Source organism: Nansenia antarctica (assembly GCF_963989245.1).
Source record: "Nansenia antarctica genome assembly, chromosome: 4".
Taxonomy (NCBI): domain Eukaryota; kingdom Metazoa; phylum Chordata; class Actinopteri; order Argentiniformes; family Microstomatidae; genus Nansenia; species Nansenia antarctica.
The window spans coordinates 33,162,859-33,224,552 of NC_137689.1; the positions used below are offsets into that span (position 1 = coordinate 33,162,859).

General features: G+C 43.6%; 1 protein-coding gene across 1 annotated transcript; it reads left to right on the forward strand.

Moving 5' to 3' along the window:
• The first annotated feature begins 12,100 nt into the window (after positions 1-12,100).
• Positions 12,101-60,330, forward strand: akt2l (v-akt murine thymoma viral oncogene homolog 2, like). Its single transcript, XM_080530320.1, has 14 exons — positions 12,101-12,239; positions 13,498-13,662; positions 14,373-14,501; positions 15,731-15,842; positions 17,848-17,998; positions 23,788-23,919; positions 25,741-25,806; positions 26,153-26,221; positions 26,421-26,543; positions 26,683-26,811; positions 33,145-33,359; positions 37,380-37,467; positions 54,480-54,582; positions 57,043-60,330. The coding sequence occupies exons 2-14, from the start codon at positions 13,617-13,619 to the stop codon at positions 57,120-57,122; spliced, it is 1,443 nt and encodes a 480-aa protein (XP_080386446.1). The 5' UTR covers positions 12,101-12,239; positions 13,498-13,616; the 3' UTR covers positions 57,123-60,330.
• The last annotated feature ends 1,364 nt before the right edge of the window (positions 60,331-61,694 follow it).

Genomic DNA, 61,694 nt, shown 5'->3' on the forward strand with positions numbered 1-61,694 from the left:
AATGACTGAGATAGCCCTTTATTTTAAAAAGTTATGAGCATTTTAATGTAGCATGTCAAAAAAAGTGAAAGGGGAGAAATCCTCCCCTTTCTCCTCTGGGTCGGGGGAGGAGCCTATGCAGATCGGCCGGTCTCGTTTGTCTGCTTGTGATGCGGTGGTAGTCTGCTCGCCTCGTCGGTATGCGAGGGACAGATCCATTTGTGTGTCTTCTAGTTAAGATTTTATTACTTTATGCTTATTGTGAGCATCAGTAAACTGGCAATAACACAGGTGGAAGTATCGTCTCTCCTTTCGCTCATGTGTGCGTGCGTTGCTTAACTGAGAATGAGACACGTTCAACGTGATGTTGTTTCGCTAGCAAACTACCCGCCACAAAAACATCAAAATAAGTACTTTCTCTTTTGTTTTCTTAAAATGTTTATTCACCATAATGTAGTATGGAGTTCAAAGTACTAGAATACCACATAATATCAAAATCGGCAAAATCGCGATTTCCATCTATATTTGCTCTTTGCCACGAACGAACGCCAGCGACATCCGACGGGTTTTCCCAGGCCACCACACATCCCTGTTAGGCCCTTATTTTACTCTAGACAGAAGGGTTGTAACACTTGTTATTGAATGAATGAATGAATGAATGAATGAAAGCTTTATTTCGAACATGTGAAAAAAGAAATAGTTATAACAACAACAACAACAACAACAACAACAACAACAACAACAAAAACCTATTTACTTAACATGTCCGAAAAGGAGTAGGAAGAAGCATAAGCTTATTTAATCCTACCCCTTCTCCAATACTCAGAGATTAATAATTAATAATCTACAGTTAACTTCAATATTAATATATATATATTTAAATCAAATCAAATTTATTTACGTATGTACATATTTACCAACAATAGAAAACAAATTATTAATTCCATTTGGTATACCTCATAAACCTTCTTGCATTTCTGGTGTTTGCATTTTACATATTCTAAATATATGCTATCTACATGTCGCACTGGATGGGGTTAGTGCTGTTGACTCATCAGAAAGTAAAGACTAATTCACAGAGTGTATGAAGATTCCAGTAAGGGTTTTGTGAAGGAGCCCTAGTGCTGTTGACTCATCAGAAATATAATGTTTTATTTAGCTCATCAGTGGGCACTCCGCACCATGGACACCTCCAGCCCAGCACCTTGCACCACGGTTCCTGCCCTGCTCCATGGATTACAACGATGATCGCCTGACCCATGCCTGACTCCACCAAGTCCTTTGCCTGACCCCTCAAACCTGTTTGACCTAATAAAGTCCCACACCTGGGGTCATTGACGTTCATTTATTTATATACAGTTAGGTCTGGAATCATTTGCAGTGACACAATTTCCATAATTTTGGCTCTGTATGCCACCACAAGGGATTTGAAATGAAACAATAAAGATGTAATTGAAGTGCATACTTTCAGCTTTAATTCAAGGGGTTGAACAAAAAATTGTATGAAACGTTTAGGAATTGCAACCATTTTTATACACAGTCCCCTATTTTCAGGAGCTCAAAAGTAATTGGACAAATAAACATAATCATAAATAAAATGTTCATTTGTAATACTTTGTCGAGAATCCTTTGCAGGCAATGACTGCCTGAAGTGTGGAACACATGGACATCACCAAATGCTGGGTTTCCTCCTTTGTGATGCTTTGCCAGGCCTTTACTGCAGCAGTCTTCAGTTGTTGTTTGTTCGTGGGTCTTTCTGCCTTTAGTTTTGTCTTCAGCAAGTGAAATGCATGCTTGATTGGGTTGAGATCAGGTGATTGACTCTGGCCATTGCAGAATATTCAATTTCTTTGCCTTAAAAAAAGTCCTGGGTTGCTTACACACTATGGTTTGGGTCATTGTCCATCTGTATTGTGAAGCACCATCCAATCAACTTTGCTGAATTTGTCTGAATCTGAGCAGACAGAATATCCCTAAACACTTCAGAATTCATCTGTCTGCTTCTGTCTTCTGTCACATCATCAATAAACACTAGTGACCCAGTGCCATTGGAAGCCCTGCATGTCCATGTCATCACACTGCCTCCACGTTTTTTTTACAGATGATGTGGTATGCGTCGGATCATGAGCCGTTCCAAGCCTTCTCCATACTTTTTTTCCCCCATCATTCTGGTACAGGTTGATCTTAGTTCCATCGGTCCAAAGAATGCTGTTGCAGAACAGGGCTGGCTTTTTTAGATGTTTTTTGTCAAAGTCTAATCTGGCCTTTCTATTCTTGAGGCTTATGAATGTCTTGCACCTTGTGGTGAACCCTCTGTATTTGCTTGTGTGAAGTCTTTTTTTATGGTACACATGGATAATGATATGCCTACCTCCTGGAGACTGTTCTTCACTTGGCTGGGTGTTGTGATGGGGTTTTTCTTTACCATGTAAAGGATCCTGTGATCATCCACCACTCTTGTCTTCCATGGACACCCAGACCTTTTTGTGGTGCCGAGCTCACCAGTGCGTTCTTTTTTCTCAGAATGTACCAAACAGTTAATTTGGCCACTATTAATGTTCCCACTATCTCTCTGATGGATTTTTGTTTTGTTTTTACAGCCTAAGGATGGCCTGTTTCACTTGCATTGAGAGCTCTGTTGACTGCATGTTGTGCGTATACAGCAACAGCTTCCAAATGCAAATGCCACACTTGGAATCAACTCAGACCTTTTACCTGCTTAATTGATAAAGAAATAATGAAGGAATAAATAGCCCACACTGGCCCATGAAACAGCTTTTGAGTCAATTGTCCAATTACTTTTATTATATATAAAAGAGCTATTATTCATAAACCCTTCCTTCAATTTGGATGTGAATACCCTTAACCTAAAGCTGAGAGTCTGCACTTTAAGCCCACTCCTATTTCTAGGAGTAATATTAGACAGTAAATTCTGTTGGAAATCTCATATAAGATATGTTAGATCCAAAGTATCAAGGAATATTGCAGTATTGTGCAGGGCAAAACATATTCTGGAACAGAGGATGTTGTATACTCTATATTGTTGTCTTGTCTTACCCTATTTGAGTTACTGTGGAGATATGGGGAAATGCATATAAAAGCACTTTAAACCCATTGATTACACTACAGAAAAAAGTACATAAGGTCGGATATCGTGATCACACAAATAACTTGTTCCTAATGTCAAATGCCTTAAAGCTCATGGACTTATTCAAATTTAAATTAGCACAGTTAATGTATAAAGCAAAGACTCAAGAACTCCCAGGTAACATTAACAAATTATTTATAGAGAGGGATAAGGGATATCATTTGAGAGGTAACCACAACTTTAACAAGGGTTATGCTCGCACCCATCTCAGGAGCAGGTGCATATCATTCTACGGAGTTACCATATGGAATGGGCTAGAGGAAAATATGAAGGAAAGCAGAAATATTGCTCTATTTAAAAAAAGGTTTAAAGAAATTATTTTTGTTAAATACCAAAATGAGGAAAGGGAAGGTTGTTAATCTTCTGGAAACTAAGGTGTGGTTTTCTGTGTCTTTTTCTTCTGTATTACATTGTGGATACTGATTGTTATTTATTTATTTTGTGTTGTTTCAGTATTAAGAATGGAACATTTATGTTTATTTATTTATTTTGTGTCAATATTAAGAATGAAAAAGTATTAGAACGGATGGTACTGAAATATATGTATTAATTATTTGGATTATATAATGTAAGCATAATTGTTAAGTATAAACAGGGGTAGGACAGGATAAGCCTCGGCTTCTTCCTACTCCTTTTCGAACAATTGATAGGACTGTACTCTACATAGTAGTTATTTGTTATTTGTTATTTTTATTTTTAAATCATGTTCGAAATAAAGATTCATTCATTCATTCATATTCATTATATCACTGTAACTTGTGTATGACTGTAACTTGTGTAAGATGTTTTGGTAAACAGCTAAAATAACACAAATTCTGTCTGTGACCAAATATACAGTATATGGGCCTAACTGTAGAATCCATTGCTGGAAATGTGTTTATTTGGTTTGTTTTAAAAACTAAGCATTAAGTGAATAGGACGAAAATTATCTGTCATATCCATAAATACTTGAAATACGAAAATTATCTATCTCATAAATGATCTATCTCATATCAAAATATCCATAAATACGATCGGTCATATCCATAAGTACTTGAAATACAAAAATGCATCTATCTCATCATATCTGCATAGTAAGCGAATGATCTGTCATATCCATTAATACTTGAAATACGAACTTGAAATCGTCCTCAGCCACCGTAGTAAGGCGATGACGTAGTCCGAACCAAATATGCAAATATGCAGGCGCGGTATGATGACGCGCTCGAACCAAATATGGTCTTTATGCGTCCGGGCGAAGCGCGTGTCGGATGCAGCTGGATATACTTGAAGCTGACTGCAAGAAATGGCAAGTATATCCAGCTGCATCCGACACGCGCTTCACCCGGATGCATGAAGACCATATTTGGATCGAGCGCGTCATCATACCGCGCCTGCATATTTGCATATTTGGTTCGGACGACGTCATCGCCTTACTACGGTGGCTGAGGACGATTTCAAGCCCTGTTCTGGAACAGCATTCTTTGGACCGATGGAACTAAGATCAACCTGTACCAGAATGATGGGAAGAAAAAAGTATGGAGAAGGCTTGGAACGGCTCATGATCCGACGCATACCACATCATCTGTGAAAAAACGTGGAGGCAGTGTGATGACATGGACATGCAGGGCTTCCAATGGCACTGGGTCACTAGTGTTTATTGATGATGTGACAGAAGACAGAAGCAGAGAGATGAATTCTGAAGTGTTTAGGGATATTCTGTCTGCTCAGATTCAGACAAATTCAGCAAAGTTGATTGGATGGTGCTTCACAATACAGATGGACAATGACCCAAAACATAGTGTGTAAGCAACCCAGGACTTTTTTAAGGCAAAGAAGTGGAATATTCTGCAATGGCCAGAGTCAATCACCTGATCTCAACCCAATCAAGCATGCATTTCACTTGCTGAAGACAAAACTAAAGGCAGAAAGACCCACGAACAAACAACAACTGAAGACTGCTGCAGTAAAGGCCTGACAAAGCATCACAAAGGAGGAAACCCAGCATTTGGTGATGTCCATGTGTTCCAGACTTCAGGCAGTCATTGCCTGCAAAGGATTCTCGACAAAGTATTAAAAATGAACATTTTATTTATGATTATGTTAATTTGTCCAATTACTTTTGAGCTCCTGAAAATAGGGGACTGTGTATACAAATGGTTGCAATTCCTAAACGTTTCATACAATATTTTTGTTCAACCCCTTGAATTAAAGCTGAAAGTATGCACTTCAATTACATCTTGATTGTTTCATTTCAAATCCTTTGTGGTGGCATACAGAGCCCAAATTATGGAAATTGTGTCACTGTCCAAATACTTCCAGACCTAACTGTATATAAATAAATGAATGTCAATGACCCCAGGTGTGGGACTTTATTAGGTCAAACAGGTTTGAGGGGTCAGGCAAAGGACTTGGTGGAGTCAGGCAAGGGTCAGGCGATCATCATTGTAATCCATGGAGCAGGGCAGGCACCGTGGTGCAAGGTGCTGGGCTGGAGGTGTCCATGGTGCTGAGTGCCCACTGATGAGCTAAATAAAACATTATATTTCTGATGAGTCAACAGCACTAGGGCTCCTTCACAAAACCCTTACTGGAATCTTCATACACTCTGTGAATTAGTCTTTACTTTCTGATGAGTCAACAGCACTAACCCCATCCAGTGCGACATGTAGATAGCATATATTTATGTAAAATGCAAACACCAGAAATGCAAGAAAGTTTATGAGGTATACCAAATGGAATTAATAACAAGTGTTACAACCCTTCTGTCTAGAGTAAAATAAGGGCCTAACAGGATAGAGTGCAGAATGTACAGGTGTGTTGCAACACAAATGCCAAAAAAAGTGTACAAGGGATCAAATCAATTCAAGTTTTATTTGTATAGCGCATCTCACAAGATGCGACTCAATGCGCTTCACGTAATGACAGATGTTCAGTGTCCAGTGTAGTGTAGTGTTCAGTGTTGTGTCCAGTGTCCAGGTTCCAGTGATAGCTTGGTCAAAAGGACGCAAGGGTAAAAAACCTGTGCACTGTGCATCCATGAAAATTCCCCTGCAGCCCTCTAGTCGTAGAGCGACTACTTACCAGTTTGCCCACCAGTGCAAAGCTGCGGCCCCCACAACCCCCCCGAGGGACCCCACACGCCCGACCCGCCCCACCACCGGTGCACCCGGCCCAGCCCACCAGGCTCAGACTATCATAGCCCTGCACGAGGCTAGCCGGGTCAGGTGCCCCAGCGGCAGAACAGACCAAGCACGCAGGCCGGCCGGGGGCCCCCGAGGTGAGGCCCAGGGAGCCCAGCGCACGGCATGCAAGCAGTGGCGAAAAACCTGTACACAGCGCCTCCAGGAAAAGTGCCACTAGACCTTAAGGGTCTAGCCGGTGTGTATCTTATGAGTGATAAATCATTGCTGTTTGCACTTTATCGCCAATGCTCTTTTAACATTGTCTCTATGGTCTTTCAGCTTCCTTTTTTCTTCTTTGCTCAAATTTTCGACCATGTAATGGTCAAACAGCTGCTTCTCACTGTTGAGACCAAATGTTATAAAGAAGTGATTAATAAATAATTTAAGAAACTCACATGCATCAGTGGTTGCAAACTGTCATGGAAATTGTATTAGCACTCTCCAGCTTACCTCAAGTCATACTGTGGTCCACATTTATACATTTCCATGGCTTTCTTATTGGAAACACAGTCCACAGATAATTAAAAAAAACAAGAATTAGACATAAATAGACATAAATAGGGGGAATATATATAAAAATAGAATAGAAATACATTAACTGTACATAGCTCATAACTGTATATAATTATCTTTGTTTTGTCACTATTTGCACTTCTGGTTATATGCCAAACTGCATTTTGTTGTTGGTACTTGTACTCAGCAATGACAATAAAGTTGAATCTAATCTCATATCTGATAACGTTAAACCACATAGGATTACCCAGTTAGCCAAGCCTGATTTATGAACAAAACTACGTGCGAAACAGCCAAATGCGTAACACATCCAACAACCTAAATAATAAATACATATATGAAAACTATAACGTTCATTAATCATATACGTACATATATGTATAACTATATGTTCATTAATCATATTTCGAAATTCTCACCTGAGCTGTATTTGCCATTGCAGGTCCTCTAAGTCCTTTAAAATCTCGCGGTCCTTTAAGATCCTTCAAAATCTCGCGGTTTCTCGCGGTTACTTCTGTGATGACGCGCTCGAACCAAATATGGTCTCCATGCGTCCGGGTGTAAGTGCAAATGTCAAGATACAAGTGAAAATATTTCTTTTACAAGTGCAACTTTCAAGATACAAGTGCAAATATGTATTATACAAGTTCTCAAATCAAATCTGCTGGTCCAACTTTCAAGATACAAGTGCAAATATTTATTTTACAAGTGCACATTTCAAGATACAAGTGCACCAGGGGCGGATTTAGGATCGTAGGGGATCCGGGGCTTAGCCCAGAGGGAGAATGTAATGTGCGCGCGGAGCGCGTCGGAAATTTTTGCCTTCAACCTTCAACTTACCACCACCTTAAAGCGGACAAAAGGCACTGGAGAACACATATACATTCACACCCTTTAATGAAGCAAACTAATTGTGGTGGTTCTGGGCACAGAGGGAGGTCAGCACACGTAGCTCCCCCTGTCAGTCAGTCACCATCATTTATATTTGTATAGAATTACATAATTGATGGGCTGAGGCTAGTTATGTTACAGTATGTATATCAGGGCAGACTCTGTGCTCACCACTTATATTGTATTTAGAGTCTTGTCCTGTGTTATATGACGATATATTACATGTATTGTTGGCCTGTGTATAGTACTGTGAAATCAAATCCCCCCTGGGACATTAAACAAACTTAGTTAGTTAGCGTTACATCTTAGGATAGATTTGAGTCATGTTCTGTATACATACATACTACCATAAGGGCATACTTAATGTGGTTACTCCATGTTTACTAGCTGTAACATTAACGTTACATCATTCTTTTTCACTTGTTACTCAGTCAACCAGAGTGCAGATATCAAAGACTATCAGCCTGTTATTCACTTTATTTGTATAAGTATGATCCTTTGTTTGATTTCTTACCATGTACCGTAACAGTACCTTGCTATGTTTCATTTTCATTATAACATAACGTTATGTTATGATAGCCAGCTAGCATCAGCAAACCGGAAAAGTAGTGTCAGTGAGTCAGTCACCTTTCTAATAAGATTCACAAACCTGAAACATCATCTATGTCATCACTGCTGGTGATGTCATTCTTGCTGCTGATACTGCTGCTGCAACAGTTCTTGGCGCTTGTTTTGTTGAAAACAACTTTGGGATATCCATCCTTACAATTTTGCAAGTCAGGCACTGATTGAGATCACTTCTTCTTCAGGGCAGGGCAGGCTACGCAGTACGCAGGCTAATGTCGCGCAGCTGCTGCCTCTCTGTTGGACTCCGGTACTGCACGTTACTCAAGTTTTTTTTTAATATTTTTTTTTAAGTAAAACATTCGGGGCTTTTCAGAAAACATCCGGGGCTTGAGCCCCAGTAGCCACCCCCTAGCGCCGCCCCTGAAGTGCACAAAACGAACCTACAACCTCACGAATAAAGTCCCATATCTATCTTCATACTATGCAATGATGAGGCTAATTCAATTGACTAATACACTTAGTGTATATTGAAATGAATATAAATGGAAATAATGACATTTTGTTTGTCTTTTGTTATGGATTTTGCATTCTATTCATTCTACCACTTACCAGGGGCCTATTCCACGAAGCTCGATAAAGTTCTAAGCCTCGATAAAGTTCTAAGCCTCGATAATGTTAGCTTGCGTTCGGTTCCATCAATGTGGCTCAAATAATTCGCTGCTTGGTTGAGCTCCTTCTGAGTCGGATATAATTAGCCTGGTCGTGACCAGGCTAAAACACTGGCTAAAGTCATCCGTGCGTCAAAAAAGGCTCACAGGCGGAAACTACATCCCGAACGACAGTTCCTCTTTTAGGAAATATTAGTTCCCACTTCACACGAGATAGATAGATGGATAGGTTGACTGTGTGATAGATAGATAATTTGATATTTTGAAAGTGTGATCGATCGATAGATAGTTTGATTGTGTGATAGATAACTTGATATTTTGAAAGAGTGATAGATAGATCGATAGATCAATAAATAAAAGAGTGTAAAAAAAAAGAAGTAATTGTTTCAACTTGCATTGCTGTCATCACAGTGGTCTGGCTGGCGCAGTGGTTAAGGCAGCCGGCTATGGTTCCAAAGGTTGCGTGTTCGAGACTTGATTTAAGTGTATTTTTTTTATATTTTTTTTACATTTAACCGAAGCCTTCATGCAAAGCCTTAAACACCATTGTAATCGTGTCAGTTCTTGTAAATTAGCCTGCACCATAATTGTATAGCCTACATACTTTTTAAGATGAGATTTTAGATTAGATTCAGACAACGAAATGCAGTAAAAAGTGTGTCTGAAGAAGGATTTGAACCACGGATTTAAAATGACGAACAAATCCTGTGGCAGCGGTCAATACCAATAGGCCATTGTGCGATATGACGGTTTGTAGCCTGCTGCTGATATCACCACAGTAGTAAAATTCATTTATTAAAATATGAACATATAACAATAACTGGGGCTAGTATGACCTACGCATTTAATCGGTCAGCAATTTCTTGCCAAACCATTTCCCTCGCCTTGTTAATTGCGGCAGTATTGCACTATTTTACATCTTATTTTTCCGTCTTCATAAAAATCAATAATTCGGAATGCTGCGCAAATGTAGAACCCCTGCAGAGTGGAGTATCTTCATTTCGACAGATCGACTCTTCGGGGCTCTTTATGTCTGCATGCACGCGCCCATATCGAAGATTTGTAAGCCTGTCTTCTGTGAACACTGATGACACAAGGCTGATCCTCGTTTGAGGAATCACCTGAGGCTTGAATTCCAATCTCGAGTTGCCTGATCGCCGCATTTATTTTAATCGCCGCTATACTGATCCACCTTTAGGGGAATGGTCCCCAGATGTCTTTATCTAAGCAGCTATGGGGCCATTCCACTAAAGGTGGATCAGTATAGCGGCGATATAAATAAATGCGTCGCTCAGGCAACTCGAGATTGGAATTCAAGCCTCAGGTGATTCCTCGAACGAGGATCAGCCTTGTGTGATGAGTGTTCACAGAAGACAGGCTTACAAATCTTCGATATGGGCGCGTGCACGCAGACATAAAGAGCCCCGAAGAGTCGATCTGTCGAAATGAAGATACTCCACTCTGCAGGGGTACTACATTTGCGCAGCATTCCGAATTATTGATTTTTATGAAGACGGAAAAATAAGATGTAAAATAGTGCAATACTGCCGCAATTAACAAGGCGAGGGAAATGGTTTGGCAAGAAATTGCTGTTATTGTTATATGTTCATATTTTAATAAATGAATATTACTACTGTGGTGATATCCGCAGCAGGCTACAAACCGTCATATCGCCACAATGGCCTGGTGGTATCGACCGCTGCCACAGGATTTATTCGTCATTTTATATCGGTGGTTCAAATCCCTCTTCAGACGCACTTTTTACTGCATTTCGTTGTCTGAATCTAATCTAAAATCTCATCTAAAAAAGTATGTAGGCTATAAAATGATGGTGCAGGCTAATTTACAAGAACTGACACGATTACAATGGTGTTTGAAGCCTTTGCATGAAATCTTCGGTTAAATGTAAAAAAAAAAGAAAAAAGAATCACTTAGTCAGGTCTCGAACATGCAACCTTTGGGACTCCAGCCGGCTGCCTTAACCACTACGCCAGCCAGACCGCTGTGATGACAGCAATGCAAGTTGAGACAATTACTTTTTTTTTTACACTCTTCTTTATTGATCTATCGATCTATCTATCACACTTTCAAAATATCAAGTTATCTATCACACAATCAAACTATCTATCGATCGATCACACTTTCAAAATATCAAATTATCTATCTTTCACACAGTCAACCTATCCATCTATCTATCTCGTGTGAAGTGGGAACTAATATTTCCTAAAAGAGGAACTGTCGTTCGGGATGTAGTTTCCGCCTGTGAGCCTTTTTTGACGCGCGTCTTACCATAGCTTGTGTTTTAGCCTGGTCGCAAGCAGGCTAATTATATCTGACTCAGAAGGAGCTCAACCAAGCAGCGAATTATTTGAGCCACATTGATGGCACCGAACGCAAGCTAACATTTTCGAGGCGTAGAACTTTATCGAGGCGTAGAACTTTATCGAGCTTCATACCGCTTGTTAAGTCTGACGTCAAAAGTGACGTTTAGCCATTTCCGTGTCCAAACCAGAAATTCCCTGCGCCAGAGTACCTCTGAACTACAGCGGTAGAATGACAGTTTAATCGTTTTTTAGACTCGGATCTATTCATACAACAAGGGACACAATACTTTCCCGTTTTCTCCATATTGTCAGGGTATTTGAGCCTCGGAAAAGCGCTATATACATATAATTAATTATTATTATTATTTCTCCATTTCGAAGACAGCGCCTCAGCCAACGTTGGCCCCGGAAACACGTCACGACTTAACAAGCGGATTATGAATATCATAAACTTCACTGAGTGATAGAGATAGATGTTGAATCAGATCAACTGAATACATACATAAATAAATGTCCATAACACTAACATTCTCCCACTGTTATTTATAAAGATGTCTATGGCATGCAGAAATATAATGAATAGTCTTTAACGCTGAGACAAATATAATGCTGTTTATTACAAACACAGACCTCACCTACAATAACAACAACAACCCGTGTTATTGCGTTTCAGACATGGGGGAGAGGTGGGACAAGGGGGAGCCAGAGACATGGAAGAGGTGGGGCAAGGGGGAGAGGTGGGACATGGGGGAGAGGTGGGACAAGGGGGAGCCAGAGACATGGGAGAGAGGTGGGACAAGGGGGAGCCAGAGACATGGGAGAGGTGGGACAAGGGGGAACCAGAGACGGTTTACGCATAATTTTTTTGGCACGGTTACGTCATTTCCTTCTCCAGCCAGCCAGTGTGAGGTTCTTCTCGGGTGGATGGCCTGTGCAGGATCGAGCCTGTCAAATAAAACTGCCCTAGAGACAAGAACAACGTGGGGTAAAGACAAAACAAATACAGTATAAACTCGAATATGTAGCTATGTATAACTGGCTTTGTAATCGCAATACCCATTCACATGGGAGGGAGGGGGTATTTTAATTGAGTTATTTTTTACTTGAATTATCTGCAGCATAACGTCTGGCTAGCTTACTGTTGGCTAACTAAGTTAGCTAGCTAGCTGTTTGATAACAGAACAGTCGGTGCTGTGCACCTGGCTCTGCCTGCCTGTGCAAACACCACGGTCACTCGGCAGACGCAGCTGAACTTTTCGCTAGCACGTCCAACTGTGGTTGAGTCACTCGATAGATTCCTATCCGGACGGTGGAACCTTTTACAGTTCAGGGTACACCTCTGAGTCCAATACCAAGGAGGGAGCAGTGAGTAGCAATTATGGTTAGCCAGTTAGCTTGTTTAGCTAAATCAAAGGTGACAAAAAACGTTATCTTGTTTCGTAGCTATATTATGGCTATATAAAACACAATATGCATATTTAGAAGCTGTGTCTAAGAGTCCGAAAACAATGCTGAGCTGCAGCAAGTGGAAAGTGTGAGAATCTCTGATGTTGATCCCTGATAGGATCAAAACAACACTGGCTGACGGCTGATGCATGACTGATTGCCAGATCGCCAGTTCTTGCTAGATGGTGTTTTAGATGTACACGAATTTTGTTAAGTTATTATTCATGATTATATAAACAATTGCACTGCTATCTTCCAAATCCGCCCTCAAACCATAAAATAAGACTGCCAGTGTCAAAAACAACCATCTACGGTCAATGTACGTCCTGTATTTTTTACTAGCCTAAACGATAACCTTTCGTGCAGCCTACTGTATGAAATACTGTGTGCAGCATGGCCAAGTTAACAGCACTTAGCTAGTCAGCCTAATTCGTATTCTCACTTCACACGCATTGCAACACTTTTTTTTTTACCCGTATTGTGTACGTGCTTCTGAGTTGGTTGCTGTACTCTTCTTAATCTTCTTTCAGGACCAATCGAATCTTGCTCCCTAATCAAACACAAGTCAAGCTCTGAAAGTTAGATCAATCTTAGAACAGGACATGTTATACCAATATATTATGTAGTTCAGACATATGTGTTGCTGTGTGTTTTCAGAGATTTCTGCCTCGAAAATCACCCAGGTTACATAACATATACTTTGAAGTAATACTATAATCAGTTGGGGGGTGTTTGTAGTCTGTTATGTAGTCACTTGTTGTATAATTAACACACTTTAATGTCTGTCATTCCTCTAGGTGTCGTGGAGCATCTTTGACACCAACACTATCCTGTCGCCAACAGTAACCCAGACCCCCTTCCCCTAACCCCTACCCCCATCCCTGCCCCCTTCCAAAACCTCTGTACACCCTTCACCATGAACGAAGTCAACATAGTTAGAGAGGGCTGGCTCCATAAGAGAGGTGAGGCATGAAATTCACTCTTTTGTCTACCAGCTGGTGTCTGGTGGATGCAAAAGTTCACCAGCCACTCTGATTTCTTTACCTCCTGTAGAAGGGTTTAGGTTTTCCACCAATCCTGTGTCAAAATACTGCAAAATATTTCCCCCCACATGAATTCTACCTTGTGTGGTCTCGTTTAGTTGAATTTTACTGTAATGCTTAATTTTTAATGCATTATTTGATTGTAACACAGAAAGCTCATATACACTGTGGTTAGTTTGAAAGTCAGGAGAAGCGTGAGTGGGATGTGCAGCATGGGGGAAGTCAGCTGGGGGAGGAAGACATGTCACATTTTGAATCACCGGTGACTATGATTGCGTACCAGTTTCAACTGATTTAAATTGCAGTATAGTATTACTCCTACCATAGAAGTTTTATTTGCCATGAAATCAGTCAATTGTTGGAATTTTGTATTTTTTCTGGAGCAATTAGGGGTTAAGTGCCTTGCTCAAGGGCACATGGATCGATCGAAACCAGCGACCTTCCGATTGCTAGCCGGCCTCTAACCTCTAAGCTACCGCTGCCCCACACAATGTCCCCCCGAAACACAATGTCAGTGACATGGGATGATAAACCCATGTTGTATGTACAGTATTTGTCACAGAATGTATGTCGCTGGGCACGGCAAGTGTTAAGAGGGTGTACTCAAGTCACCTTGTCTCTGTGTCCAGGGGAGTACATCAAGACGTGGAGGGCCCGGTACTTCATCCTGAAGAGCGATGGGTCCTTCATCGGCTACAAGGAGAAGCCGGAGCTGGCTGACCAGAGCTTGCCTCCGCTCAACAACTTCTCAGTGGCAGGTCAGCTGCGTTGCTCCAATGTGAAAACCTTGACGTCACTGGTGTTGTTGTTTATGTTTACGCTTGAGGTGGTGTTTCCCCTTCAGTTTGATCAACACTAATGTGCTCAACTCACGATTTGTTTTAACAAAATGAGATTGCAGACAAATTATGACTGAAACAGATTATTTTATTTATTTCTCAGACCAAAACTACAAAATACTGTATTTTCTTAAAGGATCGCTTATTTGTACTTCTTCATAACCAATGAAATAAGGAGTTATTATACTATATAGTTTGTTTTTGTTGAGATATGGGATGTGTTCGGCTAGGCTCAAATTATATTTTCAAAAAGTATTGCTGCTGATATGTAGTTTCTTTAAGCACAACTGAAGACAGGTCATAGAAATGATCTATTTGCATGTTAAAAAGCATTTCCCCCTTAGTTTACATTTTGATGATGACCCTGTATGCAGAATCACTTCAACTGCATTCCCAATGTAGCTAGCTGTACACTTACAATAACACACCAACAATGCACACTTCGACAACAGCATTGCAAGATGAGTGCAGCGAACTACAGCAATAACAGTTTAACCTTAAAGCTGAACAAAATGGATAGATAACCAGCATGCTAGCTAGTTAGCCTAGCTACATGACTTTCACTCCAAGTTAACACAAGCATGACCGCTTCATGGTCTCCACCTGTCAATACAAACTTTATTAGAGCGAGCTAGCTAGTCTTGCATGTAATCTTTAGTGTTATTGGCTCAAAACACAAACAAAATTGCTCTGCATGTTTTAAATTGCACAACGCTATTAGCGACAAGACATACACAAAAAGCATTCTAGGATAAGTTACGAACACAACGGTTGCTGTGGAGCCTCATGCCTGAAGGCTGCAACCCTCCTCACCTGACCCAGCAAGTGGCTGATGTGGGTATGGTGATATTATGTGGTTCTAGCCCGGCCTCTCTCACTGCAACGTCCTCGCATTGTCCGAAACAAATATCACAATGCATTTTTCATCTTGAATCGTCACATATTTGTACCGATAATGAACTGCATCGCGATGCCTTGTTACGTCCCTATTCAACGCCCTTCATTGGTGTCAGTGTGTAGTATTTAGCTTTATTTTTGGGAGGGCCTTAATAGCTCACAAAGGAAAGGTCCTAACAGGAACAGTGTGGTCGGTGGCAGTGTTCTTTAACGCTCCACATTCCTTTCTGCCTTCCCGCTCTCCGTCCCAGAATGCCAGCTGATGAAGACAGAGCGGCCCAAGCCCAACACGTTTGTCATCCGCTGTCTTCAGTGGACCACTGTCATCGAGCGCACCTTCCACGTAGACAGCAATGAGGAGAGGTGAGGAGGGGTGAGGAGAGGGGAGGAGAGGTGAAGAGGGGTGAGGAGGGGGCGATGGATGCAGGAAGAACAACGGACGGCGCAGGCGCCAGACCAGAATAGACTAGATGATCGTGGAGTGAAGATATTATTAAAGCGTACGTGCCTGTCCACCTGTCTGTCGATCAGCGCGTACGCTTCAATAATATCTTCACTCCACGATCATCTGGTCTGGTGCCTGTGCCGTCCGTTGTTCTTCCTGCACACCGATACACAGATCCAGGATCCAGCAGCGTCGTCGCTGTTGCACAAACAAACCCGGCGTATATTTTACTTGCCCCGGGCAAGCGTTAATGTGGAACCCTGCTTACTTACTTACGTGTGTGTGTGTGTGTGTGTGTGTATGTATGTGCGGCTGTTATGTTTACAAGGGAATGTACATAGCACGTCATGATAGAATAGTGGACTTGATAGTAAAGGACATATCTCATTTTCCAACCTCAGTGAGAATGTACAAACATTCCTGTGTCAATCCCACCATGTTCCATCTTTGCAGTAACCCAGCCACTTTTACACATTTGTCTGCCAACGGATCACCTAACTCACGGATCGGATCATGTCACGGTTTTTGAGTCACGGATCGGATCATTTTTCGGATCAACACAAAACATTTTTGTTTTTATAAAAACTGCTTTTTCCTTGAATTCTGTAAAAACACCACTTTTACTATGTGACAAAAACCAACAACATTCAAGATGTCAAAACTGGTCATATATATATATATATATATATACATACATATATATACATATATATATAACATATTCTACACTCAAACATTACATAATTATACTGAAATACACTCAATTTAAATGATAGGAGAGAGGGAGGAGGCGCCTGGTTGCAGCAGTGAATCACTGGGCTTTAAAGCAGATGAATAAACATGCCACTTTTAACTAAATAATAAAGTGAACCCTTATTTTGAACATGGTATGAAAAAAATTATCAGAAGTTGTCGAGCTACCTTTTTCGTGCCTCCCGTCATAGTTGACAGAGAAGCCAAAGTGCTCCCATACATGGGATTTAAATGACATGGGAGGCATTTCGAGTTCTTCTCCGCCGAACAACGTAACATGATACACCTGGGCCGCGTTCGTAAATTCGCTTTGAGAGCGCCGGAGCGCACACTGGGTCCGACGTCATAAAGGGACCAAGTAATTTGATTGGACAAGAGGCGTTCCTTGAACGCTGATCAGATTCCAGAGCGGATTTACGAACGCAGCCTTGTTGTTGTGGATTCCCAGCTTCACGTGTAGTGAGCAAACAACGGATTCTTTTTCTTTCGCATTCTCAACCTATCATTGCGCTTTAGAGTAAAACAAAGCAAACTGTCGCGTCTATCTTTTCATGGCAACTCTACATTGTGATTTACAAGAGATATTAAGTAAGATATTAAGTAATAGTATTACTTGTTAACATTTTGCAATTGATCCGCGGTACACATGCGTTCCGAACCGTGGACGGCGATCCGAATGGATCACGGAATTTCCGTGATCCGTTACACCCCTACCAATACACCAGATGTTGTTGTTGTCAATGAAGTATCTAGAGAGGTGTTCGTTCTGGAGGTAGCCTGCACATTTGACCCTAGCCTAGAGGAAGCCTTCATGACCAAGGTCATTAAGTACCAACCTCTCCTGAATACCATCTCCGAACTAGGGTACAGATGCAGACTGCTTGTGTTCATATTTGGCAGCCTAGGACATACACACAGGTTGGTCGTATGAGGGCTCCAACAACTGGGGATGCCCAAAAAGAAGGCTAAACGCCTTGCTAAGTACTGCTCTGTCTCTGCTGTAATTCTGCTACTTGTACCCCTGAAATGTGTAAAAAAAAGAAAGTTATGCCGCTGGTCCATGAATTGTGATTGTGTAGTAACTGCAACGTCAGTATTTGTGTCCCTGTATGTATTTTTTCTATGTGGACATAAATAAATGGTTAAAATGTGTGTGTGTGTGTGTCTCAGGGAGGAGTGGATGCGGGCCATCCAGGCAGTGGCCAATGGTCTGAAGATGCGTGAGCAGGAGGAGGAGCCTATGGACATGTTTGGCTCCCCCAGTGACAGCTGCAGCCTGGAGGAGATGGAGGTGGCCATGTCCAAGACCCGCTCTAAAGTGGTGAGTGTGTGTGTGTGTGTCAAGTTGTGCTTGTTTTCTGTGCTTCCCCTAACTTGAAAGGGCTTTGACCGTTTGACCAGAGTTTCACTGGGACTCCACTCTTTCTGCATCCAATGACCAGACAGCAATTATCTTTCTCCTTTTATTTTGGACTTAATTTTGTCTCTTTTTCATCAGATTTATAAGTAGTAGCAGTAGTAGTAGGTGAAAAACCTTTGAAAAGGTATAAACACAAAATAAGCGGCTAAGAAACAATATGAAGGAATTTACAATGCAATAAAACATTTTTACAAGTAATGAAATAGTTTTCCCAAAATTATGTACCGCCCCTTTAACTTTACCATGAACTGAACTTGATATCAAACACCCAACAGCAACCAAATGGCTATCAAACAAATCCAAGATATCAAACAAACAACAACACACATCCAAGTCATCTCACCGTCAGCCACTCTGGTCTCTGCAAACAGTTGGTTTGAGCACAGCACTGCAATAGGCAAATGTTCCTACCACAGTGTGTTTGTTGAACTGAATCCTCAACTGTGGGACTGCAGACTAAAGGGAGTGGTGATTGTTCAGGTGAGCTGCTGGGTGATATGTGAATTGATTTCAGCTGTGCAGGCCATGACTGTCATCTCATGTTTCTCCTCTGGGGGGAATGGGAGCCAAACCCATGTTGGGATGGCTGAGTTTCTCTAGGGAGGGGAAATTGGGCTCTTTTTCCTTGTTTGTGAAGGAATGGCACTGTATTTGGTTTCTTGTTGAGTTTGCCAAGACAGTGTGTGTGTGTGTGTGTGTGTGTGTGTGTGTGTGTGTGTGTGTGTGTGTGTGTCTGTGTGTGGTTGATGTGTGTGTGTGTCTGTGTGTGGTTGATGTGTGTGTGTGTGTGTGTTTGTGGTTGATGTGTGTGTGTGTGTGTGTGTGTGGTTGATATGTGAGTGTGCGTGCGTGTGTGTGGTTGATGTGTGTGTGTGTGGTTGATGTGTGCGTGTGTAGTTGATGTGTGTGTGGTTGATGTGTGCGTGTGTAGTTGATGTGTGTGTGTGTGTGTGGTTGATGTGTGTGTGTGTGTGTGTGGTTGATGTGTGTGTGTGTGTGTGTGGTTGATGTGTGTGTGTGCATGTGTGTGTGTGTGCGTGTGTGTGGTTGATGTGTGTGTGTGGTTGATGTGTGTGGTTGATTTGTGTGTGCGTGGTTGATGTGTGTGGTTGATGTGTGTGTGCGTGTGTGTGATTGATGTGTGCGTGCCATTGTGAATGTGCTCCTTCCCCATTTCATCGACGTGAGATGGTTCATGGTTCACGTCTCTCTCTCTCTCTCTCTCTCTCTCTCTCTCTCTCTCTCTCTGATAGGGCTGAATGATGTTTTCATAAATGTTAAATGATATAGTTGGATGTTCTGTATAATTCTGTGTATCACTGTGTAAACTTTGTACAGCCTGTCTCTGGGCTCTGTTAATGATTGTGTGAACCTTGTACACCCTTGTACCCTGGACTCTGTTTATGAACTTTTCCTCACCCATTACCCCTCGTGTTATTGTCCCTGAGCCAATCAAAACAGAGAAGGTCAGCTCGCCCCTTCTCTCCCCTGCTTATCAGATTTCAATGTCACTTTTCGAAAACAGGTTTTGGTCGCTCACGGCCACGTCTGTTAATGATTCGTTCTGAACACCACCCCCCTTTTTCTAGGACTCTGATAGGATCACAAACTGCCTCCCCCTTTCCATTCTGTATGAGAATAAAGACTGGCTTACAGGAGGAGAGATTAGTACCAATATGGGGTCTCTCTCTCAGGAGAGGCCTTATATTCGTCCTCCTTGCAAGTAAATAATAATCATGATTGATTCCGTGTCTCTTTGTTGTTTAAAGTCTACTACGGTCTGTTTGAACTAGCGATGGGTTAGCATGGCTTGCTTTACAACCAAGCTGAACAGAATATAGCATTTAAGCCCAGAACCAACCCAACACGTGGTCCTTCGAGCCGGATCTCAAGGTCGTCTGATGGGGGAAGAAGATTCGACACACCGAAGTCTGTACAGCCCGGGATCGAGCGAACCCGGAGAAAGTCCTGGAACGTCAATTCGCTCCAGGCCGGTGACGTTAGATGTCGAACCTTTCTCCTCCAAAAGGACGGCTGACGAGATCCAGACCAAGACATAAGCAACAAAGACCGGTAAATATAATAGAAACTATGAATGAAAGTGAATTATAATAGAAAAAGAAAGATTGCAATCGAAATGAATAGTCTATCTATCCTAAATTGTACAAAATAGGAATTGTTTGACATGCAAAAAAGAATCCATTTCGAAAGACAGATGTATATCTTTTTATGCTATGTAAACAGTAGACTAATGGAAATTAGACTGTGAGTTCGACATACGAAAGGAATCCATTTTGAAAGATAAACGTATATCCTTTCGTGTTAGGTAAACAGCAGACTAAGAATGGAACTGAAACTATGATAATAGAAAAAGAAAGATTGCAATCGAAATGAATAGTCTATCTATCCTAAATTGTACAAAATAGGAATTGTTTGACATGCAAAAAAGAATCCATTTTGAAAGACAGATGTATATCTTTTTATGCTATGTAAACAGTAGACTAATGGAAATTAGACTGTGAGTTTTGACATACGAAAGGAATCCATTTCGAAAGATAAATGTATATCCTTTCGTGTTAGGTAAACAGCAGACTAAGAATGGAACTGAAACTATGACTGAAAGTGAATGCTTGTGAGAATTAGAAAAGTGTAGAATTAGAAAGGTTATGTGTTAGAATTAGTCTCAAGATTAGGGTTACTGTATGATCAGTGAGAGACAGAGAGAGCAGAGGAGAAACACACGGGAGGGGACTATGAACTGTGTGCGTTTGAGGCAGAAGAGGAGCGCAAGGGTGGGGGCTATTTGAGAGAGTGTGACACAGAACAGGAAACAGGGAGAAATAGACAGACAGGAGACAGACAGACAGACAGACAGAGAGAGAGAAATAGACAGACAGACAGAGAGAGAGGAATAGACAGACAGACAGACAGAGAGAGAGAAATAGACAGACAGACAGAGAGAGAGGAATAGACAGACAGACAGGAGACAGACAGACAGACAGAGAAACAGAGAGAGAGAGAGAAATGGACAGACAGACAGGGAGAGAGAAATAGACAGACAGACAGAGAGAGAGGAATAGACAGACAGACAGGAGACAGACAGACAGACAGAGAACCAGAGGAGACTAGGAGACGAGTAGAGGAGACGAGGAGAGGAGACTAGGAGACGAGTAGAGGAGACGAGGAGAGGAGACTAGGAGACGAGTAGAGGAGACGAGGAGAGGAGACTAGGAGACGAGTAGAGGAGACGAGGAGAGGAGACTAGGAGACGAGGAGAGGAGACTAGGAGAGGAGACGAGGAGACTAGGAGAATAGTAGAGGAGTAGAGGAGACTAGGAGACAAGGAGAGGAGACGAGGAGACTAGGAGAGGAGACGGGGAGACGAGACTAGGAGACTAGTAGAGGAGACGAGGAGACTAGGAGAGAAGGAAGGAAAAAGTGACAGAGAGGAGAGCGAGTGCAGGAGAGAGGGACAGAGAGGAGAGAGAGAGAGAGAGAGAGAGAACAGGAAGCAGAAGGGTGGGGGTAGACGGACTCTGACCCAAGAAGGGGTTGGAGGGCCGTAAACCTCCATTATAACACACGAATTTGGACGAATGACAAAGTTTATAGAATAAATGGGAAAATGCCTCTACGAAACAGAAGCTCATTTGATACATGGTCTTTTTAATTACATGTATCAAACAGCAGGGGAAATGATGATTGACAGGAGTTAACGCACATTTTCACGTATATAATTACACACAATTTTTAAAAAATTGTGTGTAAAAAAATATATAGTGATAATGGCGCACATTTCGTGAACGAATTGATCAAACACGGTGTCCAAACACCTGGACATTGAAGAGTGTGTTTCTCTAAAGGAAACACACATGAGAATAACACAGACAACTATGGGTTTGAATGAATGAATGAATGAATGAATGAATGAAATGAATGAAATAAATGAAATTAATGAATTTGAAATAGTAAATGGGAGATGGGGTTTAGACTACCCATAGTAGACGACAATAGGGAAGTATTGATTGATTGATTGAAAACTTTATTAGAAGATTTGCAGAAGCAAGTGACATGAAAGTACATATTTCAATTGGGGTCCTAGATACTCAATTCATCGTTATATGTAAAGACAGCAGATTTGGCAGAAACAGAAAACACACTGGCCACGTGGATGGCTATTTAGGAAATAGGAAATAGCCAGAACAAATGATCTGCCAGTCCCTTCTGTTTCCTACAGGATCGAGAATACAACCTGATGACCAGATCCTCATCGACGAGATGGAAGGAGAACACTGGCGCAGCCCGCGGTGGGTTGAGCCATTTGGGGTGCTGCTGAGCATCTCAACTGCTGTCAAGATCGCAGAACGAGATACGTGGATACACAGAGCCATTGAAAGAAGGTGACATTGTTTCCCTCGAACGACGGATAGTGGTGGAAGCCCGGGCTACAAAGGGGTTATTCATTTAGTGAATATTACGTCTCAAACCCGGTGAAGAATTCTTCAGATCCACTACCTCTTAGAATGAGGGGACCAAATCCTCCCGACGACCCAAACGAGACGCCCGTCCAGGCACACGACCCAGTCTGGGGCAGTAATGTCCCAGATGACAAGAAACCCTGAACTATCAATCAGAGACATTTGTAAACGCATCCCTTACGATAAACGAAGCCTAGAACCGCGAAATCGATCAGATCAGACTGATGACACTCCAGAACTGAATGACTCTTGACCTATCGACTGCAGTGGCAGGAGGAACATGTGTGATGCTTGACATCACATGATTGTTTGTTGTGTCTTCCCCTGCTTCAGAGCTATGACTAACAAACTGATTTCAGAAATACTTGTACAAACAAATGTTGATTCAAGAAATTATGATGGAACCTAAGTACCTAACCCAATTTGAGAAACTCTAATCCAAGTTGAGATTCATGTGTGATCTGTACGGCGATGTTGAATGACAGTTAAACTAGAAAATATGAAAGAAAGTTAAAACGATCTGAATAAAGAGAGAATGTTTGTATCGTGATAAATTATGAAAAACAGCAGGGAATGATAGGGCTGAATGATGTTTTCATAAATGTTAAATGATATAGTTGGATGTTCTGTATAATTCTGTGTATCACTGTGTAAACTTTGTACAGCCTGTCTCTGGGCTCTGTTAATGATTGTGTGAACCTTGTACACCCTTGTACCCTGGACTCTGTTTATGAACTTTTCCTCACCCATTACCCCTCGTGTTATTGTCCCTGAGCCAATCAAAACAGAGAAGGTCAGCTCGCCCCTTCTCTCCCCTGCTTATCAGATTTCAATGTCACTTTTCGAAAACAGGTTTTGGTCGCTCACGGCCACGTCTGTTAATGATTCGTTCTGAACACCACCCCCCTTTTTCTAGGACTCTGATAGGATCACAAACTGCCTCCCCCTTTCCATTCTGTATGAGAATAAAGACTGGCTTACAGGAGGAGAGATTAGTACCAATATGGGGTCTCTCTCTCAGGAGAGGCCTTATATTCGTCCTCCTTGCAAGTAAATAATAATCATGATTGATTCCGTGTCTCTTTGTTGTTTAAAGTCTACTACGGTCTGTTTGAACTAGCGATGGGTTAGCATGGCTTGCTTTACAACCAAGCTGAACAGAATATAGCATTTAAGCCCAGAACCAACCCGACACTCTCTCTTTCTGCTCAGACGATGAGTGACTTTGACTACCTGAAGCTGCTGGGGAAGGGCACGTTTGGGAAGGTGATCCTGGTAAAGGAGAAGGCCACAGGGATCCACTACGCCATGAAGATCCTCCGCAAGGAGGTCATCATCGCCAAGGTACCACAAACACACGCACACATCAACCACACATACATCAACCACACACACACATACATCAACCACACACACACACACACACACACACACATACATCAACCACACACACACATACATCAACCACACACACACACGCACACATCAACCACACACACACATCAACCACACACACACATCAACCACACTCACACATCAACCACACGCACACATCAAACACACGCACACATCAAACACACATACGCACACATCAAACACACACACACACATGAAGATCCTACGCAAGGAGGTCATCATCGCCAAGGTACGCTACAGCACGGGGACTGCCGTCCATCCATTCCAAGTCAGGGACTTTCTCAATTGATTGTTGATTTTTGTTGTCGTTGTCGTTGCTAATTGATATCATTATCCATACGGGTCTTTTAACGCACGAACAAGCTTATGGATTGTCTTCGACAGGTAGTATCTCAGTGTTTCCTGCAGGAATTTTCAAATTAGTGGCGGTGAGGCGTGCGAAACGTGCACGTGCGCTCAAAACAACGACGTAATTTCACCAAAAACTAGAGGGAGCGTGGCAAATAAAATAAAAAAATAGCGGTTAAGCCATTAAAGCCGAGCGGCGATGTTTTATATAGCAGGTGAGCTAACCCTAATCCTAACCCTAACCCTGAATAAACAACTCGGGTACCACGCACTTATCTGTCCGTGCGGAACAATACTCCCAACCCATAGTTCCGTGGGTGAATTATATCAACCCACCACATTACACAAGTAAAATCACAGTGTGACAGTCAGATGGAGCTTTCGGTAAATAGCTGAGTATCAGCTGAGTTAAAGAAAACCAACTCTTACCTTTGATGGCACCTACATGAGCCCTGTTTTCCCGTACATCTCCCTTGTGTCTCTTATTGTCCAAATGTTCCCTGAATTTTAGCTGCATGTTTTTCCAGCATGTAATTCCTTTGTCAATAAAAATTTTTTAAAATATTTTCCCCTGCCAATACTGTGTCGTTGCTAAAGTGACGGCACATAATAATAGTTTTTTTACTTGCTAATGTCTGCTGATACACCACCACAGCTAGCCGATGCTGATGGCTCTCCTTCTGCCATCCGCACAGTAGCTGCTGCTTGTTCTCCCGCTGTAGACAGAGTGAACCGTTTGAGGGATTTTTGAGTGTGAAACTAAAAGACAGAGTGAATATTATTTAAATGAAAACATATCTGCAAATATTATACTGAACTGTACAAAATCATTGTTGTGATTGGACGTTAGAGGTCCGCTGCAGCAAGACTGCGAGGCTGCTATCAGACTGGCCGCGTCAGTGAGTTAATGTTTCTTCTCAAGGGACCGGCGAAAAGACTAGAGGGAGAGGGATATCCTGAAATCCAAATTTCCCGCTAAATTCGGACCAATCACAAAACAGTTTTGCAAGCGTGTCGCTTCGCGCGTGTGGGGGCGATAAGTCTGCAACATTGTAACATTGTAACTTACTGCTCCCTAAATCGGAACGAAATGTCGGTCTGAAAGCGGCCTAAATCTAGCTTCAATCTTTTTTTTTTCTTCGTAATACCTCGCTGCCTTTCTCGTTGCGCAGCCTGAGGAGAAATCGTCGACTTAGTGGACTGAATCAATTAGTGGCGGAGAAAATTCATTCGTGGCGCCCCGCCACGAATCAATGCATATAGAGGAAACATTGTATCTCATAAACAGCCATTTCATCTGGACAGCTAACGCTGGCTGTGCGTGCGTCACTCTGCGCCCAGTATGAGTATGTGGTGTGTGGTGTCCCTGAACCCTGCCTGGCTGACTGTGTGTTTGTGCAGGACGAGGTGGCCCACACGGTCACAGAGAGCCGAGTGTTGCAGAACACACGCCACCCCTTCCTGACGGTGAGTGTTCCTCTCACCTATTATCATATTCTGATTCTGGTTCCAGTACAGAGTCTCTCAGTACCACATCCACGCTACGCTGTACGCGGTCAAGGGCAAGGTCTAACCTCTCATCCCTCCCTCTCTCCCCTCCCTCCCTCCCTCCCTCTCTCCCCATCCTCTCTCCCCTCCCTCCCTCCCTCCCTCCCTCTCTCCCATCCCTCTCTCCCCTCCCTCCCTCTCTCCCCTCCCTCCCTCTCTCCCCTCCCTCCCTCTCTCCCTCTCTCCCCTCCCTCCCTCCCTCTCTCCCCTCCCTCCCTCCCTCTCTCCCCTCCCTCTCTCCCCTCCCTCCCTCCCTCTCTCCCAGACACTGAAGTACGCCTTCCAAACACACGACCGGTTATGCTTTGTGATGGAATACGCCAACGGGGGCGAGGTGGGTACAGCTATTACCACCCAGTCACACACACACACACACACACACACACACGCACATATCAACCACACACACACACGCCCACATCAACCACACACACACACACACACACACACACACACACACGTCAACCACACACACACACACACACACACTCTCCAGTAGTATCACAGCCAGTCCCGTCCTCTCTCTCTTCCAGCTGTTCTTCCACCTGTCGAGGGACCGTGTGTTCACAGAGGACCGCGCCCGCTTCTACGGGGCGGAGATTGTGTCGGCGCTGGAGTACCTGCACTCTCGTGACGTGGTGTACAGGGACCTGAAGGTAGCTCCCTCCCTCCCCCGCTCCCTGTCTCCCTGTCTCCCTCCCTCTATTATGCTACTATTATCTGGACCGAGACCCCCACCACCTAGGGCGACTCCCTGGTCTCACGTGTCCCTCACTCTCTTGTGTGTCTCCTCAGCTGGAGAACCTCATGTTGGACAAGGACGGCCACGTGAAGATCACCGACTTCGGCCTGTGTAAGGAGGGCATCACGGACGGCGCCACCATGAAGACCTTCTGTGGCACCCCCGAGTACCTGGCACCAGAGGTGAGGGAGGGGCTGGCACCCCCGAGTACCTGGCACCAGAGGTGATTCCAATCAGCTGGGGCTTTAAAGTTAAAGGCTCTTTTGCCAACTGTTTTCTTAACAAAAGGTGTAGTGAAATGAAACTGAGAGGAATGCCTAGAACGGTGGTTTGCTGTAAAAGGAACAAGATACTGTTAGGGGGGATAGGGGGGATAATTTAGATTAATACATTTAAATAGAAATTTAAGCCAGTGCATGTGTCTTCTTACATGTGGAGAAGGGAATTTAAGTGCCTGATACATGATACAATGGTGAGTGAGAAAGGGACATCCAAGGACAAATCTGCAGATTCTGTTATATGCTGTGTTAACACTAGAACAGCCGTGAGGTGTTAAACAGCACCAGTGAGTACAAAAAAAATTCTACCTTTGCACTCGATCACATTTCAGGACCCTCCTTTCATGACTTTTCCTAGATATGTGCGTTCTACCACCCAGCATTTTTACATTTTCAAAATCGAGTTAGTATAAAGCGTTTTAGCAGTATTTCTGTGTGTGTCTGTGTATTTGTGGCTGCAATTCTCTTTTATATCAGCAGAGGTAGCAAGGGGGCACACACTGTGCTCAAATTCAGGCTTCAGTGCTGAATGAGACACAGTGCATAAGACTGATATTTGTGTTTATATATAGGCTACAATAACAATCAAAATAAGATATGTATATGTGCAGACAGTTATGAAAATGATAAACTGTACAGTATGTCTCCCAATCAATGTTCGTTCAGACAATACAACCAAAGGCGTAAAAATACTGATGTTCTCATAATGTAATTATATATATAGCTAAATTAGACTGTAGACTGCTATGGAGGTATATTGAAACCAATATATAGATTATATATATAGATTATATATACAACCTGATTGGATTAAATAAGATTCTGTTGTGATTGTGTTGACATTGTTGTGATTGCAAAATAAATCTTGGTTATGTAATGTGTAAAGAACATGATGACACGAATGCCTATTATGATGATATGCAAAAGGGACAATCTGTCTATGAATCTTGGTTCAATCAAGGTTGTACATAGATATACGCAGATTCATATTTGGATAGTTGATTTTGGCACCATTGTATAGTAGCCAATTGCAGAGAGTATACATTATTTTGTTTGTTTACTGCATATTATAAATGAAATGATGTGTATTAATTATTTTTGTTGGTTTGAATCCTCACTGTGTTCATGTGTCTGCTGATGTTAGGGCCGGCGTGAAGTTCACGACAAATAAACAGACTGTGTGAAGCTCATAACTATGATAACACAATATTGCAATATTTATTACTATTCTTTTTTAATAATGATAATCAACTTTCATTCATTAGTAAAGCTCCCGCAGTCTCAATCAATCTCCTCTCCATATATAGCATTTAATCTGTTCCATAGTTCGTTCTCAGCTGACTCAAGCTTCATCAGATTGCTCTAATAATTTCCCCACTTCTCTGCTTATAGGAACTTTATGCATTTTAGAGAAACATGTATTTGACAAAGAAACGTGTAGGCTAAGAACTAGTTTCTAAAGTGAGTTACAATCACTTGATGGTTGATACACGGGGGAGGGTAATCTTATTGATCGTTTCCCATTAGCAAACAATAGCTGCCAATTCATGAGCGAGCCAAGCGGGTTTCAAAGCTGCCAAGCGGGTTTCAAAGCTGCCAAGCAGGTTTCAACGCTTACAACGCTTACAAGCTCATAACTATGATAACACAATATTGCAATATTTATTACTATTATTTTTGTATAATAATAATCAACCATCATTCGTTAGTAATGAAAACTCCCGCAGTTCCGATCAATCTCCTCTCCACTTTACACATTACATAACCAAGATCTCTTTTGACATCACAACAATGTCAACACAATCACAACAGAATCTTATTTTATCCAACCAGGTTTTATATTTTGATTATGACATCATGTCTTTCAACATTGTCACACTTTTCATTACACACATTAGCGGATTTATCATTCTGTACTCTTTCTCTCCTTTCTTTCATGTATTTTCTTTTCTTTTTCTCAATTAGTAGTCTCCTAATCTCGCTACAGTTTGAGCGAGACTGTAACTGTCATTGTTTGAATGAATGAATGGTCTTTATTTGTCATTGATATAGTACAGGTACCAAACAACGAAATTTGGGAGGGGGGGCTCCCCTGGTGCTAGGAAACTAGGTGCTAGGAACTGGTGCTATAACTGTGTTCATGTTATAATGTTTAGTGAACGAACAATTGTTGGGTGTTTGCCACAAATCCGAATTATCTTGCCGTGAAATGTACATCAAATAACATGATGTCGGCGATCTACTAGAACTGCGGGACGACTGCAATGTAGGCTACCATATATATCTGCCATATCATACCGTTTTATATTGAAAAATATGATGGTAAATAAATACATGTGGGACCGATGTATGATATGGCAGAGGTGTGGTGTGTATCAGTCTGTCTCGTTCCAGCGAGTCAACTCGTGTTGACTCAATAAGACATGCGCTTGATGGGGGAGGGTTAATGGCTCTCGATCGTTTCCGATCAATGAACAAAGACATCGGGTTCCCCCGCAGTCACAGTGCTACATGAAAATATCTAGCCACACACCACATAGCATACCTCCGCCCTATATGTATTTATCATCATATTTCTCAATATAAAACGGAGGTACGATATATGGCAGATATATGTATGGTATATTATGGCAGTTTCTGGCGCCTGTCCCGTTCTGTTGTTCAAAGAATATAATATAAAACGCATCACTGCACTGCTGTCTGTCCTGTGTTGTTTTGTTTGGATTGCATTTTAGCACAGTGCGCCGATTAGATAGAAGATGTTCTACAGAGGGTGATGTAACCCCTCCCTCCCCTCCCTTCCCCCACCCCTCCCCTGCTGTTGTGTCTCGATACCTGGTCAACACAGCTTGGGATTCCAAGGAAATTACTTGGAACTATGTGTGAAAGGGACAACATTGCAATATATATTACAGTTATTTTTTAATAATGATAATCAACTTTCATTCGTTAGTAATGAAAACTCCCGTCTCCAGTCTCGTTACATACATGCATACGTTATTATATATATAAATAAAGCCTTGAACTGGCCAAGCATAAAGGCTGAAGATGGAAAGTCACTACAGGCCTATGCACTGTATTTGAGAGGATGCAACAATGCCATGCAAGACTTGCACTATCTGGAAGAGCTTGATAGCCCATCAAACCTCAGGCTTATTGTTTCTAAGTTGCCCTACAAGTATAGGGATAAATGGAGGTCTATTGCCTGCAATATACTTGAGATTAGTCATGGCAGGGCTAAATTCAAAGACCTTGTTGGCTTCATTGGAAAAACAAGCCACAATTGTTTTAGATCCTTTGAATTTAGATTACCATCCCCCATGCTTCAACCATTATATCAAGTGAATGGAACTGACTTTAGAAACGAGTTATTCTGGTTTATTTGCAAGGACCACAGGAAAGGCCAAGGATTTCCACTTACACATGTGTGAGGAAAAGTAACAGCGTTTTGTTACAGAACTGTTCGCAAATGTTCCATTTGTTCATTTGCTTTATTGAGGTGACTCTGCGAAATGACAATAACTAAACAAGTCCTGACAACAAAAATATATGTATAATATTGTATATAATGTTTTTTCTGTATATCACTGTAGACCACAGTCTCACTCACATATACACAACACAACACTGTTGTGTATAATACAGTTTTCTCAGTCGCTTTGGTGCATTTCTCACATCACTATTAACATTTGCACAACAGTTGTCAGTGTCATCAAAATGAAAAGTCCTGACACCATTGTTTATGAACAAGATAGTCAAATGGCTTTGTCATGTTTTCATTATGACAGTTCACTCTGTAAGTGTTTTCCAATGCAAAAAAATTAGATCTTGAAAGTGAAACCGCAGGGTGCGTTCGTAAATTCGCTATGAGAGCGCCGGAGCGCACACCGGGTTCAACGTCATAAATGGACCAGGTAATTTGATTGGACAAGAGGCATTCCATGGGTGCTAACCAGATTTCCAGGGCGAATTTACGAACGCATGCTAGCGAATTCGACGACGAAAATCGTTAGAGGAGATATACGGGTTATTTTGATAAACTGGACACATTTTGTGAATATATATTGGTACTTTCTCACCTGAAAACATATTAAAACTTCATAAAATGACATGGTAACACTTGTAAAGGCAAAATCACAGCATTTTTTTTTTGAAAAAAAATGGAGGATTCTTCTGCTTGCCGGTGCGAAATGCATTCTGGGAAAAGGCGTCGGAGCCTGGCAGACGGCCTTGTGTGACATCGCCCTCCAGCGATCTTTGTGCGTCAGTACACTCTTCTCTATGTTAAACTATCATAGTGCTGAATCACACCTCATCGCGATTGAATAAGGTCGCGATCCGCCGCGAACCAAGTCTGGAATCGGCCGGCGTGTTCAGACCGAAACTCAATTGGTTCGGAGCCTGAAAAGTTGGTTCGCAGCGGGAACCAGAAAATAGTGGTTCTCAAGCGCGAACCAAAACGTAGAACAGTCACGTCGTCAGTGGGTGTGTCATATTCTAGGCTGCAGAGACCAGCAAGGAGTAATAATAATAATAATAATAATTTATTAAATTTATATAGCGCTTTTCCAAGGCTCAAAGACGCTGACAATATATGATACACATGGGGACACACAAAAACAACAAGTAACAACAACAAGTAACATGGAACACAGAGTCAGCGAACGGGGATGGGGGGGGGGGGTGGTGTAGAGTCCGGTGTTGATGTTGCTGGGAGTCTCGATGGATGTGGCGGCGGCAGCGGAGAATGCCTGCCTTGGTGGCAGCAGCAGCAGTGAGGCGATGGTTGTGGTTCAGTGAGTGTAGGTGAGACGAGAGAAGGGCAGGGGGAGGTGGGGGGCAGGTGAGATGGCCGGAAGTACAAGGCAAAACGACAGGCAGTGAACCAGAGCGACAGCGCGGTGCCGCCGTTGCCGTTGTCGTCAGTATTGCCAGCCTGGGACCGAACCCGCGCGGCCGGCCAGCCTAGCCGTGCCATGCCAGCGACCAAATCGCGCAGCAGTGAGTGAAGGCTGGGAAGGACCGACACTCACCTGCGGAGATGGCAACCCCCGAGCCGGGAAGGGAGCGGTGGCTACCTCCCGGGACGAGGGTAGTAGCACGGCACGGCCAGGCCAGCGATGCCTGAGAGCGGCGCGCAGCGGGTCGGTCGGCAACACAGAGCCGGGGGACAGGAACGATGAGGCGGTGAGTACTGCAGTCCGGTAGTGAAGGCGGTGAGTACTGCAGTCCGGTAGAGAAGGCGGTGAGTATTGCAGTCCGGTAGTGAAGGCGGTGAGTACTGCAGTCCGGTAGTGAAGGCGGTGAGAGGCGGAAGATGGCGGGGGGGAAGGCAGCGGAGGTCGGCGGGACAGGATACAAAAAGGATAGGACAGGATACAAAAAGACAGGATACAAAAAGACAGGATACAAGAAGACAGGACAGGACCGGGAAACAGAAGCGGCAGTCACAACGCGGACGCCAGCGTGCTCTGAACCCGGAAAAACAACTACGGGAAACGCAACAGGACAAAAAAAAAATAAAAAATAGGGGAGTATGGAGGAGGACAAAATGTAATCTAATCTAAATCTAATCATTAGTGATCAAAAACAATATCAAAAGTTTCATTATTCTCTCTATCTTCCTCACATGCTCAGCAAACAATAATTAAATTAATTAATAATAATTTTAGCACACACACGCGCGAACGCGAATTTCGTAAGCCATTTCTATTCCAGTAACGGAGCAGCTGATTAGTAAGAGAACGTGTGTAGAAAGTGTCTTTTGTTTTGTTTCATAGAAAATTGTGTTAATTTCAGATACTGTAGTGGAAGATATTATCCTCTTCTCCAGTGAAGTAGCTGCCATCTAGTTGTGACATTTTTGTTTATCCTGCCCCTTCATCATCCATCGTTGATGACGCGGATGGTTCTGGTTACACTGGTATGAACGCGGGCTCGTTCGCCAGACAGCACCAACGGTCGGAAGTTCCCGAACGCGAACCGGCACGGTTCTTTGCCGGTGTGAAAGCCCTATGTGTGAACCAGTTGACTATGAAAAGTTTTTATCTGAAGGACATACAGTAACTAACCAAAAGGCCTCCTCCTCCTCCATCCTCTCCTCCTCCATCCTCCTCCTCCTCATCCTCCTCCTCCATCCTCTCCTCCTCCATACTCCTTCTCCATCCTCTCCTCCCTCCATCCTCTCCTCCATCCTCCTCCCTCCATCCTCTCCTCCCCCTCACGTCCTCTCCCCAGGTCCTGGAGGACAATGACTACGGCCGTGCGGTGGACTGGTGGGGTCTGGGCGTGGTGATGTATGAGATGATGTGCGGCCGGCTGCCCTTCTACAACCAGGACCACGAGCGGCTGTTTGAGCTCATCCTGATGGAGGAGATCCGCTTCCCCCGGAACCTGGCCCCCGAGGGCAAGGCCCTGCTGGCTGGCCTGCTGAAGAAGGACCCCAAGCAGAGGTGAGTGCCTGCGTGTGCGTGCCCCATGCCCCTGTGTTGTGTGTGTCTTTAAGAATACCTGTCACCATGTGTACCACATGTACAAAAGAAGAGATTTGGTGAGGCTGCATTCTCATTTTATGCACCCAGATTGTGGCACTGCCAGTTTACATTAGGGATGCAACCTCAGCACATATGTTCAAGTCAAGACTAAAATACATTTTTTTAATATTGCCTTTAAATGACTAAATAATTAAATGATGATTCTATAATGATTGGAGCACTTTGCGCTGCAACGTTTGCAGGAAAAGCGCTATACAAATAAAAGTTATTATTATTATGATTACAGTGTTTCCCCTAGGTTTGCTGCCTTGGGGGGGGTGGCATGGACCGTGGCACTGCCCCCCCCATCCCCCACCAGGGGGTAAGACCATGTGACATACCAGCGTCATGTCCAGGGGTGTACTTGTACATTAAGCCGCCTCACGCTTAGGGTTGGGTACCGAAAACCGGTTACTTTACATTCGGTACCTACCGAACCGAATTGCAACAGAGATTGCGGTGCCTCGTTTCGGTTCCTCTGTCGCCCCCTGGTGTCCGAAACGGACGTTACATGCAACCGCACGTGACATCGCCTGTTAAACTTCCACTCAGTGCATGTAATCCGAGACTGAATCACTCTCAACAAGTGCGAGGCAACGCGCTTGCAAAACAGTTTTGTGATTGGTCTGAATTTAGCGGGAAATATGGATTTCAGGAAATCCCTCTCCTTTGCGTCTCTCCAATCTCTTTAACAACGTTTTATTGTCAGGGGGAAAGAATTGGAGTCGAATTTTTATTGACAACGGATTTACATGCTGGAAAAACATGCAGCTAAAATTCAGGGAACATTTGGACAATAAGAGACACACGGAAGCTGTGGTCGCATGGTCTAATTACAGGTAGGGCTGCCACAAACGATTATTTTCATAGTCGACTAGTCACCGATTATTTTAACGATTAGTCGACTAATCGGATCATAAATTACAGCTTATCGCACAATTACTCAATCGCTCTTATTTAGCTATCATCTTCTAAATCAGCTTCTAAATTTAGCTTGAAGTTGTTAGTTGTTGTTGTAGGCATGTGCTAACTAAAAAATAAAGACAATTAAAATGATTGTTCACTCAAAAATAGATATTTTAATGAACTTTGCAGATTTATTTCTGGCATCACTTGCATGTAATGTAATGTAAAGAGTAGTAGAGGGTGCAAACTGCTGAGTAAAATGAGGTAGGCTAGGCACTAGGCAACCAAAAGAATACAAAAACAAAAATAAATACTTGTACAGAGTACAAAAGTTTTGCTTTGCTTCACTCATCTCATAGTAGAACGCGCCTTCTTAGCACTGTAACGTTAAGACAACATTTTTAGCTATTTGATAAGTATCGCTTTGATGACAACGTAAAATAATGTAAGAAGGCTTTTAACGTAACGATATTGTTAGCCAATAACAAGCTAACTAGCTTACCGAGACGAGCCATCGTCTTCCTCGTCATCTGCCACAACGTGCTTCCTTTTTAGATGCTCGCGCATCATAGACGTGCTGCCATGATAAGCGAGTTCAGCTTTGCAAATTTTACATTTTACATTCTTTTTTTCAACGTTGTGGTTGAAATGCTCCCACACTTTAGAGGTACGAGGACAGGAAGACATTTCTCTGTTTGTTTTTCCGGGGAAGTCACGTGTGCCCCGGATGACCGACACTGCGCATGTACATCAAAGACACTGGGAGACGCTAGCCAGTGGCAGCTTCAGGGAAGAAAAACGAATGCTTATCGAATGAAATGAATGGTCTTTATTGTCATTGATATAGTACAGGTACCAAACAACGAAATTTGGGAGGGGGGGCTCCCCTGGTGCTTGGCAAAAAAAAATAAAAATAAACGCTTATTTCAGCTCCAAAAAAACATGCGACTACGGCGATTACCAAATATGTCGGCGACGATTTTGGTAGTCGACGTCGTCGTGACTAGTCGACTAATCGTGGCAGCCTTAATTACAGGGCAATATGCGCGGTGCAAAAATAATCTAAAATCATCACGAACAGACCGGCGGAGGTACGGGTAAATAGGGCTCATGTTGGTGTCATCAAAGGTAAAAGTTGGTTTTCTTTAACTCAGCTAATGCATTACCTTGCTGTTGATTGTTTACCGAATGCTCCATCTGACTGTCACACTGTGATTTTACTTGTGTAAACAGTTAATTAGCCCGTTTTGTGCGTGTACTCACATGTAGGCCTACTTCATATTGATGAGCTGATAATCTTTCAGTGTGTGTGTGTGTGTGTGTGTGTGTGTGTGTGTGTGTGTGTGTGTGTGTGTGTGTGTATGTGACTGTCAGTCACAAGTTTATATTCTACGGATGTTGTTCAGTGCTGTATGCGCGTTCCCGGTTCTGTGTGTACTCTTGTGTACTTCATATTCAATGAGCTGATTATCTTTCACTGTGTGTGTGTGTGTGTGTGTCGGGCGTATCTGTCAGTCACATGTATATTATACGGTAACCTATGTTCAGTGCTGTAGTTCCCCATGTTCTGCTGCAGCTGTAGCATCAGGATATGTTGGTATTTGATCACCTTATATAAAACATTGCCGCTCTGCATTAATGGCGTGCACTCTGAAAATCGCGTCAGTGACCACTGATGTGAAAAATCCTGGATTTTTTTTTTTTTTTTTAAATCAAAAGTACCGATTTAAGTACCGTTTCGGTACCGGTACCGTTTTTAAAGTACCGATTTGGCACCGGTATCGAATAAAACCAAACGGTACCCAACCCTACTCACGCTACGGAAACAGGAGATCCTGCCCTATGGGCCATTAGGCTGGAGAACCATCGGTTCACAAGGCTACTTATGTGGTCTTGACTACCTGTCAAGCTCTCTCTCTCTGGTGTGCCGACACCATCCTGCTCTCTCCTTCTCTCCCTCTATATCCTCCTCCTCTTTTGCTGTCAACCAAAAGGCAAACATAACAACCAGTATTTACAATTTAATAAGAGGTATAAATTGATCCATATCAATTTATAACATAATTATAATTGAATATTGGATTGCTGTGGGCAATGCAGTCAGATCATGTCATTTTGACTTTACTCTCTCACCTTAAAACAAATTGTATGTCCATCTATAAAAAAACTGACATTTCCAATGCTTCAATCCACTGTCCATGTACTGTAAATATGTCATATGGTATTACCATGAAGCCCAATTCTAGCAGAATAAGAAAGATTGTATATCTAATCACCTCTGAGCTAGCTAGCTAGTGTGCTAGTTCTTTGACACTATTCACACAATAGAACTATAAATCAGACACTATTCAGTATAACAGCACGACCTCGAGTGTGATATTGCTTTTATACAACAGTTCTACAGCGCAGTGTATTAGTTAACAGTAATAAGTGACAACAGATTATGATTTGTTTGTTTATTTAATCATTTATTTTGGCTCTGTCAACAAAAAATAGTTCCGCAACTGGACTGTTGCCTAGTAACCTGAACACAAACATCTGCAGGCTAGCTACTTTGATATTAACGGTTATTTCGAGTGATACCTATAGTTAAAAGTCCCAGTGCTGTTATACTGTATATCAGCACTCATGGAATGCCTCTTGTCCAATCAAATTACTTGGTCGGAACTAACTGTTGAATAATATTATTTAAGACAAGAAAAAGTTGTCCAGGCCCTCATTTGTGTGAGTGTGAGTGTGTGTGTGCATGCGCGTGTGCATGCGCGCGTGTGTGTGTGTGTGTGTGTGTGTGTGTGTGTGTTTTTGGGATGCGTCTTCTGCTCAAGAGGTATTCCAAACAGTGTGTTGTTGTCTGTGTGTCTGTGTGTCTGTGTGTCTGTGTGTCTGTGTGTGTGTGTGTGTGCGTGTGTGCGTGTGTGCGTGTGTGTGTGTGTGTGTGTGTGTGTGTGTGTGTGTGTGTGTGCATACAAAGTGATGGTGTGAGTGTCTTTGAAAACCAGCAGGGTGTTCTGACGGTCTGGTGTTGATTGACAGGTTAGGGGGAGGAGCCAACGACGCCAAAGATGTGATGACCCACAAGTTCTTCACCACCATCAACTGGCAGGACGTGGTGCAGAGGAAGGTGAGACGCTGACGCTGCAGACCTGGACATGTCACATCCATATGTCACATATATCTAGATATAGAACTATCCTCTCAGGGCTTAAAGTTCTCCGGCACCGTGCCGGATTTCCGGCGCGGGGGAATTTTGAGCAAAAAATAAATTTAAAAATCACATGCTATTTGTTTACATCGTAATTTAAAGGGTCATCTTCAGCAAAGAGACAGTTCCGCCTACCAATGGTATCACATTGCTCAAGCCAACCAATGACTTCTAGCCAATCGGAGGCAGAGTAGTGGGGCGGGCCTTAAGAAGTTTGAATGAGTGTAATGTTAGCTTGTAGAGACGTTCGCTTTTAAGAGCCCGCTATCTCGCTAACTTTAGTAAGAGTCTATTAAAATGGAAGCCAAGTTTCTTAAACCTGGCGAAGACACAGCTATGCTAGAACGAGGAGTAAGGAATAAATGGCGCTGGGCATGGATAGAGGAGAGTAGTGACGGGAAGCCTTATGGGACGTGGTGCCTCAAACTGAGGGACCCGGGTGCTTGTTTCTGTACGCCGTGCTCAAAGAAACTCGTCTACGGCAGTATAGTATATACTATAGTATATATATATACATAGTATAGTATATAGTATAGTAGTGGGAAGAAGGTTATTGCTCGACATGCCTCAGATCCCGGTCACCAAGCTTCGGTTCGAGTGCTTGCTCGTGCAACAACCTTGCCGGGAGCGACGGCTACAGGTACCACTTCATCTTCAATGACCGACCGTGTTTGCGAGCAAAAGATCTGAGTGTGCGCGTTTATAGCTGAACATGATCTGTCTTTCACAATGGATCAGCCACTCGTCGATTTGTGCAAGAAGCTATCAGAAGACAAAAATGCACTGACAAAGCTGTCCGTTTCCAATCAGCACGCCAGCTATTTAAACACACATGGCCTTGCCCCGGAATTTAAAAAACGGCTGTGTGAAAAGCTTAAAAAAGCAACGTTTTCAATGAATATCGACGAAGCTACTAATCTTAACATGGACAAAATCCTCAATGTTTTTTTTATGATGATCTGGCCAAAGTAACAACACAACACCTAGCCAGCAGGAAAGTAAACATCGCCAACTCGTCAGCCCTCATGCAGGAGCTCAAAGATATCCTGGAGTCCAATGGTCTTGACTGGTCACTAGTCATCAGTATTCTACTTGATGTAGATCTATTGATCTATTGTTATAGTGATAGTGGCTTAATAAGCAGGGGTGCACATAACTGGTGCGCCAGTGCGCATGCGTCGCCAAAATGCATGCTGCGCGGCAGATCAGCAGCATGAACGCGCTCTTGCGCACCAACAGCTGGAAGCGCTGGGAGAGGAATTTACTTCCTCAAAATCCAACTGCTGACTGCTGCATCACTGCAAGCCCCACTAAGTAACTATTTGCCGTCCCCTCAGCCGAAGGCCCGACGAGTAATCCATCACAACAGTCGACCGACGACGACCACGGCGACTCCCCTCACGAAAACATTCGGAAAGTATTAGGGGTGTAACGGATCACGGAAATTCCGTGATCCGTTCGGATCGCCCTCCACGGTTCGGAACGCATGTGTACCGCGGATCAATTGCAAAATGTTAACAAGTAATAATATTACTTAATATCTCTTGTAAATCACAATGTAGAGTTTCCATGAAAAGATAGACGCGACAGCTGCGGGCTTTGTTTTACTCTAAAGCGCAATGATAGGTTGATAATGCGAAAGAAAAAGAATCCGTTGTTTGCTCACTGCACGTGAAGCTGGGAATCCACAACAACAAGGCTGCGTTCGTAAATCCGCGTTCGTAAATCCGCTCTGGAATCTGAGCGCTGAGCGCTCTTGTCCAATCAAATTACTTGGTCCCTTTATGACGTCGGACCCAGTGTGCACTCCGGCGCTCTCAAAGCGAATTTACGAACGCGGCCCAAGTGTGTCATGTTACGTTGTTCGGCGGAGAAGAACTCGAAATGCCTCCCTCAAATCCCATGTATGGGAGCACTTTGGCTTCTCTGTCAACTATGACGGGAGGCACGAAAAAGGTAGCTCGACAACTTCTGATAATGTAGGCATTTTTTTCATACCATGTTCAAAATAAGGGTTCACTTTATTATTTAGTTAAAAGTGGCATAAAACATGTTTATTCGTCTGCTTTAAAGAGCCCAGTGATTCACTGCTGCAACCAGCGGCCTCCTCCCTCTCTCCTAAATTGAGTGTATTTCAGTATACCGTAATTATGTAATGTTTGAGTGTAGAATATGTTATATATATATTATATATATATGTATATATATATGTATATATATGTATGTATGTATGTATATATATATATATATATATTACCAGTTTTGACATCTTGAATGTTGTTGGTTTTTGTCACATAGTAAAAGTGGTGTTTTTACAGAATTCAAGGAAAAAGCAGTTTTTATAAAAACAAAAATGTTTTGTGTTGATCCGAAAAATGATCCGATCCGTGACTCAAAAACCGTGACACGATCCGATCCGTGAGTTAGGTGATCCGTTACACCCCTAGAAAGTATCGTAACTCGTACTTCCATTCCGCGTATCGCGTATTGCACGGTTATCTCGCCGCCACGTGAAAATTCAGTCCCGAACGACTCGTCGCTAAACGGAAAAACAACACCAAGGGACACGTTTCTTTTCTCTGAAGCTTTCAAACGTTCAGACGTTTGTTTTACAGCTTCATTATTGCACCCCGACTCCTGACCCAGGGAATATGGTTGGGAATTCTATTAGAAGAAAAAAAAAAGACTTTGTTGCACAATCAAAATAATGAGCTATTTAAAGTGATAGCCTACAACATCCTCTACCATGGTTGAAATTGAGGACAGTATTAACAACAGTCAAGAGAGCAGTGATGATGATGATGATTAAGTTTGTAGCATAAATAAATGCTTAGGCTGTAACTTTTTGTTGAAAAGTTGATTTCAGTGTTTACATAACAGAGCAGTGCTTAAAGAGATGTCAGTTGATTTCATTGTGTTTAAAGGAGTCTGACAGACTTTCATGCTTAAAGAGCAGTCAAAACACTGCAGCAATGCAATGGTTTGGGTGAGTAATCCCCCCCCTAGGTAAATATGGTTGTATCCGGTCGCGAGTGAACGCTGGCGCGATTAGCTGCCGCTGCTCCGGTTGTTTTGAATGTTTTTATGATTATTATTAGTTTGCAGCAGATCATCTACTCCTGGCGAACGTGGTACCATTGGTCTCTACCCTGGGCTTACTGTCAAATCGATCTGTTTGTCAGTATTGTGTTTGTGTTTGCTCAAACGTTACCTAGCGTGTTGACGCGCCACTCACCCAGCCTCTGCTGCCGCTGTTCGGTGAACAACGTCTGCCAGTTCATCATGTGGATCTACAATCTCGCTGTGAGCTTTATGCTCCTGTGGACTGTCCTGTCCTTCTTGATATATCCAGCGTCAACTCTGATCCAATACATGAGTGCGGAGCTCCACCAACTCCGTTCCTACCAATCTGCTCCCCCGTCTGTGCTGCATCGTTTTCCGGACGTCGCTCGCCTTCCCCGTCGGAGGTACATCCATCGCGGAGCCGGACGAAGCTACCACATCGACGACTCCACTGCAATAAGCTCCATCTGGTCCTCCACCCGCCGCCACCCTCCGAGAAACACCTGCAGGAGAGTGGACCGTGGCGCGCTGGCTGGCCTGGGCACGTCGGCTAGCGTTGGCTTCTCCAACCAGCACTCCGATCTCAAATTTGGTTTATTTAACATCCGCTCCCTCACTGGCAAGGGACAACTACTGCAGGACCTCCTCCTCGACCACAAATATGACTTTCTTTGTTTAACAGAGACTTGGCAACAACCCAATGACTTCTCTCAGATGAACGAGTCTACTCCACCTGGGTTTGTTTACAACTGCCGACCCCGTCTCACCGGCAGAGGGGGGGGTCTCGCGATAATCCACCGCGAGTCCTGGAAGGTCTCTCCTGTCACTCTGCCAGTGTCTCATTCTTTTGAGTCTGTGGCTCTACAACTAAATGGACCTACCCCAACTGTTTTAGTTAATATCTACCGCCCACCCAAACCAAACAAGGATTTCTTTGATGAATTCAACACATTTCTCACCCACATCTGTTCACTCTCATCCAACATAATTCTGTTAGGTGATTTAAATATTCACATGGATAATAGTAATCATGCTCTCACTAAGGACTTCATCTCTTGCCTGGACAGTTTTGGTCTCCAACAATATATTGATTTCCCTACCCATTCTAAAGGTCATATTTTGGACTTGGTCTGTTGCTCAGGTGTCACTCCCCTCAACTGTTCTGCTGTTGACCTCCCCATCTCTGACCACATGCTTGTTTCATTTAACTTAAGTTTGTCTCTATCCAAAACCAAACAGTCACGTACTATGTCCTTCCGCAACATCAGACATATTAATTTAGCAGATCTCATAACAGGCATCGACACTTTCCCCATCATCACCCCCCCATGCACCCCTGATCAGCTCGTCTCTCATTACAATGATGGACTCCAAACTCTGCTGGACTCACTCGCCCCCCTCAAAACCCGGACTGTCTCATTCCCCCATTCTGCCCCCTGGTTTTCCCCTCACCTACGTCTGCTGAAAGCCAAAGGACCCACAAGTTCTTCACCACCATCAACTGGCAGGACGTGGTGCAGAGGAAGGTGAGACGCTGACGCTGCAGACCTGGACATGTCACATCCATATGTCACATATATCTAGATATAGAACTATCCTCTCAGGGCTTAAAGTTCTCCGGCACCGTGCCGGATTTCCGGCGCGGGGGAATTTTGAGCAAAAAATAAATTTAAAAATCACATGCTATTTGTTTACATCGTAATTTAAAGGGTCATCTTCAGCAAAGAGACAGTTCCGCCTACCAATGGTATCACATTGCTCAAGCCAACCAATGACTTCTAGCCAATCGGAGGCAGAGTAGTGGGGCGGGCCTTAAGAAGTTTGAATGAGTGTAATGTTAGCTTGTAGAGACGTTCGCTTTTAAGAGCCCGCTATCTCGCTAACTTTAGTAAGAGTCTATTAAAATGGAAGCCAAGTTTCTTAAACCTGGCGAAGACACAGCTATGCTAGAACGAGGAGTAAGGAATAAATGGCGCTGGGCATGGATAGAGGAGAGTAGTGACGGGAAGCCTTATGGGACGTGGTGCCTCAAACTGAGGGACCCGGGTGCTTGTTTCTGTACGCCGTGCTCAAAGAAACTCGTCTACGGCAGTATAGTATATACTATAGTATATATATATACATAGTATAGTATATAGTATAGTAGTGGGAAGAAGGTTATTGCTCGACATGCCTCAGATCCCGGTCACCAAGCTTCGGTTCGAGTGCTTGCTCGTGCAACAACCTTGCCGGGAGCGACGGCTACAGGTACCACTTCATCTTCAATGACCGACCGTGTTTGCGAGCAAAAGATCTGAGTGTGCGCGTTTATAGCTGAACATGATCTGTCTTTCACAATGGATCAGCCACTCGTCGATTTGTGCAAGAAGCTATCAGAAGACAAAAATGCACTGACAAAGCTGTCCGTTTCCAATCAGCACGCCAGCTATTTAAACACACATGGCCTTGCCCCGGAATTTAAAAAACGGCTGTGTGAAAAGCTTAAAAAAGCAACGTTTTCAATGAATATCGACGAAGCTACTAATCTTAACATGGACAAAATCCTCAATGTTTTTTTTATGATGATCTGGCCAAAGTAACAACACAACACCTAGCCAGCAGGAAAGTAAACATCGCCAACTCGTCAGCCCTCATGCAGGAGCTCAAAGATATCCTGGAGTCCAATGGTCTTGACTGGTCACTAGTCATCAGTATTCTACTTGATGTAGATCTATTGATCTATTGTTATAGTGATAGTGGCTTAATAAGCAGGGGTGCACATAACTGGTGCGCCAGTGCGCATGCGTCGCCAAAATGCATGCTGCGCGGCAGATCAGCAGCATGAACGCGCTCTTGCGCACCAACAGCTGGAAGCGCTGGGAGAGGAATTTACTTCCTCAAAATCCAACTGCTGACTGCTGCATCACTGCAAGCCCCACTAAGTAACTATTTGCCGTCCCCTCAGCCGAAGGCCCGACGAGTAATCCATCACAACAGTCGACCGACGACGACCACGGCGACTCCCCTCACGAAAACATTCGGAAAGTATTAGGGGTGTAACGGATCACGGAAATTCCGTGATCCGTTCGGATCGCCCTCCACGGTTCGGAACGCATGTGTACCGCGGATCAATTGCAAAATGTTAACAAGTAATAATATTACTTAATATCTCTTGTAAATCACAATGTAGAGTTTCCATGAAAAGATAGACGCGACAGCTGCGGGCTTTGTTTTACTCTAAAGCGCAATGATAGGTTGATAATGCGAAAGAAAAAGAATCCGTTGTTTGCTCACTGCACGTGAAGCTGGGAATCCACAACAACAAGGCTGCGTTCGTAAATCCGCGTTCGTAAATCCGCTCTGGAATCTGAGCGCTGAGCGCTCTTGTCCAATCAAATTACTTGGTCCCTTTATGACGTCGGACCCAGTGTGCACTCCGGCGCTCTCAAAGCGAATTTACGAACGCGGCCCAAGTGTGTCATGTTACGTTGTTCGGCGGAGAAGAACTCGAAATGCCTCCCTCAAATCCCATGTATGGGAGCACTTTGGCTTCTCTGTCAACTATGACGGGAGGCACGAAAAAGGTAGCTCGACAACTTCTGATAATGTAGGCATTTTTTTCATACCATGTTCAAAATAAGGGTTCACTTTATTATTTAGTTAAAAGTGGCATAAAACATGTTTATTCGTCTGCTTTAAAGAGCCCAGTGATTCACTGCTGCAACCAGCGGCCTCCTCCCTCTCTCCTAAATTGAGTGTATTTCAGTATACCGTAATTATGTAATGTTTGAGTGTAGAATATGTTATATATATATTATATATATATGTATATATATATGTATATATATGTATGTATGTATGTATATATATATATATATATTACCAGTTTTGACATCTTGAATGTTGTTGGTTTTTGTCACATAGTAAAAGTGGTGTTTTTACAGAATTCAAGGAAAAAGCAGTTTTTATAAAAACAAAAATGTTTTGTGTTGATCCGAAAAATGATCCGATCCGTGACTCAAAAACCGTGACACGATCCGATCCGTGAGTTAGGTGATCCGTTACACCCCTAGAAAGTATCGTAACTCGTACTTCCATTCCGCGTATCGCGTATTGCACGGTTATCTCGCCGCCACGTGAAAATTCAGTCCCGAACGACTCGTCGCTAAACGGAAAAACAACACCAAGGGACACGTTTCTTTTCTCTGAAGCTTTCAAACGTTCAGACGTTTGTTTTACAGCTTCATTATTGCACCCCGACTCCTGACCCAGGGAATATGGTTGGGAATTCTATTAGAAGAAAAAAAAAAGACTTTGTTGCACAATCAAAATAATGAGCTATTTAAAGTGATAGCCTACAACATCCTCTACCATGGTTGAAATTGAGGACAGTATTAACAACAGTCAAGAGAGCAGTGATGATGATGATGATTAAGTTTGTAGCATAAATAAATGCTTAGGCTGTAACTTTTTGTTGAAAAGTTGATTTCAGTGTTTACATAACAGAGCAGTGCTTAAAGAGATGTCAGTTGATTTCATTGTGTTTAAAGGAGTCTGACAGACTTTCATGCTTAAAGAGCAGTCAAAACACTGCAGCAATGCAATGGTTTGGGTGAGTAATCCCCCCCCTAGGTAAATATGGTTGTATCCGGTCGCGAGTGAACGCTGGCGCGATTAGCTGCCGCTGCTCCGGTTGTTTTGAATGTTTTTATGATTATTATTAGTTTGCAGCAGATCATCTACTCCTGGCGAACGTGGTACCATTGGTCTCTACCCTGGGCTTACTGTCAAATCGATCTGTTTGTCAGTATTGTGTTTGTGTTTGCTCAAACGTTACCTAGCGTGTTGACGCGCCACTCACCCAGCCTCTGCTGCCGCTGTTCGGTGAACAACGTCTGCCAGTTCATCATGTGGATCTACAATCTCGCTGTGAGCTTTATGCTCCTGTGGACTGTCCTGTCCTTCTTGATATATCCAGCGTCAACTCTGATCCAATACATGAGTGCGGAGCTCCACCAACTCCGTTCCTACCAATCTGCTCCCCCGTCTGTGCTGCATCGTTTTCCGGACGTCGCTCGCCTTCCCCGTCGGAGGTACATCCATCGCGGAGCCGGACGAAGCTACCACATCGACGACTCCACTGCAATAAGCTCCATCTGGTCCTCCACCCGCCGCCACCCTCCGAGAAACACCTGCAGGAGAGTGGACCGTGGCGCGCTGGCTGGCCTGGGCACGTCGGCTAGCGTTGGCTTCTCCAACCAGCACTCCGATCTCAAATTTGGTTTATTTAACATCCGCTCCCTCACTGGCAAGGGACAACTACTGCAGGACCTCCTCCTCGACCACAAATATGACTTTCTTTGTTTAACAGAGACTTGGCAACAACCCAATGACTTCTCTCAGATGAACGAGTCTACTCCACCTGGGTTTGTTTACAACTGCCGACCCCGTCTCACCGGCAGAGGGGGGGGTCTCGCGATAATCCACCGCGAGTCCTGGAAGGTCTCTCCTGTCACTCTGCCAGTGTCTCATTCTTTTGAGTCTGTGGCTCTACAACTAAATGGACCTACCCCAACTGTTTTAGTTAATATCTACCGCCCACCCAAACCAAACAAGGATTTCTTTGATGAATTCAACACATTTCTCACCCACATCTGTTCACTCTCATCCAACATAATTCTGTTAGGTGATTTAAATATTCACATGGATAATAGTAATCATGCTCTCACTAAGGACTTCATCTCTTGCCTGGACAGTTTTGGTCTCCAACAATATATTGATTTCCCTACCCATTCTAAAGGTCATATTTTGGACTTGGTCTGTTGCTCAGGTGTCACTCCCCTCAACTGTTCTGCTGTTGACCTCCCCATCTCTGACCACATGCTTGTTTCATTTAACTTAAGTTTGTCTCTATCCAAAACCAAACAGTCACGTACTATGTCCTTCCGCAACATCAGACATATTAATTTAGCAGATCTCATAACAGGCATCGACACTTTCCCCATCATCACCCCCCCATGCACCCCTGATCAGCTCGTCTCTCATTACAATGATGGACTCCAAACTCTGCTGGACTCACTCGCCCCCCTCAAAACCCGGACTGTCTCATTCCCCCATTCTGCCCCCTGGTTTTCCCCTCACCTACGTCTGCTGAAAGCCAAAGGACCCACAAGTTCTTCACCACCATCAACTGGCAGGACGTGGTGCAGAGGAAGGTGAGACGCTGACGCTGCAGACCTGGACATGTCACATCCATATGTCACATATATCTAGATATAGAACTATCCTCTCAGGGCTTAAAGTTCTCCGGCACCGTGCCGGATTTCCGGCGCGGGGGAATTTTGAGCAAAAAATAAATTTAAAAATCACATGCTATTTGTTTACATCGTAATTTAAAGGGTCATCTTCAGCAAAGAGACAGTTCCGCCTACCAATGGTATCACATTGCTCAAGCCAACCAATGACTTCTAGCCAATCGGAGGCAGAGTAGTGGGGCGGGCCTTAAGAAGTTTGAATGAGTGTAATGTTAGCTTGTAGAGACGTTCGCTTTTAAGAGCCCGCTATCTCGCTAACTTTAGTAAGAGTCTATTAAAATGGAAGCCAAGTTTCTTAAACCTGGCGAAGACACAGCTATGCTAGAACGAGGAGTAAGGAATAAATGGCGCTGGGCATGGATAGAGGAGAGTAGTGACGGGAAGCCTTATGGGACGTGGTGCCTCAAACTGAGGGACCCGGGTGCTTGTTTCTGTACGCCGTGCTCAAAGAAACTCGTCTACGGCAGTATAGTATATACTATAGTATATATATATACATAGTATAGTATATAGTATAGTAGTGGGAAGAAGGTTATTGCTCGACATGCCTCAGATCCCGGTCACCAAGCTTCGGTTCGAGTGCTTGCTCGTGCAACAACCTTGCCGGGAGCGACGGCTACAGGTACCACTTCATCTTCAATGACCGACCGTGTTTGCGAGCAAAAGATCTGAGTGTGCGCGTTTATAGCTGAACATGATCTGTCTTTCACAATGGATCAGCCACTCGTCGATTTGTGCAAGAAGCTATCAGAAGACAAAAATGCACTGACAAAGCTGTCCGTTTCCAATCAGCACGCCAGCTATTTAAACACACATGGCCTTGCCCCGGAATTTAAAAAACGGCTGTGTGAAAAGCTTAAAAAAGCAACGTTTTCAATGAATATCGACGAAGCTACTAATCTTAACATGGACAAAATCCTCAATGTTTTTTTTATGATGATCTGGCCAAAGTAACAACACAACACCTAGCCAGCAGGAAAGTAAACATCGCCAACTCGTCAGCCCTCATGCAGGAGCTCAAAGATATCCTGGAGTCCAATGGTCTTGACTGGTCACTAGTCATCAGTATTCTACTTGATGTAGATCTATTGATCTATTGTTATAGTGATAGTGGCTTAATAAGCAGGGGTGCACATAACTGGTGCGCCAGTGCGCATGCGTCGCCAAAATGCATGCTGCGCGGCAGATCAGCAGCATGAACGCGCTCTTGCGCACCAACAGCTGGAAGCGCTGGGAGAGGAATTTACTTCCTCAAAATCCAACTGCTGACTGCTGCATCACTGCAAGCCCCACTAAGTAACTATTTGCCGTCCCCTCAGCCGAAGGCCCGACGAGTAATCCATCACAACAGTCGACCGACGACGACCACGGCGACTCCCCTCACGAAAACATTCGGAAAGTATTAGGGGTGTAACGGATCACGGAAATTCCGTGATCCGTTCGGATCGCCCTCCACGGTTCGGAACGCATGTGTACCGCGGATCAATTGCAAAATGTTAACAAGTAATAATATTACTTAATATCTCTTGTAAATCACAATGTAGAGTTTCCATGAAAAGATAGACGCGACAGCTGCGGGCTTTGTTTTACTCTAAAGCGCAATGATAGGTTGATAATGCGAAAGAAAAAGAATCCGTTGTTTGCTCACTGCACGTGAAGCTGGGAATCCACAACAACAAGGCTGCGTTCGTAAATCCGCGTTCGTAAATCCGCTCTGGAATCTGAGCGCTGAGCGCTCTTGTCCAATCAAATTACTTGGTCCCTTTATGACGTCGGACCCAGTGTGCACTCCGGCGCTCTCAAAGCGAATTTACGAACGCGGCCCAAGTGTGTCATGTTACGTTGTTCGGCGGAGAAGAACTCGAAATGCCTCCCTCAAATCCCATGTATGGGAGCACTTTGGCTTCTCTGTCAACTATGACGGGAGGCACGAAAAAGGTAGCTCGACAACTTCTGATAATGTAGGCATTTTTTTCATACCATGTTCAAAATAAGGGTTCACTTTATTATTTAGTTAAAAGTGGCATAAAACATGTTTATTCGTCTGCTTTAAAGAGCCCAGTGATTCACTGCTGCAACCAGCGGCCTCCTCCCTCTCTCCTAAATTGAGTGTATTTCAGTATACCGTAATTATGTAATGTTTGAGTGTAGAATATGTTATATATATATTATATATATATGTATATATATATGTATATATATGTATGTATGTATGTATATATATATATATATATTACCAGTTTTGACATCTTGAATGTTGTTGGTTTTTGTCACATAGTAAAAGTGGTGTTTTTACAGAATTCAAGGAAAAAGCAGTTTTTATAAAAACAAAAATGTTTTGTGTTGATCCGAAAAATGATCCGATCCGTGACTCAAAAACCGTGACACGATCCGATCCGTGAGTTAGGTGATCCGTTACACCCCTAGAAAGTATCGTAACTCGTACTTCCATTCCGCGTATCGCGTATTGCACGGTTATCTCGCCGCCACGTGAAAATTCAGTCCCGAACGACTCGTCGCTAAACGGAAAAACAACACCAAGGGACACGTTTCTTTTCTCTGAAGCTTTCAAACGTTCAGACGTTTGTTTTACAGCTTCATTATTGCACCCCGACTCCTGACCCAGGGAATATGGTTGGGAATTCTATTAGAAGAAAAAAAAAAGACTTTGTTGCACAATCAAAATAATGAGCTATTTAAAGTGATAGCCTACAACATCCTCTACCATGGTTGAAATTGAGGACAGTATTAACAACAGTCAAGAGAGCAGTGATGATGATGATGATTAAGTTTGTAGCATAAATAAATGCTTAGGCTGTAACTTTTTGTTGAAAAGTTGATTTCAGTGTTTACATAACAGAGCAGTGCTTAAAGAGATGTCAGTTGATTTCATTGTGTTTAAAGGAGTCTGACAGACTTTCATGCTTAAAGAGCAGTCAAAACACTGCAGCAATGCAATGGTTTGGGTGAGTAATCCCCCCCCTAGGTAAATATGGTTGTATCCGGTCGCGAGTGAACGCTGGCGCGATTAGCTGCCGCTGCTCCGGTTGTTTTGAATGTTTTTATGATTATTATTAGTTTGCAGCAGATCATCTACTCCTGGCGAACGTGGTACCATTGGTCTCTACCCTGGGCTTACTGTCAAATCGATCTGTTTGTCAGTATTGTGTTTGTGTTTGCTCAAACGTTACCTAGCGTGTTGACGCGCCACTCACCCAGCCTCTGCTGCCGCTGTTCGGTGAACAACGTCTGCCAGTTCATCATGTGGATCTACAATCTCGCTGTGAGCTTTATGCTCCTGTGGACTGTCCTGTCCTTCTTGATATATCCAGCGTCAACTCTGATCCAATACATGAGTGCGGAGCTCCACCAACTCCGTTCCTACCAATCTGCTCCCCCGTCTGTGCTGCATCGTTTTCCGGACGTCGCTCGCCTTCCCCGTCGGAGGTACATCCATCGCGGAGCCGGACGAAGCTACCACATCGACGACTCCACTGCAATAAGCTCCATCTGGTCCTCCACCCGCCGCCACCCTCCGAGAAACACCTGCAGGAGAGTGGACCGTGGCGCGCTGGCTGGCCTGGGCACGTCGGCTAGCGTTGGCTTCTCCAACCAGCACTCCGATCTCAAATTTGGTTTATTTAACATCCGCTCCCTCACTGGCAAGGGACAACTACTGCAGGACCTCCTCCTCGACCACAAATATGACTTTCTTTGTTTAACAGAGACTTGGCAACAACCCAATGACTTCTCTCAGATGAACGAGTCTACTCCACCTGGGTTTGTTTACAACTGCCGACCCCGTCTCACCGGCAGAGGGGGGGGTCTCGCGATAATCCACCGCGAGTCCTGGAAGGTCTCTCCTGTCACTCTGCCAGTGTCTCATTCTTTTGAGTCTGTGGCTCTACAACTAAATGGACCTACCCCAACTGTTTTAGTTAATATCTACCGCCCACCCAAACCAAACAAGGATTTCTTTGATGAATTCAACACATTTCTCACCCACATCTGTTCACTCTCATCCAACATAATTCTGTTAGGTGATTTAAATATTCACATGGATAATAGTAATCATGCTCTCACTAAGGACTTCATCTCTTGCCTGGACAGTTTTGGTCTCCAACAATATATTGATTTCCCTACCCATTCTAAAGGTCATATTTTGGACTTGGTCTGTTGCTCAGGTGTCACTCCCCTCAACTGTTCTGCTGTTGACCTCCCCATCTCTGACCACATGCTTGTTTCATTTAACTTAAGTTTGTCTCTATCCAAAACCAAACAGTCACGTACTATGTCCTTCCGCAACATCAGACATATTAATTTAGCAGATCTCATAACAGGCATCGACACTTTCCCCATCATCACCCCCCCATGCACCCCTGATCAGCTCGTCTCTCATTACAATGATGGACTCCAAACTCTGCTGGACTCACTCGCCCCCCTCAAAACCCGGACTGTCTCATTCCCCCATTCTGCCCCCTGGTTTTCCCCTCACCTACGTCTGCTGAAAGCCAAAGGACGTCAGCTGGAGCGGCTTTCAAGAAAAACCGGTCTCACTGTTCACAAACAGATGCACCATGCCCACATCCTTCTTTACAAAGACGCCCTCTCCTCAGCCAAATCCCAATATCTTACAGACAAAATCACTGCTGGTGCTGGGAACACCAGGGCCCTGTTCTCAGTGGTCAACAACTCACTCCGCCCCCCCGACTCCCTTCCCCCACACTTCTACTCCACTGACCACTGTAACTCCCTGATGTCATTTTTCAACTCAAAAATAGCCAACATCCACCAGCAACTGACCCCTCTTATGTCCAGTTGTCCATCTCCCCTATCTCCCCATCCCCCCCTCTCTGTACCTCTCTCCTGCTTCCATCTCCCCTCTGCTGCCGATTTATCTAAACTCATCCGGAAATCCAAGCCATCCACCTGCCAACTTGACCCCCTGCCCTCCTCCCTGGTCATAGCCTCCCTCCCCTCTCTCCTGCCCCTGATAACTACAATCATCCATTCCTCCCTCACCTCTGGTTCTGTCCCATCATCTCACAAATCCGCAGCTGTAACACCAATTCTGAAGAAACCTGGTTCAGACCCCAACATCTTCAATAACCTCCGTCCCATCTCCATCCTGCCATTTCTTTCAAAAATCTTGGAAAAAGTGGTGGCTTTACAGATTCATACTCATCTCTCTAACAATAACCTCTACGAACAGTTCCAGTCTGGCTTCCGCCCCCTTCATAGCACAGAAACAGCCCTCCTCAAAATCACAAATGACCTCCTGATGGCAGCTGACTCCGGACTCTTATCCATCCTCATCCTACTCGATCTGAGCGCCGCTTTCGATACTATATCGCACTCCACCCTCCTTAACCGTTTAGCCTCCATTGGTATATCTGACACCCCTCTACACTGGTTCCATTCCTATCTCTCTGGCCGCACTCAGTTTATACAGTTAAAATCATTCACATCCCATCCGGCCCCCCTCTCCTCTGGTGTTCCCCAGGGCTCTGTCCTTGGCCCTATCCTCTTCATCATCTACCTCCTCCCACTTGGTCTGATTTTCCGTAAATACAACATCCATTTCCACTGTTATGCGGACGACACCCAGCTCTACGTTTCCTCCAAACCCACTTCCACCCTCCCTCCTCCCTCTGTGCCTGTCTACCTGAACTTAACCTGAACTTAAATCCTGGTTCACTTCAAATCTCCTCAAACTAAACAGTAATAAAACAGAGGTAATTCTCATTGGCTCCAAATCCACACTCACCAAGCACCCCAGTTTCACCCTCAACATAGACAACTCCTTGGTTTCCCCCTCCCCCCAGGTTAAGAGTCTGGGTGTCGTCCTCGACAGCACCCTTTCATTCCACGCCCACGTCAACAACACCATCCGGTCTGCTTACTTCCATCTTCGTAATATCAACCGCCTCCGCCCTTCACTCACTCCCAACAGCGCCGCAATCCTGGTCCACTCCCTCGTCACTTCCCGCCTAGATTACTGTAACTCCCTTCTCATTGGTCTCCCCCACAAACTGCTCCACAAGATCCAACTGGTCCAGAACGCTGCTGCCCGTATTGTCACCAGAACCCCTGTCATCAGTCACATCACCCCCATTCTACACCAACTCCACTGGCTCCCCATCAAACACCGCATTGACTACAAAATCCTTCTCCATACTTTCAAGGCCATCCATAACCTCGCCCCTCCATACCTGTCCGACCTCCTCCACATCAACATTCCCACGCGGTCCCTCAGGTCTGCCTCCTCCATCAACCTGACCGTCCCCCCAGCCCGTCTGTCCACCATGGGGTTTAGAGCCTTCAGCCGCTCCGCCCCTCGCCTCTGGAACTCCCTCCCCCCCGACATCAGGAACATTGATTCAATCTCCTCATTCAAAACCCACCTCAAAACCCACCTGTTTACGCAGGCATACCCGTGTTGATTTACTTTTCCCGTGCTGCTCTGCTGCTGGCTATGTTTTATACTGTATATTTCTATGTATATTGTGTTTTGAATTTTGTGGCTGTTTTTAGATTTGTTGTTGTACGGCGACCTTGAGTGCCATGAAAGGCGCCATATAAATAAAATGTATTATTATTATTATTTGATTTTGCATTTGTTTCTTTTGTTTTGCACACAATAATTTGTTCGTTCATCTTTATTTATGAATAAATGTCGTTTTGCTAATATAAGTTATCCATGTATCCCTTTTTTATCCATCCTGTGGGACGGGTTGTGACTCGCGAGCTCGGGGAGCACCAAGCAGCATCCCTAGGTGCTCCTCTGAGCACTGGCCCCCAAAAGTGATGTGCACTCCTGTTAATAAGTGATGCAATCAGTTTGGCCTTAAGTGATTTAATCAGTTTGTTCTTTTAAAGACATCTAAATATATTACTGTATAAAACAGTATTATATTACTGTATAAAACAGTAATAAAACAGTATTAATGCATTTTAAAATTGAGACATGAAGCTGTCTTCTGTACCCGCTCTCCCAATATCTCAAACTGTGACCCCCCTCCCCAAGAAAAAGTTTCAGGCACAGGATGTTTTCCCACTTTAAGCCCTGTCCTCTCCTCCCTCCCTCCATCCTCTCCTCCCTCCCTCCATCCTCTCCCCCTCCATCCTCTCCTCCTCAATCCTCTCCTCCCTCCCTCCCTCCTCTCCTCCCTCCCTCCCTCCTCTCCCCCTCCATCCTCTCCTCCCTCCTCTCCCCCTCCATCCTCTCCTCCCTCCCTCCATCCTCTCCTCCTCCATCCTCTCCTCCCTCCATCCTCTCCTCCTCCATCCTCTCCTCCCTCCATCCTCTCCTCCCTCCCTCCATCCTCTCCTACTCCACCCTCTCCTCCCTCCATCCTCTCCTCCCTCCCTCCTCCCTCCCTCCATCCTCTCCTCCTCCATCCTCTCCTCCATCCTCTCCTCCATCCTCCTCTCCTCCTCCCTTCTCTCCTCCTCCCTCCCATTGGAAGTACAGCTCAGGTCTGTGGGAAGAGAGAAGATATGACTCCACCATGACGTCTCCATAGCCAATCACTGCTCTCTTTCTCTCTCTCTCTCTCCCCCTCCCCTCTTCAGCTGACTCCCCCCTTCAAGCCTCAGGTGACGTCGGAGACGGACACCCGCTACTTTGACGACGAGTTCACAGCACAGACCATCACCGTCACGCCTCCAGACAAGTGTGAGTGGCACTACGGGGGTTTGTAAGCGTCACAGGTGGCTCGGTGGTGTACGCTAGCATGATGACTCACTCTGCCTGAGGCCTGAAGACACGGGCCTGTCTATTGATTAATTCACTCAATCATTTTGGGTTTCATAAATTGTTAGTCTACAGGAGCCCAGAGGATAACACATACAACGTATTCAACGATGGCTATTTCCATTGTGGTTTCCTCTGTGGAAAAGACTAGCACGGCTAGATTAGCTCATGGGTGCTAACACAAACTTCAGTTGCATAGTCAAGCTAGTGTGTTACCTGGTACAGGGGTGCAAACTTGTCACCTTTCTGCTAATTTAGTAGTTTTTACCTCAAAATAGGTCATCCATGTGAATCATGTAGATCTGCAAAAAAATGTATTGCTTTTTTTTGGGGGGGGGGACGGGACGACTAAGGCCCAATCCCGATTCCCTTTTCTACCCCTATGGCTCGTTTTCGAGTGTGACTCGATTTCGAGCCAAGGGTTTCGAACAGAGCCACAAGCCGTCCGGGTTGAAATCTACCCCTATGAAATGGGACAACCCTTCAAGACTGATACGTCATCAGTAGTATCGTAGAAAAGCATTGACGCTCGCGACTCATTCACAACTTCACTTTTACGCTATCAATCGATCAAACAAGTCATCAAATAAAAAAGAACAATGCTTAATTATCAAACCATGACAGAATAACGGCGCTCTAACCTGTATGAAACCTGTGCTCCTACCCTGCCAGTCTGCACTGATTTAGGACAACAGTGCAACAACTTCGCGGCTGAACTTTAGTTAAATTTACGGCGTCATATACCATCAATGGGAAACATGGAAAAATGCATGACTTACAGATTACATTTTATGACGTTCCGAAATCCGAAGTGACAGGAACGCTGGAGAAACAGCCGCTGTCCACTGCATTAATTAACTACATGTCCTTGATGAGTCTCCCGCTCACTGCCCTCCATCAAAAATGGCACATCCATCGATAATATTACATAATAACAACTGCCCGGATTAGATTGCGAGTTGTTTTGGTATAATAAGTGCCACAATACAGATAGTGTCATATACCACCGGGGGGGGGGGGGGGGGGGGGGGATTCGTGCCTATCATGCACATATCAGCCTGTGGATAGATAACTTTAGATAGATAACTTTACATTAAATATGTCTACCATCATCCGCTGTCAAACACCACAATTTATTTCTAAATAAACATGATTGTACATCTCTGAAATGTTAATCGCGCACCAATGTATTTCTATGGGGAAGGCTGCGCTTGACGATTCCATTGGACTGACGCCGGGGCAGAGGAACAGGGTGACTGTCTGTCACCCTGTGACAAACGCGCAGATATGAGTGCTCCGGTGTCATGCTTTGGTAGTCTAATGGAAGTGATCAGGTAGGCTACTAGTCCTCTACTGCTAAACCCGAGCGCGCTGGACTGTGGAACTTTCTATGTTAAGCACCTCGGCATAACAGCAATTGTTTTGTTATGCTTGTTGTAAAGAAAAGGTCTATGATGCATTGAAATAACATTAGTACATCAGACATTAGACATCAGACATGGAAATATGTCATATGCGCGACTGTCCACAAATCAGCCTGTCACAGCACCGACGATTTTTTTGTTATGCTTGTTATAAAGAAAATGTCTATAATGCATTGTAATGACATTAAACTAAGATAATAAGATGGTTATCATAATTTTTCTAATCTTTATTAATAATTTTACTTACAGAGAAAGTAAAATGAAATTTCCGCATTGAATAGAGCTACATAACATTTCTGTAGATGTTTCGCAATGCATGCTGGAATCAAGGCATTCGAAGCTGGTCTGGTCCTGAAATCGCTCGAAACGAAGTCATGGCTAGCCCTCCGACTTACCCCTTCCCCTCTGTGAAATATGAATTGGGACACCCCTACCCTAAACGTGAACGCGCAAAACGAAGCCATAGGGGTGAAAACTAAGCCGTAGGGGTGAATTGGGATTGGCCCTAAGTCTCATCCAAGTCACATGATGCGTGAGCTAACTAATCTTTCTGTCTGCTAAACTCTGTTGCTGTTGAAATCACTTTTTAGCTTCAGCTAGGTACAAATCCAGCGTGGAGAACACAGTCACAGTAAACTGTTTTCAAAGTAATTATGCAGATGTTAAGGTCAGGGCTGCTGCTACTTACACATGCATCATTGTTAGACCTCAGTTAGTGCTAGCGATATCCTTTTAGCACCATTAGTGCTAGCGCTATCCCCCCGTCAAAAAAATTCTCCTCTAGGGTTAGCTGCGCATTGATCATTTTCTTTGTTTTCAGGCAAAAAAAAAAAAGGTATTGTACCCCTGTGGTTAGTCTTGTACCCCTGTGGTTAGTCTTGTACCCCTGTAGTTAGTCTTGTACCCCTGTGGTTAGTCTTGCACCAGCTGAACAAGGTCTTGTTCTCTCTGTTTCCAGATGACAACCTGGACTGTGAGGATCCCAACCAGCCTGCACACTTCCCCCAGTTCTCTTACTCTGCCAGCATACGAGAGTGACACACGCACACGCACATACACATACACACACACACACACACACACACACACACACACACACTGAGGAGACATGGACAACATCAGCTCCCATAAAGTCAATTCATCACATACACACACTTCTCAAAAAGACTGGGTCTTCAGACACCGTAGACTGATGGGTTGTTTTGGGTCGCAGCGGGAATTAAGTGCCTAGACTGGCGTCCATCTTTTCTGCTCAAGCCCCGCCCACACTACGGTCACGCACAAACACAGCAGCCTGTACTGTACCACCGGACCTCAGTACCTCACAACAGCACAACAACAGCGTCATTCAGTCAGGACTAGAGCTAGAACCTATGGGTGGCCTGATAAGACAACTACCGCTGCTCCTTTACAAGCATGTGATTCCTCTCAGACACTGATGGAACTCACTCACTCTCTTTTTCTCTTTCTCTCTCTCTCTCTGTCTCCCTCCTCTGCTCTCTTTCTCTCCCTCTTCCTCACCAAGGTATTATTATTTTTATTTTTTTACACACTAATTTACACTGCTGGAGAAAAAACAACAAATGGTCTTATTTTCAAATTGTACCAACGTTTAGGATCCGTTTTTCTTTACCCTGATATTTAGTGTTTGATAAGGAGCCATATTGTATATTTCTGTGACTTTTCCAAGTGCTCTTCTCTGGAGCTAGCTGGTACCAACAGTGGACTTGGCCCCCAAGGAGAGAAGAGAAGAGTGGGATGTGGTTAGAGGAGTGGAATCTAGGAGGCTTTTCCCCTGTCCATGTGTGTCTGTACTCAGAGAAAAGCTGGGAAGAATCAAAACTGAATGTCTGCATTTGTATGTATGTATGTACAGACGTGGACAAATGTGTTCGGGAAAAAAAAAGAACCCACAATTGTCTCTGAAATAACTTGAAACTCACAAAAGTAATTGGCATCCATCACTGTTTATTCCATATTTAATAGAAATCAGACTTTGCTTTTGATTTTTGGATTCAACAGAATATTTTAAATAATCAAACAAATGAAAATGGCATGGACAAAAATGATGGGACCCTTAACCTAATATTTTGTTGCACAACCTTTAGAGGCAATCACTGTAATCAAGTGATTTCTGTAGCTCTCAATGAGACTTCTGCACCTGTCAACAGGTAGTTTGGCCCACTCCTCCTGAGCAAACTGCTCCAGCTGTCTCAGGTGTGAAGGGTGCTTCTCCAGACTGCATGTTTCAGCTCTTTACATGTTCAATAGGATTCAGATCAGGGCTCATAGAAAGCCACTTCAGAATAATCCAATGTTTTGTTCTTATCCATTCTTCGATGCTTTTAGCTATGTGTTTTGGGTCATTATCCTGTTGGAGGACAGAGCTTTCTGACACTGGGCAGTACGTTTCGCTCCAGAATGCCTTGATAGTTTTGACATTTCATTGTGCCCTGCACAGATTCAAGGTACCCTGTGCCAGACGCGGCAAAGCAGCCCCAAAACATAACCGAGCCGCCTCCATGTTTAACAGTAGGTATGGTGTTCCTTTCTTTGATTTTTTTCGGCTGTGAGCTGATGTGACTTTCCAAAAAGCTCCGGTTTTGACTCATTTGTCCAAAGGACGTTCTCCCAGAAGCATTCTGGCTTGTCAATATGCATTTTAGCAAATTCCAGTCTGGCTTTTTTGGGGGGGGTCTTCTTCCATGTCACTCAAAAAGTGACGGATGGTGGATGAGACACTGATGTACCTTGACCTTGGAGTTCAGCTTGTACCTCTTTGGAAGTTGTCCTTGGCTCTTTTTCTACCTTTCACACTATCCTTCTGTTCAATCTGGGGTCGATTTTCCTCTTGCGACCGCGTCCAGGGAGGTTGGCTACAGTCCCATGGACCTTATACTGCTTAATACTTGCAACTGTAGTCACAGGAACATCAAGCTGCTTGGAGATGGTCTTATAGCCTTTACCTTTAACATGCTTTATGTATATGTCTATCATTTTCTTTCTGATCTCCTCAGACAACTCTCTCCTTTGCTTTCTCTGGTCCATGTTCAGTGTGGTGCACACGATGATACCAAACAGCAGAGTGACCACTTTTCTCCATTTAAATAGGCTGAATGACTGATTATAAGATTGAAGATGTGTGATACCAATTTAAAAAAAACAGTTAGTTTGAAATATCACTATAATCCAGTCATTTATAATCTTTTTGAAGGGGTACCAACAAATCTGTCCAGGCCATTTTAGAATATAATTTATCTATTAAGCAATAATTTATCTATTTTCACAGTTTCTTTGCTTTAGTCTATGACATACCAAAGGCATGCAGGTATACATGAGAAATTTGCTTTTAATTTCATCACTTTTCAGAAGGAATGAAGCATTGTTTCAATGAGCTGTAAGGGTACCAACAAATGTGTGCGTGCGTGCGCGTATGAGAGATTGTGTGTGTGTTTCAATGTATATTTGCCTGATGTGTTGGCGACTACAGATTAATTTGAGACCTCACACAATACAGAATGTTTCCAACAATGAGCTACAATGGAATATGAGAAACTCAGAAATGTAGAAGAGGGCAACCTTTTAACTGAATGCAACGAAATGAACTAGTATTACTGCTCTTGTTTCTGACTGCGATCATTGTGAATAGACCTATATGTGCTACAGAGGAATGAATTGGGGATCACTCACTGCACAATATAGATACTTTTTTTAAACCCGTTTTTAATTAAGGACACCAGCCATGTGATTTAAGAGGGTCAATTAGCACTTGGTTACTTAAAACAGACCTCAAATTGTGTGATTTGTATGTATGTTATGTTTTTTTGCCTGGTAAGGATTAGTTTTCTCTTCAATTGTCTCATAACGTCTGCTGTACAAAAGAAAAAAGAATTGGCCGCACGAGTGGGTAGTGGATCGGTGATGGGGAACCATTCTGGTCTCACAACACATCTGGCGGCGTGGTGAATGTAATGTAAGCACACCTAGGCCCGCTCACTTGGTGCCACGCTGCCGACAGTCACTGAGGGTGGTGAGAAGGGATGCAGGTGTTTCATGTTCCATCACCCATGTGAGCCTTGTGTCCATTTGTGCTGTTTTCTGTAAAGAACTGTTGTTATTTTTATTTCTTTTTGTCTTGTTTCCTCTGTCACCTTGTGGTTGTTGTTGTTGTGTCACCCCTCCCTCCAAAGTCCCTGAATCCTTTTGAAGACATTACTCTCATTTAAGAAAATTCATAAATTGTTAAATGAAAGAAAAATGTCTCTGTTTCAGTGCTCGTTTCAAATGTGTCTCTCTCTCTCTCTCTCTCTCTCTCTCTCTCTCTCTCTCTCTCTCTCTCTCTCTCTCTCTCTCTCTCTTGCATGCACATCAGTTCTCTATATGCAGATGTGAGCTATAGAAGAAACCTGTTTTGCCTTTGAGCCTCTCTCTTGAGAGTGGGGAAGAACTTGAAAGATGTCCCGTATTGGCCCTTGCTCCTCATGATACACATACACAGAAAGAGAGAGACCTCTACAGTAATATACAGGAGCATGACTGCTCTAGATACATGCCTTGTAAACCATGTGTGCATTCCACATTCATAGAAGAGCCAGACTGTAAGTGTGAGGGGGTGGGCATAGAGCATCATCATGACAATTCACATACAGCTGCCTTTTAATTCATACCATCACCTGTAGCCTTTTGATATATTTAAAGGTTTATGATTAAAAGATTGCCTTTATTTGTTAATGTTTTGCATTGAGCAGTTATACTGAATAGTGAAATATGCAGTTCAGAGGAGATCACTATGACCATTATACTCAGCATGCCAACATGTTTTGTAGGACATCATGTTATGTTTAGGGCACTCTCTTACCATGCCTTATATAATCTACAGCCACACATAGAGCTTCGTGGCGCTCTGTCAAAAGCAGTGAGGCATGAGAGGCTAGTGTACATTTGAGTTAATAAGATGCTATGAATGTGTTTACGCGTTATAACATTTTGTAAGAGAATGCTTCAAGTAAAGTGTTAGACACTTACCACATGTGTAAGATGCAACTCTTGGAAGTGCATTTCTCCAAATATAATTATATATTTGATCCAGTACCTGAATCTAAGTTTGGTCAAGGACTGTCTGCACACATTTAAGGGTGTTTGCTGAATGGGGGGTCTGTAGTGCAGTTGGGAAGAGGGTGTTTTAAGTCGCAAGCATGCTGATGTTGCCTATTTTGAGTGATGCTATGATGTGGGGTGCAGATGTTATTTTCGAAAGAATGAACTACTGACCCATTAAATACTAACTACATTTATGTCATTTATTTATCTGCTTTCACATTTGGGGGAGTTTGTGTACCATAACATCCATTGTAATTTCTATGAAATTAATATTCATATACCAGCATACTCAAGCCCAAATGGACTCGTCCTCACATCTACAGGAGGCCTTGGGTTATGGTTTTGATGTAGCACAGGCTGTGAATGGTGTAATGCTGTGAGTGATAATATTATGCAGTATGATATTGACTTTGCCCATCCTTGTCAACATGTTCCCCTATGGGCAAACACACACTGGACATATGCACAAAGAGACATCAGGGATATCAATAACACACCGTTATTACGCTT

What these genes read in the sequence shown, in the direction of transcription:
- akt2l (XM_080530320.1), top strand. Translation starts at nt 13,617, where the DNA reads ATGAACGAAGTCAACATAGTTAGAGAGGGCTGGCTCCATAAGAGAG. An exon ending in CCAAGACCCGCTCTAAAGTG is followed by an intron (nt 17,999 to 23,787) that starts GTGAGTGTGTGT and finishes CTTTCTGCTCAG; the next exon opens with ACGATGAGTGACTTTGACTA. An exon ending in TGGTGTACAGGGACCTGAAG is followed by an intron (nt 26,544 to 26,682) that starts GTAGCTCCCTCC and finishes GTGTCTCCTCAG; the next exon opens with CTGGAGAACCTCATGTTGGA.